At 40.5% G+C, this 72089-nt stretch overlaps 5 protein-coding genes across 5 annotated transcripts in view; 2 read left to right on the forward strand and 3 right to left on the reverse strand.

The window, feature by feature from the left end:
• Positions 1–1358, forward strand: part of rpl5b (ribosomal protein L5b) — a 4058-nt gene extending 2700 nt beyond the window's left edge. Inside the window, exon 8 of the mRNA XM_027000727.2 lies at positions 1192–1358. Within this exon, the coding sequence (XP_026856528.1) occupies positions 1192–1288 (97 nt within the window). The 3' untranslated portion in view covers positions 1289–1358. The remainder of the gene's footprint in view (positions 1–1191) is intronic.
• Positions 1359–1615: 257 nt separating this feature from the next.
• On the reverse strand, positions 1616–21789 carry dipk1ab (divergent protein kinase domain 1Ab). Its single transcript, XM_027000694.3, has 6 exons — positions 21701–21789; positions 21537–21620; positions 4986–5120; positions 4652–4759; positions 4125–4301; positions 1616–3688 (listed from the first exon to the last, which is right to left on the reverse strand). The coding sequence occupies exons 2-6, from the start codon at positions 21588–21590 to the stop codon at positions 2873–2875; spliced, it is 1290 nt and encodes a 429-aa protein (XP_026856495.2). The 5' UTR covers positions 21591–21620; positions 21701–21789; the 3' UTR covers positions 1616–2872.
• Positions 21790–22684: 895 nt separating this feature from the next.
• Positions 22685–31749, reverse strand: zbtb11 (zinc finger and BTB domain containing 11). The gene is made up of 10 exons (XM_027000664.3): positions 31215–31749; positions 30530–30783; positions 30048–30279; positions 28404–29464; positions 27902–28192; positions 27193–27580; positions 26596–26713; positions 26237–26395; positions 25721–25896; positions 22685–23794 (listed from the first exon to the last, which is right to left on the reverse strand). The coding sequence occupies exons 1-10, from the start codon at positions 31522–31524 to the stop codon at positions 23265–23267; spliced, it is 3519 nt and encodes a 1172-aa protein (XP_026856465.2). The 5' UTR covers positions 31525–31749; the 3' UTR covers positions 22685–23264.
• Positions 31750–43836: 12087 nt separating this feature from the next.
• dpt (dermatopontin) lies at positions 43837–56342 on the reverse strand. The gene is made up of 4 exons (XM_027000688.3): positions 55820–56342; positions 44835–44960; positions 44480–44587; positions 43837–44342 (listed from the first exon to the last, which is right to left on the reverse strand). Exons 1-4 carry the CDS (start codon positions 56107–56109, stop codon positions 44276–44278), a joined length of 591 nt encoding a protein of 196 aa, XP_026856489.1. The 5' UTR covers positions 56110–56342; the 3' UTR covers positions 43837–44275.
• A 12700-nt stretch (positions 56343–69042) lies between these two features.
• Positions 69043–72089, forward strand: part of atp1b1a (ATPase Na+/K+ transporting subunit beta 1a) — a 10309-nt gene continuing 7262 nt past the window's right edge. The window contains exon 1 of the mRNA XM_027000655.3: positions 69043–69297. Within this exon, the coding sequence (XP_026856456.2) occupies positions 69207–69297 (91 nt within the window). The 5' untranslated portion in view covers positions 69043–69206. The remainder of the gene's footprint in view (positions 69298–72089) is intronic.

A 72089-nucleotide genomic window follows, 5' to 3' on the forward strand; every position in this document is an offset into this window, starting at 1 on the left:
AATTGAGAATTTGAGAAAAGAGTTTGCCAGTGTTTCAGGTCAGGATCATGGGAACTTTTGGAGAATGAATGCTATGTATTAGTTTATAGGTGTCCAGTACAATGTTCAAACTTGTTCTAGTAACTGAAAATAAGAGACAGTTTCAGTATATTCATTGTGTGGGTAGAAAGTTATTTTACTGGGACAGCATTCAGTGACATGTTACAGAACCATATGGGGAAAGAAGTCTACTAAAACAAGTTGCAGATTCCTGTTAACCTCACTTCGTTGTCACTTCATTAGCTAACTTCGTGTGGGGAATTTCAGACTATATTTTGTCTAATTAACAATATGCAGGTGAGGCTGACTTCCACTGTGCATCTGCTTGACAGTGAAAGTCTGATTTAAACATAAGTGTGTTATATATATTGGCAAGAGGATTTTATCATTTTGGGTGCCTAAATGTCTGCTCTTGGAAGCTCACCAACTATATTAAGATGAAATTGTGCTTTTAAGTAGTTCCTGCTGGCTATCTCCCTATGTATTTTCAAATATAGTTTTATTAAGTATTTATGATTCTCCCCCCCCTTCCCCTCAACATAGTTGAAAGCGTGTCTGGTGTCCAAATTTTGCTGCTTTGGTTTTGTACTAGTACTGTGAAGCAGATGCTGTTAACAGGAGAAATGTCTAGCAGTCACTTAGCATGGTGCAAACTGCCTCATGTGCCTCAAACACATTTGATATGGCCACTGTATGAGAACTTTGAAAATGGACAAAAGTATATTTTGTAACAGTAGCAGCCAGTTTGAACCCAATATCGTTTTGAGTTGATAAGAAATTGACATTTTTTTAATGTTTTAAAGAAAGCTGTTCTGTGCAAACTATTACATAGCCAAACAATTTGAGGCAAATTCAGTTTTAGCATGCAGTCTGGTGGGCATCAGATTCCCTTGTTAACTCTATTGGATTCATGGTTCCTGTGCAAAACTCAACAAAGGAAACTGATACCATACATATGCAATTGTGCAATGTGAATGTTTTTATTTTACACTAAACTTCCTTTAGTGTTTCAAAGGAAGTATTTGGTTCATTGCCATAAGCCTGGTAGTCCAAGGGGCTAGTCCAAGACTGTGAAAGCCTGAACTAAGGGATTAATGCATAGCCTTGGTAAGTCATGGTAAAACCTACTCCTGGTGCGTTTCCTGTTTGCAGATGGAACCGTGCCAAGCTCACTCTGGGCCAGAGGAAAGACCGAGTTGCTCAGAAGAAAGCCAGCTTCCTCAGAGCACAGGCTGCGGAAGAGGACTAAAGTGCAGTCTTCTGCCTCCCATGATTGTGCAAAGTTTTGTTCAAATAAATCTATTACAAAAAGCTTTGGAGCATGTTGTACATTTGTGCTGCATTACTTTTTAAAATGTTTTTTTTATACTTTTTGCAAAAATATTTACACTTGAATTCCACATTAAAGTTGTCATAGAAAACTTAGATTTTGAGTTGGGGTACTGGTCAAAAAGATTATGTATTCTCTCCATATGGGCACTAAAGTTGTAGTCTAAACATTCTCATAGGAAAATGGATTTTTAATTGGCAGATGTACATGAAGGAAATGGTCATTTCAGACGGCCATAAATTGGTGAATACAAGTTCAGAACTGATCAGGCTAACGGAAACGTGATATCAGTTCTGTTCCACTAATGTTTCCATTATGAGGCCAAACAATTTCTATATTGATCTTAAAATGAAGCCTGTTTTGGAATTCACAAGTATTTCACATTCCTGTTGATCAACTGTTCAAAGCCTTTCAAATTGGTTTGAGAAGACAGTAATCACACAGCATTTAGGAAAACAAATTTCTAATCCATTCTGACTAGTTGAGAATGTTTTAAATATATAATTTAGTCTTTATTTTTATGCACAAATATATCATGCCTCTTCATGTACACAACACATTTTCAAAACTACACAGTCATTCTGTTAACGTTTTGGGCAATATCCCTGGCAATGTATCCTGACTTAAAATACTAACAGCCTGTTTCCCAGAAACATGTAAGTCTAGTCTTCCACAAACATTTAAACAGCATATTTTAGTTTGGGAACATGCTCGATCTGCTTTCTGAAACAAACTATATTGGAGACCAGCAACATTTATAAATTTAATATGAAACACTTAACCTTAAAAGATGACTGTTTAGACATTTCAGCTTTTTTCTACCCATATTCAATATGACTCATATCCTTTCAATTCAAGTCAGAATGACCCTCTAATACAGATGTAGATACAAATGTTGTCCAGCAAATGACGCCATGCTTTTATCTTGTCTAAAATGCAAATATCTATATCATGCCCCAATATGGATTGAAAAAAATCTCATTTTAGCATTATTTCATCCTGTCTAAATGTAGCCATAAAGTATCCCCAATGAAGATGTCTATAAAGCAATATTCTTACTCTCTTTTACTTTATCGCAAACAAATTTACTTTTGCGTGAATCTGCATTAAGTGAAATTAACAAGTATTGTGGTTCTTTAAAAAAAAAACAAAAAAAAACTTTTCCCACTTATTAAAGCAAAGAAATGGGGTTGTCACAGTTTGATTGTCTGATAGTTTCCTGAAGTGGGGGCAGCAGGATAATCTCTCAGTAGTAAAAGGGTTTTTCAGCAGCACTACTATTTTTGGTTTTCCTCTCTAGCTTGGGCCTGTAGCCTACCAAGTGGGACAGGAGGAGTTTTGACAGTGTTGCTGATCTTCATAGACTGAATGAAAAGATTCAAAGGATAATCTGATGGATAAACATCTAAAAACATTTTTACACCTCTGTGGTTTATACCATGGTTTATTGATTCATGTCCTCATACCCTTTTGGAAAAAAGGGATCTAGCAGAGTCCTCGCCTTCATTTGGAGTCTTTTGTGTGGGATATCCTTTTCCACAAAAGTGTCTTAAGGTTGTTGAGGATGAGCGAGTGCTCCATCTCCATCTGTTCAGTGGCCCCTCGGAGGGCAATGCAGGCGTATAGCTGTTTCTCCAGCTCTTCCTTCACATCTGATGGCACCCCCCAGAGGAGATAGTCCTTCAGTGCGCCACACGCTTTGGCTAGGTTGGGCCGCGTCACCTCGGTGGTACAGCGGTGCTTGGTGAGGTCGCAGGAAGTGTGGCAGTCTGCTCCGTATACGCAGTCGCCATCTACCTCGCACCGCCGCTCCCGCATCACTTCCTGGAAAGCAGCTTCGGGGATGATGCGCCGCGCGTCCACTACCTTCAGGTCGTGGCGTTCTGTGTAGCCGAATCTGGCAGCCCTCACGTCGCACATGAGGAAGCTGCCAAATGTGCCGTGGAAGACGTCCTCGACGAGCTCCAGCAGGCCTATTGCGATCTTGGCCTTGTGTGGCCACGAAGGCGCTGCCCACTGGTCCAGGCTCCTGCGCAGACCTGCCGGGATCCAGAGCTCTATGGCCCAGGGGAGGCTGACACCATAAAGGGGTGCGTAAGGCACCTTCTCCACCACATACAGGTCCCCACAGAAGCCCAGCAGCCTTGGAGTGTGCTCCCGGTCCTGCAGAACGACGGCTAGCAGAAACTCGTTCAGCTGGAGCAGGGCCCAGGCGGAGCGAGCCTCGGCGAGGGAGATCTGCCCGTCTCTGTTGGCATCAGCTGCTCCGAGTACAAGTGCTGCCAAGTCCTGCACATTGGTCTGATCTCCCACCTTTGCCTGGACGCGAGACAAATGGTTCAATGAAGTTAATTAGCACAGAGAAAAGTACTGTTTTCTTAATATTCTGCTTAGGTCTCCTTTGGCAGGCTGCATGATATTTTTTTATACCCAGAGGAACACCATATCATTATGTCACAGATAATTAAAATGAAAACTGAGTGCTTTACTAACAGTATTTCCAGTTAAGTCCCCAGATAACAGTTGGATCAGCTATACAGCTTTCTTGACTGCTTGGTTTAGGTGTGATGAAGTGAGCAAAGCTACAAACTGTCTAGGTTCCCCAAAATGAGGACTGAGGTGTGTTGCTTTAGAAGACAAATTATGCACTTTAGAAAAAACAAAAACAAACAAACAAACAAAAAAGAACATTAGAATAAGGGTGCTTGTCATTCCTGCATAAGAGTGATCTGATTCATGACATGCAGGGTCACACCTTCAGATGGCTCAGAACCATCTCTCTAAACTTCTCCACAGATGTGCCTTTAGTTGGCCTGTTGAAGGATGCAGCTTCTCTCCGAGGCTCCAGCTCTGCTTCCGGGTCATAGTGAGGAACATCCTCCATATGGCACTTAATTATTCCTTCCATATCTCCCCAGTTACCAGAGTACACCTGGAATGATGGGAGTAAGTAAGCCCCTATGAGTACAAGCAAAAACTAGAGCAGCCCTGCTTTTTTTTTTTGTAATGGCCCAGTCAGTCTTTGGGTAGTAGCACCTCTGGGGACATATATAACACCAGGCAGCCTTGATATTTTTGTCATGTGAATAGAAATTGTGTATATACCTGCATGCTTGTGTACCATACAGATATTTCACATTGTTAGTATGGTTCTGGCTACTACTACAGAGAAATACATAGTCAAAATGTGCTGCTTGTTTATTTGTCATTCAATCAGACTGAATGTGTATGTGTGTGTGTGTGTGTGTGTGTGTCACTAAGCAGCAATTAAAATGTTGTGACCTGGTTACTGGGCTTGGCAGACAAGCATTTCCCCAAATAGAGAGTGTTCTTTTCACATAGGCTGCTGCAAGCAGTACCATCGATCACCCCCTTCCGGAACTTATCACACTGCAAAGAAGACAGACACAGACAGACATATCAATGTTACCAGAGATAGAACACCAAAGACAGGACCTGACCCACTTCTTCATCCATGTACTGTATTTTCTGAAACGAATGTCAAACAGTCCCAAACGAGTTCCTCTCCACCAGATGGCACCCCTCTCACACTTATACCCACTGCAGCAGTGACAGTATTCTGCATTTATGCATGGAGTGCTGAGGTTCCACTCACAATGGCATTTTTGCACTCGTGTCCACGGCACAGCTCTGTGTAGGAGGAGTACTCCACATAGATCACCCAGCTTCCTACAAACACAGCCAGCCAAGAGAAGAACAGGTACTTCATGTGGAGGTAGGAGAACCGGGCCTGTGATCAAAACAGAGAGGGGGAAAGAGAGAATGAATGTAGTGTACTATGGAGTTATATTATATATATATATATATATATATATATATATATATATATATATATTCACACTTAAATCATATACTTATGTTCATGATAAAGATGTTCACCAAATACACACTTTGCCACTTTATTCCACAGAAACATACCATTTGTCTTGCATGTCCAGTATAGACAGGAAACTCAATTATCTTCTCTTTTTAATGTGTGAGCCTTGAAAGCTATGAACAAGGGCGAGCGTCAACAGGTTGTAAGGACTACTGAGAATAACTGCATCAGAGGAGCCATGAAACAGTGGTTCAGAAAATATGTAATTTTCAACCCGATTTCACCCAAACACTACTGTGCAGCACGAATGAGCTGAGATATAGAAAAGGACAGACATTCTGAACTGTAGCAAACCTTTACGTTTGGACTGTCACAGGGAAGCATTTTTTAAATATCTGTAAGTGGTAACTTCAGTTACACACCTCCTCACTGGTAATTCTTAAAGGACAAGCAGGGGTTTTACTGAAGAGAAGGAAGAAATTATGAACACACTTTCAACTTGAAGAAAGATATTTACAAAGTACAATCCAAACTCACCAATCAATTTGGCCTCTCATTTTTATTTCTTTACCCAGTGTTTTATGGGGACATTTGCAAAAAACTAATTGCAAAGGGGAGCCGGTGAGTCAAACCTCCCCTAAAACGAACAGCAAATGTTTGTGAGCAGAATGGCACAGCTAATTTCAACAGCACTACAGCCCTCTGTGGCCTGACATTTGCTTATCTGAAAAATCTGAGCTGACAAGACCTCTCCTCCAACATGGAGGGCAGGAAGGAGTACCTTGTAGTGATGCATGATAGCTGTCAGTACTGATGCCTATTGTTAAGTGTGTGTTGGGGGACGGGAGAGAGAGTGAGAGTGAGAGAGAGAGATTGTTTGTGTGTGTGTGTGTGTGTGTGTGTGTGTGTGTGTGTGTGTGAGTGAGAGAGAGAGAGAGAGCTCAGAGTAGTTTCATGTATTTCCTGACTGCTGTTGAGAGGCTTGGAGGGAGCAAGAACCCCGCCTCTGCTCCTGTTGTTGTTGTTATTTATTATTATTTATTTTTTTTTATATATGCCACCTGTGAACAGAGCCTGTGTGATGAGACAAGTCTTGACGTAAATGCACTCACGCGTAGAAACAGGAGCAAACACAAGCAACCCAATAAGAGTGAGAGAAAAGTGTGTGTGTCTGTGTGTGTGTGTGTGCGCGTGCGTGTGTGTGTGTGTGTGTGTGTGTGTGTGTGTGTGTGTGTGTGTGTGTGTGTGTGTGTGTGTGTGTGTGTGTGTCTTTGATTGTGTGCCAGCTGCAATGTAGACAGAGTGAGACAGAATTAGGAGAATAGGGGTGAGCGTCAGACATAAAGGTAATAATACCAACCCTCGTGTGGATGCAACTCCATTAGGGCTAGATTCTTATTATATTGCATATTATTCCACAGAGCATCTCTTCCAGTGCAGACTGTTATATTCCAATATTTATAAAGGGCAATAAATTATTGATCATGACTTTAACATCAATGCATTTCTTAACCGACACATTCACTCTTTAAAAACTGAGTACAAGATCAAGTGCATGAAATGTCACTGGAATTTATATTAATTGAAACTCCACAGCATTTTAAACCATTACTGTATATTTCTTCACATGCAGATAAAGGATACTTTTGCATAATGGTTATAAATTCACACTGGGTGTAGAGGGTGTGTGAATGTATTGCGCTCTATAGAGCTGAGGCAAATGCACCAACACTTATTTATGAGATCTCCTATTGAGAGAAGGCCATAGACTGAGTGATTCCAGGCACTACCATTGACTTTATACGCTCACTTAAGTGTGATGCAAACATTCGGCATCGTTACAGTATCGGCCGCATCTCCTTGCAACGATATTAAAGAGGCTGCTCACTAAAAGTGCACTATAACAAATGATCTCAGCCTGTATTACCAATAGCACAGCCAATTATGCCTGCTGGAGAAGATTAGCAGACAAATCACAGACCTGAAGGAGCCTCTTTTGTCCATGTATTAATGATGCTCTGTCCTGGGTTTGACAGTGATGAACCTGGTCCTCCCTGCTCTGTCTCCTGGTCCCCAGCCTCATGCACAGAGCAGTCCCAGGCTGTAACTCGATACTCAAATTTCTCGCTCATGATGACATGCTATCTGCAGAATCATCTAAATTTTTAACAGCGTGTAAACCTCTTTTAATCAGCGCTGTCCTTAAAGTACGTCTGGATAAGTCGCATTACTCTTTGGTAATGTACTTGTGCATGACCTTGAGTAATGGAGCTTTGTAATCCAGTAGTAGCAGTAATATTTTTGAAAACAAGAGGCCAATGTGAAATGGATGCATTTTGAGAAATATGAAATGTAATACATCTGACAACACACAATTAAAGACTTAATTTAACTGAGCCAAATGATGCATATGGTTTAGATGACCTAATACAGAAGCCACGCTACGTCTTTCCCCTTAGGCTCCCTCACTGGTAGCACAGATCGAGCAGTCAGATGCAGTCTGTCAGTCCTTTTGCTAATTTAATCTAACCTCCCTCTCTGTCTCTCCATCTCCCTTGTGGCTCCACTAATGACAGGCCATCACTCCGCATCTCCCATGAGCACTCAGAGAGATGCTAATGTAGCCAGCGCTATCCAAAAGTCCATCTTATTTTCCCCTTGCTCTCATTCTCCTAAACCCCCATTAAGTCTCTTGCTGCAGCCCCGTTTCTCTAACTTGCCTCACCCCGCCCCCAGCTTGTTTCTCTCTCTCTCCTTCCCTCTCCCTCCCTCCCTCGCTTTCTCTCTCTGTGCCTCACTAAGCCAGGCTGACAGGCAGTGAAGTCTTGTGGCAGTCCCGCATCCTATGCAGCCTTTCATACTCTCCCATGGCCCAGTGGGACTATCACCATGAAAATCAGTTCACAGAAAGCTCAGACTGGCAGGCGGACCTTTTCGTGAAGCCAGAGTGGAGGTGTGGGAGAGTGCAACCCAGACACCTCAAGCCTGAATGAGTTTCCTGCTCTCAGCATATGTTAGTAAAGGCCTCTCACATTCCAGGTCGGTCTCACCTGAAAGACACACTGTGGCTTTTGAAAGGTCAACAGAATGAAAACAAAAAATACAAAACAAAAAATAACAATAAAACATCAAACAGCTTAGCTTTTTTTATTGTCCATATGATATGATTATTACTAAATTGCAATTTCCACATTAAATATATATCATTTGTGGGGGTGTGGTCAAAATAAATGTCTTGACGTGAAAGACTTAATTTGATTGTACTGGATTTGAGACGTCCTTTATCAGCCAGATGGTCTCTTTGTTAGTACTATTAATGATGAGGCAGGATTATCATATCAGCCTGACCACACTTGCTTAATTAAAGCAATTAATCCAGTGAAACCTTTTCTTCCTGCAATCTATTACATTCTTGGAGCAGAATGGTTGACAACAAAGCACATCCAGAACAACTTGTATTTTCAGCATGGAAAAAATGCAAAAAACACTCATGTGTGGGCATTCATCCTCTCTTAAACAAGCAAGAACAGCAACATGCTTAAACTCATAAAACTGATGCTTAGACAGAAATCAAACAGGGAAGTTACCAACAGCTTTAAGCCACTGGAGATGCTGGGTTTCCCCTGTTGTCTTGATGTGTTACCATGCCACCATCTGCCTAATAAGAAAGACAAAGGCATCAACATGTTCTCTTCCCCACATTGTGCTTGGGTGGATCAGTGAACTGCAGGTATGAAAAATGGTCATCTATCCTATTACAGTGTGTTCACATGCTCGCCAGCTGCTTGGACATGGAAAACATCAGCAACACACATGTCTGCACAGATTTCTGTCAATCTGAAGCTGCTGGAACCTTCACTCACAACTGCGGAGATGGCAAAGAAGGCCACTCATCTAGGTAAAGTCATAGTTCAGCCTTTATCTGTGGAAAAGACAGGAGCAAGTACAGAAAAATAAACACACACACACACACACACACACACACACTCTCTCTCTCTCTCTCTCTCTCTCTCTCTCTCTCTCTCTCTCTCTCATTCGCTCTCTCTCTTCAAAAAGAAATTGTATTGAAGGATACACAGCATAGGTGAGTTTTAGCCAAGCACACTGTGTGTAGCCTCAGCAGGAACACAGAAAGTCACCAGCTCCTTCTTAACACTATGTGCCTTGTTTAGGATGATGACTTATAACCACACATGGATGGAAATGCACAAGTCTTTGGAGTAATTTGGTGAATTAACCTTGGTTTACTTCAGTTTACATTTTACAGATATTTACAGAAAGCGACTGTGCCTACACATTTTGAGGAATAACACACAATGTCACATCTGAAGTGTTCCCACACTGAGTTACAGAAGTATTTAGACAGAAGCCCTTCCATTTTGAACAGTAATCAATTACTAATGACGAATTAGTACAGACTGCAGGCTGTCAGGTCAAATATAAAAAATATTCTCATAAATAAGAAAAACAACTCAGAAACTCCAGTACATTTTGCATATATTTACCAACTGGAAGCAGGTAAATAGGCTTAACAGGCTTATGTTCAGTACGAACACTGTTTAATACTTGGTTGCAAATCCTATGTGGTAGCATCCTGAAGTCTGTGACATACAGACATCACCAGAAGCAGGAGCCTAGCCTGGGGATGTATTCCAGTGAGCTCTCGTTCTTGCTGGTTTAAGCACTTTTTAAAGGTTGTTTAATTGAATAACAGAGATGAACATTTCTAGCTGAACTCTCTTTTGTGGTCAACAGTAAGCTAATACCTTCCTGGGCTACACTTCGGTGATTGAAATGGCCAGTCAAAAATTTAGCTTTTTTGGCCTTAAATATTAGTTGCTAGGGGTGTTTATTTTGGGTCACTGTTGTGCTGTATGAAGTCCAGCAACCTTTGCAGCACTTCGCCATATCTGAGTGAAAGCTCTTTTTTTCATCCTGTACCAATCAGAATTGAATCTACTGTTCCATACAGCAGTAACATGAGCAAAATTATCAAGATATGCAAGTTCCAGTAGCAGACTGTATGGAAAGTTATTATTATGATTATAATTATGATTACTTGAAAAAAAGAAATATAAAAATACTAGTGTCCTTATATGCAGCCAGTGTTTATTTTTGTTTGTAAAAAATATAAAAGGGAGATTAATTAAGTAATGAAGTTGAAGATTTCTGTAAAATACTAGCTGTACTTGCTAACTTACTGAACTAGCATAGGGATCAAGCCACTTATGTACTAACCATTTTGGAATACCATTAACTGACTGAATCATTTAACAAGTGAAATGTTCCTCAGTGGGTTTGTTAGGAATGTCTTGAAGCTTGTTATAGTGTAAAAAGCGGAAACACGGAGTATGTAAAATGCAAATTGATATTTCAAGTAAAAAGTTTATTTAGGGAGTTACATAGATTAGAGGAAATACGTGAACACCCACAACAACAATAATTTCAATTTATATAGCACATTTCTCATACCATTACAGAAGAAAAAAAAATTCATGAAGTATGAAAGTACTGAGAAGGGGGTGGGAGGTAGTGGTGAGTTCAGCAAAGAAATTTTGGCAGCGCTAGTGTGTTCCATAATTTGGGGACTATGACGATGAAAGATCTGCTCCCAGTCTGACTTCTGTACCAGAGGTCCTAAGTGTTCATACAGGGCATTAGTGGTGTGGGAGGTTGGCTAAACAGGTTAGACCATGTAGAGACTTGTTAGCAGGAGGAGTTTAAACTGGATGTGAAGCAGGACAGGTATCCAGTCTAACTGAAATAAAACTGGGGTGACATGAGCTGATTTATTTTTAGAGTAAGAGAGTTTTGCACATGCGATAGAAAATAGGTGGGTTTGTTTGAGATACCAATGAGAAGGTAGTTACAGTAGTCTAAGCAAAATTTTATGAAAGCATGAACCAGAGATTCAGTGTCTTTCATGAAATGCAAGGTGTGAAGATGAGCAATGGATTGAAATGGACGTCGATGGAAAAAAAGCTATTTTGATACAATTGAAAGAAAGAACAGAATCAAAAAGTAGACCCAAGTTATGGACTACTGTTGAAAGACAGTAATAAAGCAAAAAGAGGCAGAAATTGAACAAGTGTCTACTGCAAGAACTGCAGGAAAGCCTCAAACTGCAACAGCTCCTTAAGTTTATCTACAACAGTTAGCAGAAAATCCCTCATGGTATCAAGAGTATAAAATTGTTGGCCAGATAGGTAAGCCAGGACAAAGGGATAAATTATCCTTTATTTGTTTAGCTCTACGAATTGGGAATGGTTTAAGCAGAGGTTGCCCTGAGGCAGAGATTACAGATGCAGAGATTAGAGCAAATATTCCTTAATCAAAGTTGAGCAGCTATCTGGAAGGCAAACCCAATCTCATGCGCTCAACACTCAGACACACATTATGCTCAAATTTACAAGAACAGAGCAAACTGCTTACCACTGAAGCACCGCACAGCAGAGACACGCAAGAACTTTCTTATGCATGTCTTTGGCCTGAAACAAAAGGTACTCCTTGCATCCCAAGAGTCAGAATCAGGCCGTAAGTATGACCCAGTTCTTGCTCAAAGTATGTTTTTGCACACCATACTCATTTGTCTCCAGAATGATCAATACTGACATACCTGAGCATGAGCTGCTGTGGGACTGGACAAATACTGCTTTTGGAACAGAGAGAATGAATAAAAAACCTGTGTGTCCCGGACAGCTGTAGCTGTGCATGTGTTCCAGACAGAGGACACAGTCCTATAAATGCTCTGCCAAGGAGAACACAACAAAAGTGTCCCCTGATATGCTAAAAGAGCTGAAGGAGCTGAGAGCAAGTGTAGTTTCTGTAGTGCTGTGTTGCATAGACTGGCTCATGGTATACGGAAAGAATATAGAATTAGCCAACCTATGCACCACAGCAGTACATCTTTCCCATGTGCAGAGGCCCAGAGAGGGACCCTGTGAATGCCTGGACAACTTGTAGAATGCCCGCATCACAGCAGAACTGCTCAGTCCCAAATACTTCTAGTCATCCGCAGACTTCTGTGCCAATGTGACCGGCATTTCAGTGGCTTTGTTTGTGTCCCAAGGCGATGCTTTGCCTATCAACAGAGTAAGACTGATGAGAGATGTACACACTGTTATCACTTTGGTTGTAGCAAACATTTACAACCTAGCTGAGAAGAACTGGATCTAGGTAGGATCCTTGGTTAACTCCACAGGACAGGTTTTAAAGAAAAGAGAATCTAGAAAGGAGAATCTAGAAAGGAGTTCCAAGGATTGGTAAATTGCAGCAGAGTACAATCCTGTGGAAAGCACTCTTCTGAAAGTGATAATGCCCCAATCTAACTGTCATCAGTTCTGAGCAATATTGAATAAACCAACCAGTACAGTGCAGTAAAAATAACCTTCCTAAGCCTTAAGAAAAGTAAGGAGAAAGCACTGATACAAGTGCTTGGTGCTGGGCAGATTTGTGAGTATGCAGGAAAACAAAACAAATGAGAACAGTCATTCTATAAGATCTGAAACTGAGTCATGCATTAGTTAATATCAATAAAGGAACCAACCCAGCCATCAAGACTGGCATCACTCTACTCAATCTGTATTCTAATAGCAGGGCGCACCCTGATTGGAATAGTAAACCTATATTGACAGTATTACCTTGGCAGACTACTGAAAAGGACACAACAGCTACAGTGAGCCAAGATGAAATTAAGACTTTCCATGCTCTGAGTCCAAAGAAAAGTGAACAATATGGGAAGCAACCCCTGTTTTTCCTTCTTAGACAAGGGGAAATCTCTGAATCAGAGTGAGGAAATCTGATTAGATGTCTGTGCTAGTGATGGAATGTCAATAGTACAGTGTTTAATCAAAAGGATGCACATAAGGGTGCATAGTATCAGAGCACCAGGGGTGGTTGGTCAATGATCAGTTTTGAAATCATATATCACCTGGTTTGAGGCCTTATACTCAAGATACTCAGGTGAAGAGAGGGACAGAGCTGTCAAGTGATTGATCACCATCGGTGGTAAGATGGATTTGTTAAAATCCAGAGCCTTTCAAGTGCCCTAGGAACATCTGGTGGAACACTCTGTAAGAGATGATTATTTTAGCTTCCACCTATGATGGGACTTCTACCCAGTGTCAAGTGAGGAATGGGTGTAGAAAAGGTTCTGGTCTCGAATGCAGGTCTTCCAGGCAGTAAACATGTGCTCTTACTACCAGTCTGAAGAGCTGGCTCTCTGGCACAGCAGCCGGACCACCCATTTTACCTTCCTGAGTGACGGCCTCCATGACACTACCCTCTTCTTCAGTTGGTGATGTTAGTCATAAGGATACATTGAGTCTAAATGGAAAATGTTCAAATCCCCAATCATGGAGGCAGTAGCAAGAAGCTGTGGCCTGAAAGCTGTTAGTGCCTATCATAATGGCAATCCTAGAACATGCTGGTGGATACCTGTGGTGAAGGAAGGTGAAGCCTCCATCAAGGTGAAGGAGGCTTTCCAATTAATGGTCTCAGATAGATCTCAAGATTCAACTGAAAGGAACTTGAGAGCTGGAAAGGCTGCAGCTAAGGCAGTTCCTGAGGCAAAAGGTTGTTTTTGGGAAGCCCTGGAAAAAGACTTTTGGGTGACTCTAAACCTGTTCTGGAAAACTTCACCAAATGTGTTTCAATAGTTTCACATTTCAGAAAGTAGAGTTGCCCCATGTCAAGGTTTTTGGTGAGATCGCTATGAAAGGTTTGGACCATTTTATACAGTCTTGTTATTAAAGCTACTAAATGCGTGTGAGGTGAAATGGAAATCCTCATTAATGATGTATCAAAAAGTTGCGGCAAGCATAAAGTTTGGTTATTTAGTCAATTTGTTGGGCTCATGATGGCTTGGTTGGCAGCATCTTAGGTCTCTGTGTAAATTAACAGTAACATGAAAATAATAAATGTTAGTTTTATTTTGCATACATTGTGACTGAACAATTTAAGGCACTAACACATTTATTTAATATGACACATGCTAATATGACATATGCTAATTGTATGAATATTGATAAAGTATATGCAGTAAGTGATAATGTCTGTTATTATTTATACAATGTTAATCTGAAACACCCTTAATTGTAACACTAATAAATTCATTTGGTAATATGTTGGTACATGGAAAAACATTTGATGTGGAATATCTACCACATATCTAAAATATATCTACCATGAACACATTTCGCTTGACAAAAGTGAACAGAGTCCCCAAAGACATACAGTCATGCATTTGCTAAGTACAAAGCACCCCTGGAACCTCAAGTGGGCAATGTGTTTAAACCAGTGAGGGTGACTGTATTTGTGTGGTTAAATTCAAAGGATTAGCCATGTGGAGTCCTCACGCAAACACCTTCCCTCCTGTATTGATTCCTGAGTAGGTGATGGAAACAGCATCCATCTCTGGGCCATTACAGGCACAACATTACAAAGACAAAATGAATGCACAGACTACATGACCTTTTCACTCGATGTGTGAAGAAGATAATTTCAACCCAGATAATGTGGGTTATTTATCTTCAGGGCAGCATTGTTCACCAAGGAAGGAAGAGCTAATCAGAAGTGGGTAATGAGGGGTTATTGATTTGAGGTTGTGTCTGCTTTTCATTAGTACTGAAGAGATTGGAGAGGTGAGGCCATGACTGTGGGCAGATACGTCCAGTCCTCATTACATCTCAGAGGCTTTTACTCATCAGTGATGCTTTGTGCATTTGATGGAAAACTGGAGTAGAGGTACATTAGAGCAGTTTCCATACCAAATTCCAAAACCATACGCATTCACATCCTGCCCATCGTCTTTACTACATTCTAACATACCAACAGCACAACTAATTTTGGTAGACTGACTGAAAAAAAAATCATGCTCCTTCTGTGACAACATGAAAGAAAATTAACATGAAGGTACACTCTACCTTCTAAATTGGTTAATAAACTTAGCCTAGGCCTTAAGACTCATCGTTCCAGGTGTTCAACTAATTCAAGCATTTTTGGTTAAAAGCCATATGACACTGGGAAGGAAGTAATCCCTAACGTAGTCTTGCAAGCAAATGAACCTCCCTGATTTGCAGCCAGACTAAAATGGCTTGTTTGGGTTGACAGCAACACGGGGGGGACCAACAGCTCAATAGACTCTCCGAGACACAGGGGACTGTAATCTACCCCCTGCAGACCTAGACCAGAGCAGAAATGTTCCAGCTCTCCCACTCAGCTCCAGGAAAGACTGGCATGGGATTTCATGCCAGTCTTTCAAGCATGACTGAGCCATGCACTGCAGAGGCATGGAGCACTGTGCATGTCTGCTGCTCTCGTACGCTATGACATGAAATGAAAGAAGACGACAATCAAATAAGTTCTGCATTCATGCTTGTTTTTTGCTGCCTCCGCATCAATCATACATAATTCATTATCATAAAGTGATTCCTCAGAGCCTTTACCCTAATGGCTCCCTCCCCACCAGAGCAATAAATGATAGCCAAAGAGAGCAAGAGAGCAAAACGAGTGGGGCAGAAGAGATGGGGTGGGATAGTTTATTGTGCGTGTGAAGGATATGGGGGTATTAAAAGCATGCACTGATATCCACAGATGAGAGAGTATTTTTAAGACATAATGTACGGCTCATCACATATTATCAAAACAAATATACAGGAGAGGAAACAACAGTCATCTGCTCCCTGATTCTTCAGTGGGACACTGGTAAAAGAACTTCCAAATAGCAGGTAGGGCCCTATGGCTTACATAGAATCTCAGTCAAGCTATTTTCATTCAGTGGTATAAGGAGACTCCAGCAGGCTATACTCACTGGGAGAAGAGAGTGTACAGTAAGGCTTATGATATGCTGATTCAGTCTGGTGTCCAAATAGATGCATGACACATTGAGTAAACACTGCATGACGGTGGCAGCCATAAGACCTGGCATCCAAAGTGTGTGCAGTTTTCACCTTTTCTGAGAGGTGATAATGTCTTTCATACAGTGAAATCATTCAAAGTTCTTGAAAGAAAAGGTCTTAAAGGTGGGGAATTGGAAATAACTAAACTGATTGGTGCAAAGGACAAACAAGCAAAACCATTTAACCTTATGGGTACAAAGAAAAGACAGAACGAATCGTTCTCTCTCTCAGTGGATGTGTCAGGCGCAGATGCATTTTTATTTGAGAGTGACGAGAGCGCTTCTCTTCTGAGCAATCTCCTCCCAGCACAGCTTCGTCTTCCCTCCCAGGAGATAAGCTTTCGGATGGAAGAAGAGGTCTCACAGGCAGTATGGGCCACTGGGTAATCTGATTAATCTCAGTTTGGACAACCCCCTCCACACCCCCAACCCCCCTTTAGGGTCCCCTGAGACACATCCATCCATGTGGTGGTGACTCAACATTGCAGCAGTCCAACTTGATAGCATCAGCCTATAAACTAGAGCCTAGGGAGAGTGTCAAACGTCCAACACAGCACAAACCTTTTTAGAGCCACACATACATATCAGCCATCTCTTTACCAGAATTTCATATTCCCAAAACACAAGGCAGAAAACAAATCTCACCTTTTTTATTTTGTTCACATATGGCTGTTTCTATGATTTAAAAACAAGTAACCCAAAGCTCTTTACATTCACTGGAGTCCTGGAGGAAAACAGCTTAACATCTATAGTTTCTGGTCAATTCTTAGGACCATGCCTACAGACTTATTTCACCTGCCTTACCTTAGCTTCACTCCCACCAGTATGCTAATGACGCTTGCAGTCAAACCTTGGGTAAATAAAATTAACAAGTAATTGACCCTTTTCCTTCATTTACTTGTTTTCTTACCCAAGGCTATAACAAATCCTCTCACTGACACTTTGGTATACCTCAGTGCACCAAAGTTATTTCAAAATAACCAATTCTAGATGTTAAAACATTAAATCTTCTCTTACTAATTAGCAGAGCGCTATGATGCCAGCACTAGTTTTAAAAAGTTTAAAATGTATTTGTAAACATTATGAAGAGAAACTGGTAAAGCCACAATAACAAGGTAAGTTTTTTTTTTTCCTCAACGGCCATCCAAATTCTCTTTCTTTCTTGTTTATTCTAATACCTCTGTTATGGCTTACCAAGGAAATCTATGGTATTTCCATACGTCATATCGTTGTTTAATAAAGGCTATTTAAAATGAATAACTGTTCTCTCTGTGTAACCTCATTTAGTTTGTGACACAGTTCCACTGGAATGAACTGGAGGCTGACAAGACCTGTCCAGCTGTCACAGCGAACAGCCCTGTTTCTCAGTTCCCATGGGGTGAAAAATAGGCTGGGCATTTGGCAATGCAAGTACCTCAAAAGGCAGTGTTAAAGTAAGGCTCCCATCTGGAGCATGCCCCTGAAATAATAAAGGCACACTGGTCACTAGAGACAGCACAAGTGTCTATATCATGAAGAGTTTTTTAACAGAGCACTGACCACCAGAAAAACTTAACCCTCTAAACCAAGAAGTTAAGGATATGTAATAATTGAATTCCTATCCATGGAAAAACTATTATAGCATACTCATGAGAAAGGGTTTGATACATGTTTTGTTTACCATGAGACAAAAATTATGTAAAACCTAGGAAAACCAGATAGTGGTTATGAGTAGTTTTTATGTTACTTCAATAACTAAAATGTTGGTGATGACCCTTTTCCTGAAAGCACTCCCCCAAAATCACAGGTTTATTCAACATGGCATGACAGCTGGCAGGGGAGCGAAGCATGGACAGGACTTCAGGGGCGTCTCTGTCATGACTTGATGTAATAGAGTTACTAAATGTTACAGTGCCAAGCACTCATGCTGCTGCAAACCTCAGCCATGTTAAACTTTAGCTATAGTAAAACCATACAATGTGCCAAAGAAGGCTGCTGCTGCTGCTGATAATACTGAGAAGCTAAATATGTAGTCCTATAGGTTTCTGGGGCTGGAAAACACTCTGAGATTGTCTTGACTTCTCTGCGAGCTTCCCTTGGGGTTTCTGTTCTAAATGTCCTCTCACTTTCGACATAGCTGAGTGCTTATAGAGTTTTATTTCTTTGTTCAAATCTCACAGAGTCTAATGGGTGCAAGAGCCTCCAGGAGGACTCCAAACAGAATTCTGAAAGTCAGCTGCAGTGAACCAAAACAGTGAAAGGACAGAGAACACAAGATGATCTCGCAGTCAATCCACAGGCAAAAGATAAAATCAAGACACCGGCAGAAAGGCTTTTCATTCTGTACAACAGTGTGCAGTGGATACATTAATAAACCAGATGTTGCCAGCTAAGTTGATTCCCAACCGCGTTATCACCTTTCCATAAAACACTCTGCCACCCCTGGAAAAATGAATGAATAAATACTTTTACTACTACAAGACGTTTTATTGTTAGTAGTAGTAATGTAACGAAGGCTGAAGGCAGCCACCCTACCCGGGACTCAAACTCAGGTCTAACAGGAGGTAAACTTAAGCTCTGGCCTCTGGACCAGAGAGTCAGCTCTCTGGCACAACAGCCACAGTACCCATTTAATCTTCCTAAACGATGGTCTGTGTCATAAGTAATAGTAGTGATAGTACTAGTAATTTTAGTAGTAGTAGTAGTAGCAATAGTATCTAAAAACTAAGTGGCCACTTTAGGAGGCAGAGGTAGGGATACAAATGATATTTCAGTTCATGTACTGAGCTGATTAACAGATGGAAGATGGAAGGTTTTAGACTCTGACTATCACTGTGATTCTTGGGATAAAGCAACAAGCTATATTTTCAACATTGTTAAGTTGGAATCAAGCTGCCGCCAAACACTGCTGCTTGATAAAGACTTTCGATACAAAACAAATTATTTAGTTAGGCATCTTAATATTAAAATTACCAACGCTCCACAGTCCTGCCTTGTTCATGCATATGATTTCCTCTCAATTTTCCTTCTCAATTGGATGAGTCAGTTGACTTTCAGGCAAACATAACTCTGGCATGTGAAAATAATGACATTACTTGTCAGCCTTTGGGTGTTGATGTTTATATGCAGCAGTTGCAGTAAAGTGACCGGATCCTCTAAGGGAGCTCAGACAGAGGTGAACAAACATGTCTATACAGTCCTGAGGAAACAACATAATGTAATGAAATGAAAAGACAGAGTTCATTGAGGGACAGTCATTATTTTTCATAATACTACTAGTGAGCGCGTAATAGTTTAGGTAAGTTTTTGCCAAAATGGAGCATCTCTTTTGCCTGACATAGCCTACTGTGTGCCTGCACGCACACGCATGTGCACATACACACAAAGACTTCCACTCTGTCTCGGTCACGTACTCGAACAACCACACATGCACAGATGCACCCGCAACACCACACTGTACATGCATTCACACACGCACACAAATGGACACACACAGGCAGAGCAGGCTTCACTATGTTACTCCGATTAGTAGTCTACGCCTAACTTGGTGTAGACAGCAAGAACTGAAGAGCCCTGACTAAGATGCAGTCACTGTGCCAGATTACACTCTCTGATAAACATGCTCACAGCCATGACACCATCCCTGTTTGGAGAGCACTGACAACTCTCCCGCTCACACACCGGAACTGTCTGCCCTTCTAACGGGCTTCCACAGCATGCGGATATGCTTTCTGAATAATCATTTACCACAGTGATTAGTTTTGCATTTGACAAACCTAAATTAGGACTGCATTTACACACTTCTGCATTTCACTTAAAATATTTTTAGCAGTGTCCACCACCAACCAAATTATATGCAGAAAATGTTATTTACCTTAACACATACATTGAAGGAAAAGGATTTTCCTCCCAAGATTAACCATAAAGCTGTTCCTAAAAAGCTATCTGTGACATGTCATTCACAAACACAAGAAAGCAATGGAGTCTTTTTCCCCTGCCTGTGTGTCCTGCTCCCATTAAGAGCAAAGTGGCCCAGAAAAGAGACGTATTGCTACAGCCCATCCCTCCTGGACCTGCTGTCCCTTTCACTGACTCTGAGGCTTCACCACTCACACACTGGGGCATGACCTAAAGCAGTGATGAGAGGAAATGAAACCAAAAATATGTCCAGGGATGACAAGCTAAGGTTGAGACACACACAATAAAAGGACTTGAAAGAGAGAGAGATGTTCAGAGCTCCAGCATGAAAACGAAGTGTCGCTGTTGATTTTTTTTTCTTTCTCCACGAGTAACATCACACACTGTCCATACAAACAGATTTGTAAAATATTGCAGGACCACTTCCAGCAAGGTACAGTTACTGTCTGCAATTAAGACAGAACAAGCTGAATTTAACTACAACATTCTTCAATTTAAGAACCAATAATAACACTCAAGTTTCTCAAAGTTTTCACATACAAAAAGGGTAAGAGGCAGTATGTAGTGTATTACATAAAGGCATTTGCTACGGTGGAAATTGCTAGCAACGCAAGAAGGCTGAGTCACCAATGCTGATCACCACATTAATAATACAAATTAACTTAATTGCACACCACCATGCACCTACCGCCCATTGACTTTGCATGGATCAGGAGACAGCGTACAACAATTCTACATATAAACAGCTAAAGACTGTTATTGCAGTTGTATATGCCTTTTTTTTCTAGTCGTTGAATGAATTAATATGAATAGGCCTTGGCAGGTATAAAAAACAGCCTGAAAAACGATCTGCTGTCCTTATATTCCCTATGTTGAATACTGATATGAGCGAACATTAGACGTTCAAAGTAATCAAGAGAGTTGGCTAGCTTACTAATGAACCCGTCAATCGTCGGGTAACTACAATACATAGGCTACGATTGCACGATCGGCGCGCAGACTGAGGGTTTCGGCTCCACTGGCTTCGTTTTCGACACATTTCGAGGCAAAAAAGACACGTTTACAAAGAGCCATGAAGATGTTCGACATCGGCACTGTTGCTACAGCAACGCCTGGTGTGCAGTGCGCGAAAAGGCATTGCAACGTAGCTAACGTTACCTTAATTTCGTGACATCTATGGGTGAGCCGGAGTAAAATATGCTATGAAATCAGCGTTAGGGAGTGACAAGCTTGGACGAAATGGACCACTGCAAAATTATATTCATACAAAAAAATATAAACAAACCTAGAAAACATTTATGAGACACGGTGCGATACACTTAAGCAGCACGGCAGGAGGATTTTTTTTTTAAAAACCCCAAAAAACCAAAAACGAAGGCACTGAAAGTTCAAAGTCTGCAGGTAAAGACAACCCGTGATAACTGACTCAGTTTCAGCACAATTGTGTCTGCATCCAGGCATCCTCTCAGTCCACTTGGAAATAACACTTAACCTAGCGACTGCGTGGAACAAATGTCAACAGTGTCTTAGCCCACCTGGACGTAGATGGGTTTCCTCAGCCAAATCCATGGACTCAGACTCCTTGCCATGACTCAAACACCACATTTCACAGCACTGACCTGGTGCGAAAAACCCATTTGTTAGGACATCATTATATTTTTAGGAAAAGCGTTTAAAATACACGCTCAAGACCACTTACCAAACTAGAATCCCCCTCGCCATGGAAAGCAGCTCCGCGCGAGTGTCTCGAGCAGTCTCCAAGTCGCTGCAGCTCCGACGGTGGGCGGCCGCTAGATAAGGCTAAACGCAGTGGATGCACCACACCAACAAGAACTCAGAAGATGAACTTAAAAAACATCTGATCTAGACTAATGCAGTATTACGATGTGTGGAAGCAAATGCATGCATCTTACCTTTAGGCCTTGGAGCATTGGTTATGGATCTCAGCTGAGGGGTATGCTTATTATAGAATATGCACGACTTGTAGATCTATGTTTATAGGAAAACCAAATGTTTTCTACATATTTTCAAGATCACATTTTATTTTCTGTTGAGTCGGTCGGCTAATTTTTACATGGCCTGGAGAAACATTTGGCAGTTGCATAAATTGCACTACTTAGGACAAGTTTGTGGCCCATTTAAAAAACGTTTTACGAACAATTTCTTCACTACAAAAACAAATGTGGGTAGGACTTATTAACAAAAAGGCAACCACAGATTAAACTCCCAAATGAGGTAACGATGTATTTAACAAGTTATATTAAATTCTTCCAGTGGATCCTTTGAAAGACGTTGGAAGTTCATTGACGGCAGGTCACTTAATAGCAAGTTATAAGTAAATTGAATTCAAAGGAAATTATTTACTGATTTATCAAGCTTATGTAAAAGTTTAATGCATGCATTTATTTTTGTTGAAGGCCAAGTTTCAGGCTTTTTTAGCAGTGTTCTTGCCATTCTTGTAGAAAACAAAACAGCAGTTAAGGATTTTTATGATTAAAAGTAACCAGTTTTTATCTCTTGGATACATCAGCGTTTCCCAAGACATTTCCAAGACACTGCTACCTGCATAAATTACTATTACTGGTTATGTAACACTGAAATTCTGTCAGAGGTGTACACTTAATCATAAGAAAAACATCTGTTTGTCGTTGAGTTTTAAAAAAGTCAAATTACATACACAGTATGTGGCTTACCCTGCCAAAAAACTTTTATTTGGTTATCTTCACTGAATCACAAGATCTGCTTGTACCACGCTAAAACACAGGCAACCACCAGCCAGATTGTCCCACCACAAGGTATGACAAGGGTTTCAAAATCTCAACTCAAAAAAGGACCCAAAAACTACCCATCCTTTATGCATAGAAATTTTAACCAACTGGTTAAAAAAAGCTATTTTTGTACATAAGAGCTGACATTCTATTGAGTTTTGTGCTGCATTATATTGTAAATTATTGGCATGTTAACCAGACTATATATTTTTGTATGTACATTATACACATCACATACACACACACTGCTAGGTGAAGCAGCGGGTACATGCACTCCAGCAAAAGAGTGGAGAGCCATAAACAAACGTTCTTTGTGTCAATTTTATATTTTACAACAAAAATAAACACGCAACTTCTTTACATTCTGTCTGCGTCAAAGCACAGTGGAGGCAATGAGTTCACTTGAGTGCTACCATCTAAGACGTCACACACACCGCCACACTGCTGATCCAGTCTTTTCCCGTTAAGGTACACTTGAAGCCTGTCCACTCCCCTTCACTCCACCTCTGCTACATGGGCCACCTCCACCTCCATGGTCTGGATGATATCGGCGGCTTCCTCCGCCTTTACCCCGGCCTGCTGTGCCAGGACATAGTTCACCACCTGCATGATGCTCTGGTCGGAGAGCGTCGTCATGGCGGCCCCCTCGGTAACAGCCTGCACAGCCTCCACTGCCTCCACGGTCTCCTCGGTGATGAGGACCGTCTCGATCTCCTCGACAGGGGGCGGCTGCGATGGGCACAGCTCAGGCGGTAGCTCGGGGCTCAGGATGCTGACGGCGTGCTCCACCTGCGTGCCCTGGTTGTGGAACTGCAGTGTGTCCTTCTCCAACATGATCTTACCAGGCAGGTGGTCCCCGTGGTACTTTGTTATGTGCTTGCGCAGGGTCCGGGCATCGATGTGCGCCTCCTGGCACAGAGGACACACGTAGGGGCGCTCGCCCGTGTGAGTGCGCACGTGACGCTTTAGAGAACGGGCATCAGCCCATGCCACCCCACACGTCAGACACTCGAAGGGCTTTACGCCTACAGGCAGGGAGAAGTTGGACAATGGAGAAAGCCTTATTGAAGTGACAATTATTATACATTCATTACATTACCTTTATTTTGTGCAAAACATTTTGATGCTCCAGCTTCCATCACTACAACCACATCAAAAGGTAGCCCAGTGATGGTAAACCATCTTAGCACAGTAACACACTCCTTACTTGCTTTAAACATAGCACCCATAGCAACTGGTACTTTAAAGCACTTGAATTGCAAAATTATGATGAACAAAGTCTAAAGGCCAGATCTGGATAAACTGATGAACAATAAGCGAATGAAGTGCAACATATTGAGCCAAAACTCAACAGGCTATTGCACAAAATTCACGCTTTTATGTTATCAGTATCTTTGTGTTTCTCATCTTCAAGAGTTTAGTATAGAGATACTAAGTAGTAAGTAGAGGTCAGACTCCCCTAGCAACCATTGCATTCTAAATATATTTTCTGTCAGTATTAAGTGTTTTTGACAGCTGTGAAAATAAGTTAATTTCAAAGCTGTAGCAACTATTAAGATTGCTAGTTGCCCATGGTGACTGACCAACAAAATGAAACAGGCACTGGTGTTGGTTCCGCCACTAGGGCTACTACAAGAATATTTTCATATTCATCCTAAAAACGTCATACCTTTGACACATTTTGTACACCTGTGCCACATCAGATTATGAAATGCTCGGAAGTTCATCGAATTGTCATAAAGGCCTTTTGGAAATGGCTCTGTTCATACACCCATGTGAACCTGACTCCAAAAATGAATTAAGACAAAGTGCCCTGTCTAGTTTGTCTAGAAGTATAATTTATATAAACTCTAGATAATCCACAAGTAAATAAAACAAACAGCTTTCCTGTTTTCCAAGACCAGTAAACAATCAGCGATTGCTACAGCAATAGTAGAATTAAGAACTGAAAGCCAAGGAAAAGGAAGCAGATGTTTATCGAGTTAATCTCGCCAACTCTTGCCAGTGAACGCCTAACGGAAGAAGGGGAAGACAGACGAGAGGTGTTGATGCATTGTCAGGTGCTGCAACAGAGGGTGGTCCTCCGCACAGTGATGGTCAATACCACCATCACAAACTGTTAAATGGCATAAATGAATTTGAATTGAAGGCTAATGCTGCATGCAAAGTCATTGGGCAGTGTGGTTGTGTGCACCATCACAGCACATCGGGCATTAAAAGATCCTGATTTAGGCTGCCAAGAGAGAACAGCAGACTGAAGTTAAATTCTGGGGTCTGTGTCACATTAATATATCTCTTCATCATATAATTATGTCAAAATATCATTGTGGTAGCTGCAGACTTAAAGAAGGAGTCTATTGAACATTTATAACTTTTTATTTTTATTTTTTTTTTTTAAACAAAGACATTGTGACCCATGCCACCTTTCCCTTTTACAACATTTTACAAATGTTAATAATACTGGTTGTGTGTGCAATTTCCAAAGGCATATGTGTTAGAATTGAATGTGGATGTTCACACATTCCACATGCAGTATAAAACCTACACCTCTGCAGACCACCTCCGATTACCTCTTGTGATTCCCCAGATCTCACAAATTCACCATGCGGAATGTCTATGCCAGCAATTATGTAGAAAATCTCTCTTGAGAAGAATTAGTCAGGAATAGATATATTCATGTTAATTGCTCAACAGCTGCTAAGAGAAAGAGACTGGTGTGCCACCTAGAGGCAAAGCTTTGCACTGCAAGGTGATCTTACAATGGCATAGGATAGATTTCCTCTTAAAGACTGCATTAAAACTAAATTATTTCCTCTGAAATAATGCATTAAAATGGGGGAAAAAAAAAAAAAAAAACCACACAAAGCCCATCCGTTTGCACTCTGACTGTATTTATCAAGCAAGATAAAGAGTAGGGCTGTGGGTGTATGTGGGTGTGTTTGCGTGCTCACCTTGGTGGTTGTTCATATGACGGCGGTACTCCCTGAGCTGGGTGAACTTCCTGCCACAGTGTTCACACTCTCTCTCCAGGTTCTGCTTCACCCGGCCCTTTTTTCCGTGGGTGGCCTTCTTCACGTGTCTCCTGAACAGAGCCTTCTCAAAGAACTCCTTACCACACACGTTACACCTGACAAATTAACAAGCACACACGCACGCACGCACAAACATGCAAGCACATGGATGCACAAACATGCATTTCATCATCTTAAAGACAATTTCCTCCAACAAGTTGATGTTACTTGAACCATTAGTCACTCAGCATGTGTGAGAACTTGGGAAACAGTTTTGAATGGTTTGGCCACAGCATAAACAACTATTAATTAAGTGTTATTTCATAGTTTTGATGTCTTCACTATTATTGTAAAACATGGAAAAAATGGCAAAACATAAAAGAGCATGCATTCAAAACTTTTCACTGGTACCACACAAGGTTAGTAAATATGATTGTGGAAGGTTTTGACTCGGACCTGTACGGTTCTGCCACAGTGTGCGATTTGACGTGCGAGTACCAGTCCTTCTTCCAGCTGTAGCACTTCCCACACACCTGACACTGGAAAGGCTTCAGTCCCAGGTGCTTATTCATGTGCTGCTGCAGGTCCTTCGCCTCGTAGAAGCTCTTGTCACAGCTGTGGAGCGGCAACACAACACGGGCGGCCCACAGGCTCCCAGGTGAGAACGTTCAACGAGTGTGTGTGCGTGCGCGCGTGCGCATGTTTTCCCCCATGCGAGTCTAACCAGTCTCAGGTAAAAGAAGTGCTGAACAAACAGCTCGCCAGTATGTGTTTGTGAGAGTGTGTATGAAGCTGCCAAAGGAGTGGGTACTCACTGGGAACATTGGAATGCACGGACCACGGGTTTAGGCTGGTGTTTTTTCAAGTGTTTGCTCAGTCCGGATGCCCGATGGAATGACGCTCCACATGTCGTGCATAAGTATTTAGATTCACCTGTCAAATGAAAAAATACACAGATATACATTAGTGGAAAGTAGTTTCATGACTTACACGAATAGTTACACGAAAGGTATTTCTCGCGCCTTGTGTCCATGACGATGGTAATCACCACCTTTCACCCACTGTCTGAACCTAGCCTGTGGTATAGCACCATCGATGCCTACAGCACAGGAACCGAGCCTCTGAACTAGCCACAGGCCAAACTTTTAAAGCAGCTTCACTGCTTGGAAACCCATACACTTTGAAATGAAGAGATCTTCCCCAATGAAATTTCACTGAGCTACTGCTGAAGATCTTTCCATCTTCAGGAGCACATAGAAACAGGTACTGCTCCCAACCTTCTGTATACATGTGAAGGTGTATACATGTCAGCTACTCACAAAACTGTACCGAGATCCCTGCACAGGGGAAATATGTTCAAACGCTCAGGTAAGGGTAAGTGAGGGTGTACATGTGTGTGCACGCAAGCATGCCTGTGTGGATGCTGGTGTGTTCCTCCAGGCTCCTCTTCGTGACGAAGCTCTTTGCGCACACCGTGCAGTGGAAGCGCTTGGCCGAGTCGTGCAGTGCCCGGTGCATCTTCAGGCTGTGCTTGGTGGCAAAGCTCTTCCCGCACAGGCGGCAGGCGTGTGGCCTCACGCCCGTGTGGTTCAGCATGTGGATTCGGAGAGAGTACAGCTTAGGCAGCGTCTTGCCACAGATATCGCACACAAACTCACGTTTGGTGCGCCCCCTAGCTGGCCCCACCAGCCCCTCTGGGTCATCAGCAGCCAGGCCGCGGCTTGATGATGCCCTCTGGTGTTTGTGACGGGCCAAGTGAGCACGGAGAGAGGCAGCGTACTGGAACTCTTTATTGCACAGCTAGACAAAGAGAGGAGAGAGGTGGTCACTATTGCCCTTACACTCACACACACTATATAATGAACACTAAATGAACACGTACATATGCATATTGACAGAAGGTACAGGAAGAGGGCTAAGATTGTGTGTGTGTGTGTGTGTGTGTGTATGTGTGTGTATATATATATATATATATATATATATATATATATATATATATATATATATATATATATATATATATATATATATCACACACACACAGACACACATACTGCTAAAATACACAGGAAAAACTAGAGCACGGGTGATATGTTTTCATCCAAGCCAACATGAACGTACAGTGCACTTGAAGCCGCGTGACTTTTCGTGCTTCAGTGTGTGCATGATGAGAGCGTAGCGTCTCTGGAACACCATCCCGCACTCGCTACATGTATGCTCTCCATCCACTGTTCCCACGGGCTTCTCCTGCCCCACCCCTTCTTCCACAGGCTCCGCCTCCTCCACCCCGTCAGCCAATGCCTTCATGCCGTCAGAGGCGGGCTCAATCTCGGGCCCAGTCTCCAAAGAATCAGCTGGACGCCTCTTTACTGACTGGGCCACGCGTCCTCTCCTTACCAGCTTCTGGGGCATCTGACAACAGAGCCAGAATAAATTTAAACTGCCAACCTGAAAGATCCTACACATGAATTATATGTAATTGACCACAAATAACCCAGTAACATCTCAACTGCAATACCTCTCCAAAGTCTTTCAAAAGAACAAATGTACACAAGCTCTACAAAATTCATATCATTACAAATTCATATTTACGTATGGCGTTAGATCTGAACTGCACTCATACCTTCATAGTGTTTGATGCTTCCTCCTCCTCCTCCTCCTCCTCCTCGGTCTCAAGCCCCATATGGAGACGAACGTAACCTCCTTGTCTCATTGAGCGCTTCCTCAGGAACCTCTTATTAAGGTCGATGCTTTCCTTCTCTTCTTTCTTCTCCTCCTCTTCTCCTGCAGCTGAGCCACTCTCAGCATCCGCCATCTCCACCGGTTCATCTTTTGGAGGTGGAAGAGGAGGTGCTTGCTTTGCCTTAGGGGGTCTGCCTGGCCGCCTTTTCTGAGGTACAGGGACTGGTGGTGCTGGTGGTGGTGCAGCTGGCTCCACCTGAGGTGGCGCCTCCAAGATCTGAGCCACTGGCTCCTCATGGACAACAGGATCAGACACTGCAGCTGGGTGGACCTTCTCTGTGGGAGCCAGCTTGCCTGGGTCCACACTAATAAGAAAAGCACTAGGCTCCATGCTCTCTACTAGCGGGGTGTCTCCTAACTGTGGCTCTTCCACTGTCCAGCAGGCCTGAACCACAGCAAGGGACTCGCTTGAGCCAGCTTGCCCAGAGTGAGTGACCACAGTCATGGTCTCAGCCTCTTCGGCTTGGTTGCTGTGGGCCACCATAGCCAGGGACTCAGCCGTGACAGCATGTCCACTGTGTGTCACTACAGTCATTGTCTCTCCATCCACCGTTGCTCCAGCCAGCAAAGCCAGAGATTCAGCTGTCCCATCCTCACCCGTGATAACAGCGATCGACTGCCCACCTTCATGCGGTGCCGCGTGGCCGACCACTGCCTGGCCTTCACTCTGCATGGCCACCATGAATGTCTCAGACTCCACAGGAGCGACTGGCTGAGAGCTCATAACTTGGCTGGCCACCACCGTGTGGACGTCTCCTCGATGGTACACCATCAGCTTCTGCTCCTCCACCTTCTTGTGCACCGACTCACAGATCTGCAGCACCTCAGGCATTAGCAGGTGGCGAGCCAGGGTGGCGACCTCCGCCATCACGCAGAAGTTGAAGGTCAGCTGGGAGGTATAGGCAAACTCGAGCAGTGGCAGGAAGCTGGCTTTGCTGAACCCTGTCATAGAAGCAAAGGCACGAGAGAATCCAACACAGTGACTTACTACTGTGTATTAGCACAACAACAACAAAACAATAAACAATAACAATTATATGTATAGTGCATTTCAACACTTACAGAGATGCATCTCAAAAGCAATCAAATCATAAAGCATGAAAAATACACATTTTCTCTACAGAAGTAGTTCTGCTTAGTAAAACAGCAACTAGATTTTAAATGCTATTAATCTTTGAGGTTTATAAATTATTATAAATGAATGCTTTTTAAGTTAATTCCAAACCAAACTGCAACAATTATCACTGTGCTTTTAAAAACGGCTGAGAACGGCTAGCCATCCATCAATCCCTAGCTTCAGGGGTTTACTGAGGGGCACTCCTTCACCCAGAACCTCAGACAGGCTACAAAACGAGACAATGATATACAAAACATGATATAAACCCAAAATGAATACAAAAACAGAGCTCAGTTTCTGACCATGGATGCTGCATCCAGCGCAGTACAGAGTCAAAACATTTATAACTTCACCCGACTCAAAGTAGTCATGTTGTATTTTAAGCAACCTCTCCTTTATACTCCTTACCAGAGAGGTCGACCACAGCTTCATGGCTTGCTACGGCACCTTTCTCAATGAAGAGCTCATAGAAATAGTCGCTACAAGAAGCCAGGACAGCTTTGTGCGCTCGGTGCTCTTCGCCCTCGATGAGGAGAGTGATGTCACAGAACTGGTTATTGAGACGCTGCTGATTCAGCTTGTCCAGTGTGGTTTGTCCGTGTTTGGGCAGGAACTGCTTCACAACACCTTTACTGTCCACCTATATCACAAGAGACAAAATCAGTTTCAGTAAAGCCAAGTGAAACTTCAGCTCCAGCAGTGAAGCCCCATTCTGCAGTCTTTTGCATTCATGAAACGGCAACCAACATGACCAAGAAACATTTACTTTCTTAGTATTATAGACTTTAGGACCTCTGGTGTTTTAAAGAAATTTAGATGCTATAGCCTCTGCTGCTTTAAAACATTTATCGGTGACCGCAAAAAGAAACTGCTGTGCATGAGGTACTCACAAAGACCAACTCGTGTTTATTAACTTTGGTGCCTTTGGATTTGATATGGAAGGCTGCATTAAACTCATCCTCGAGATCTTCATCGTCATCATCGTCTTCATCCTCTTCCTCGCTTACACGGGCGGTAGGCTTTCGTCTAGCTGGCTGCCGAGCAGTGGCGTGGCCTGGGCCGTCCTCAGCGCCTCCCCTCACCCGGTCTTGCTTGTTTTGGCACTGGCACTCCCTGATGTAATCCTTGACCTGCTTCAGGATGCCTACGGTATTGAGATAGACACTTCTAAACAAAAGCTTAAGGTTTGCAACAACCTGTGTGCAACTAAGAAACGTTACACTGAGACAAATGATAGTTACACTTAAAAATCTCCTGTAAGCAGATAATGTGGCTAATGAGCTAGGCTGGCATATTTAGTCAACAATCACCACGCTTTTCTGCCTAGTTAGCTCGGCAGAGAGCTGTATTTGCGCTCTTAGCTGACACGATTTAAATATCGTTCAATAGCTTTATCGTTTGTCGCGAATATTCACGGTTTTTGTTAAAGGATAATCGTGTCAGCCATCACGCTGCTTAGCCGCCGGCCAACTGACAGCACAAAAGCAGCGTTGACCAAGACACCTGGCCAGCACTCTGCTAACTGCGTGCTTCTATTTCAATACATAACCGGTGCAAATACGCGCACCAGAGTACCTCTCCACCAGTATTTCTGAGAAATGGTCTCCCAGGTGAGCTGCTGGTTGAGGTGCTCCCCTCCGGAGTTGACGTGCGCCTCGGTGATGAGTTCCTTCCGCCGCTCGGCCTGTAGCACCACCTCCAGCTCTGTGAACTCGTCCAGGCCCTTCTGTCGCCTCTGGTAGTAGAGGACCCCGTCTCGTACGATGTAACAAGCGGCCGCCTTGCGGATCTTCCTCTTGGTGTTGCCGTGGGTGCCCGGCGCGTACGGCTCCCGCTCGTCGGTCAAATACCGCTGGATGGCCAAGTAGCTCTCCTCGCTCGACATAGCGCCGATCAGTGGCACGTACACGGCATAAATAACCCACGTAAGATGAAACGAGAGGCCCCTTCTTACTTAAGTTTCAGAAAGGTATTTTTTCAACCTTTCTCGATTTCCATAGAATGTTCATAAAACGATCCGGCGCAAGATTTTCAAATGTTTTTTAAGGGGGGAACTGCTGTTCGTGACCGTGCGGGGTGGACTTGCATGAACAGACAAAATGGCTGCTGCACAACCGGAACTTGCGTCTGAAATGGCGGAAGACGGAGTTTGTGTGAGAGCACCTGCCCAACACAAGAAGGCGCCATTCACCAATGCATTTAATTTCCCAGCCGAACCAGCATTGTTTCGGGGAGGTCGCCTTTAAAAACACTTAAACCATTTGGAATAGTCCAGGAAAGACATTAAACTCTGCAGTTGTCTGTCCGTTATTGGACACTCTACTAATACTAGTCACTACGTAACTTTACTGAATTAAAATCCAGTTACATATATTGCCATTATTCATAGCTATGTAGAATTTTCTAAAATGAAAAAATGCATTTGGTGCCTTGGGTGCAGTATGAATAGAACAAGTCTGGACACTCAGTACAGTACAGTACAGTACTCAGTACATTTTTAAACATTTTTTTATAGTGGACTGTAAATATAACATGGAAGTGGTATATTCAAATTTAACACAGGATGAGATGTCAAATATCCTGAGCTTAAACACTAGGGTTTCACATAGGGCCCAGCCCACTCACTTCACTCATAATAAACTTCTAATTCTCTACCTTGCAAACTCTTTACAGGAGTCGTCGGGTAGGCACCTCCCTTCAGTGTTTTGCTGAATTAAGTCCATGACACCCGAGGAAGCTCAACGGTGAGGTCTAACAATCCCAGACCCACCAGCCTCCAGACTAGGGTTCTGGTTAAGGAGTAATATTTAATATGCCAATCTTGAACAGAGAAAGGCTCAGGGACTAAGTTAGTCTTGATTTCAGATGTGAGTTCTGCAGTGACATCTGCCACATTGTCCCTGTGTCATTATGTGGGTGAATGTGATTGATTGTGTACACCATGCACGACTGATCAAGATGTGGGATTGAGTTGTAACGTTAATCCTAGCTCTTCGTGTCTCCGTGGTTGATTTGCTTAGAGAACATGAACGTTGACAACACACTTTCCCACTTCAAAATGGGAACAAATTTATTTTAGAATTTCTTATATATAAGTAATATCCTATTCAAAAACACATTACTATATACAGTTTGCAAAAGAGCAAACCATTCCAACTGAAACCTCTCAGTTTTAATGTTGTTGTTTTGTCAAATATTTATTTATTTATTAAATACCATTAAAATAATCTCAATTTCTCAATTCTCAAAAGTGAAAACTCTTTCTGAGGCTTAGAAATTCACATGAGCAAAGCCTTTTTGGGTATCACTGACACATAGATTAATGGGGTAGAATCACCAGTCACCTGAACAATCAGAATTCTCATTATTAAGATAATTAAAATAATATTAAATATTATTATATTAAAATAATAGCAGCAATTCAACGTTAACATGAGCATGTTGTAAGTCACCATTAGGTCTAATTTAATTTTAGCCCATGAATAACTTACCATTATTTTAGATAAAATGTAATCCCAATCAGATAGTAAAGATAAAATTAGCCTTTAATCTCTCCATAAAATATATACATTTTCCTGCCTCTCCATGTCTGAGTATTGTGACAGTTAAACCTCGACCAGTAAAGAGGGTTGCCAGGCAACCAAAATGACTCATCACCCCCTCTCTTGTGATGGCGTATTGACTGCATCAGTGTGTCTGCGCTCTTTGTGCTTGTCCTTATGTAGCCTCATTCGCTGCCATTTTGAGCTCCTCTGGGGTGTCTGGGTCCATTGCAGTTTGACTGTAAAATCGTATGCACAAACACGTGCTCAGGTCTAATGTCTTCTTTTGTGCAGTAGTATGCAGAAATGTCTGACTGATACAACAAATATTTTGTGTCATATTTATCACTATTAAGTTCAGTTCACAACTCAAATACCTCGCCCATTATCTGTTAAAGAATCATTTGATGTAATCGAGTTACTGTACATTAGCATATATAAAAGGGAGAAGTGAGAGATTTTAATCCAATTTTGTCTATTCTGCAAGGGACAATTTTTAACCTACATTAAAATGTATTATTTTAAAATACATTATGTACTTTAACATAGAGTATTTATATAGATGTTTTAAATTGGGATGCTTTAAAAATATAAGTAAATTCTCTTCTCCTCCCAAATGTGAATCCCATATCCCATGACTGTAGTTATTCTAGGGCAAATATGTTTAATATATTTCAATATCTTTAGCGCTGTCAGTAGTAAGTGCAGCCAATTTTCTCAATCGGCGGAGGTACATTCATGACACATCCAGCCAACAGGAGCACACATGCCTGAGACGTTTCTGAAACACACTCTGCTGCTTGCTATGCCAGCATGCCCTTCATTGAAAAGCATGGCCTGTAATGACAAAGGTTTGTTCTCTGCATGTAATTTTCTGCATGCCTGCTATGTTGAAACAATTGTGATAAAACATAGCCATTTAGTTTAGAAAAGGTAAGGGGAAAACATGCATATTAACCCTTGGGAGGATTTTAGGGGCTGTCAGCAAAGCATTTTTTTAGTAGGCCTACCATAGCACGAACACAACATTGTAACCAATCAGATTCCGTTACACTCAGTTCCAGGGTGAAATCATAGTGTATCCTGATGTCCAGACTAAATTAGACATATTGGCAGCACTATCTAAGGAAGTAGGAGAGACCATTGATAGGTCAATTAAATAACTGGCACCACTGAAGAAGGTTGCTAGGCAACCGGAGTGACTCATCACTTGCTCTTTTAATGGCCTCTGAGCTGCATCAGTTTGTCTACACTCTTTATGTCTATCCTTATCAGCACTGCATTCCTTCAACTGGGAGAAATGCTTTCAATTCAGCGCACACGTTTCACCTGTCTATGATAAATAAACAAGCTATTAACCTCTCAGTGTATGTGCATAAATACGCAGAGGTTTACAAACGCAAACACACACACACACACACACACACAAACACACCCATTTGGAAAGATACACCCAGATCACAGAATATAGACACACAAACATAGACATCATACATAAACACAAACACCCAAGTCAACATAGCTTTTTCATATATACAATATATATAATTTCACTGAATACCTTGCCTTACTTCTGTCCATAAGATAGCACATTTGCAGGCCGGTTGACAAATGGTAACCAAGGAGACGGAGACAAGAGCACAACAAAGGGGCTTATGTCTCATCCCTCAGTATCTCTCCATTAGGTTCGTAAGCATCTTCTCAGCTTCAGCTCGGCCTCTTCTGTTCTGGGTCAAGGTCACATTCACGTGGCACAAAGGCACGAATCACGTGGCCGCTTTTCTGCGTTTTCATATTCGGACATCTAAATTGCACACTATTATATGTCTTATGAGATGATATGCTGAAAATTAGATGTGATGTCATACTGTCAGGTTTGTTTAGCACTCCTGTCGCAGAGACAGTGCAAGAACATACTACACATACTTGGAGCAATTTGGTATTCTGTTGCCTCATTACATTCAGTTCATGCATCAGTTATCTGATTGATAATATCAACTGCTTGATAATGCTACATAAATTTAAACAGCATTTATGTACATAAATGCTACATAAATTTAAACAGAAGGACTTATGTACTGTGATGCAAAAATGATGTAACGGTGAGAAAAAGATGTATGAGCAAGTATTTTAGTGCGTTTGTTTATGCTTGGCAAAGAGAGAGCTTTTTTCACAGTTTTGCTTTGGCTCACATGTGGTGTCCCACAGGAAGTTAACTCTCTTGTGATGTCAGAACACTTTGTATTCATGCCAAGATAATGCCTGTTTTAAACAAACTGTCGTGACTTCAGCAAGGAAGGAAGTTGCCTACTAAGCTCCTAGAAGCTGCTCCTCCAGTTTACTGGAAGCCCATATTAAATAAATGCGTCAGTCACTAGGACAGTAATTCACAATATCTGAAACAATACCTATGAGAGCTATATGACAGGTATTCTGAATTCAAAGCTTAAAGACATACTTTAACATTAAGATATCCATAAAAGCACTTCATGCATGGGACATAGAACATACATATATATATATATATATATATATATATATGCGCCTCACATCTGGCTAAATTTCCATCATCGTTGACATGCAATGGTACAAATGCATCCGAAAAACACAAGATTAATAACAGTGGATGAGACACTGAAGAACCATTTCTTCCATTATCCTGCTGTGTGGTCTATGAACCGTGTATGAAAAATGAGCATGGCATTACAAAGTCAGACATGGCTAATCTTTCTCTCCCAGCTTCCATGAAGTCATAAATCCAAGTGTTCAAATGAACTCCATTACAGCTTAACTTTGTTAAGATACAAAGGACAGGAAAACACATGAAACTATTCACATACTCTTACTCTTAACAGCTCAGGCTACTCAAGTACTCTTTTAATGCACATAATTGGTGCAGGATACTATGTCTATCATTTATAGTGTAGGATATCATTTATAGTGCATCGTGCGTTCAAAGTCAGGCTTAAAATACACACACACACACACACACACACACACACACACACACACACACACACACACACACACCACACACACAGATTGAAAGAGAAAAGAGGGAGAGTAGGAGTGATAATTTCTCCCGTGCACTAGAACTTTGCCCCATATGAATGTCATGCCCTTGAAATGCACTGGCTTGGTCTGTCGCTGTCGGGTGTGGTAGTAAAATCATGGAGCCGATTCACATGTCCTCTGGGCCCTCATAAGTGCACCCTCAGGCTCTCTGTGCTATGTTTGTATGTATGTCCATTCATTAAGATTCTTGCCTGTTTATACCATCAGGTTGGTGTTTATAGTATACATGATATTTCCAGCAGTATTTGACTTTACCATGGAAGGACATCGGGCCCATTCACAGCATTTCAGTGGAGTGGAAAACCTACTAAGTTCTGAGAAAGAAAAAGTTTCTCAGAGAAATAGTACTTACCACATGTTGCTAAAATAGCATTTTGCACATGTTAGCACACGCAAACGAAAGGTGGCCATTAATGCACTTTAAGCGATTCTCCATATCTTCACAACTTCTAAAATACTCCACAAGGGGTGTATTTTCAACCCTGTTTCAACTCTGGCTGTTTTTTTTTGTTTTTTTTTGCTCTGTTAATCTCTTTGTCTTGTACCTTTGTTATGTCTGTACTGAAGCTGAACAATAGTAATAGTAATTGTAGAGACTTAACGATAGGGGGCACACTAATCTTCTTTCACAACTTTCTCATCACTGAAGTAAGAAGTCACATTTCACTAAAGACAAAAAGTAAGGCATTGTTGACCTAGAGAATGTTTTGCCCTGCTGTTGAGCCAGTTAGTAATAGTGAATACCAGAAACATATAATAACATATAATTGAACATATATTGGGAGAACTGTTTTATTATACACTGTATATTCGCACATAAGGATGCAATTAGAGAACCTTTTTATAAAATGACCATTTATTCTCAATAGGCAGACAAGCACAGCATAGCACAGCACAGCACAGTACAAGGTAGCAGAGCAAAACAGAATGTGATAGTGCAAGAGTGGCTGTATGGTTTCATCATACATGCTTGGTTGTGAGAACCCTTTCTTCTGAGGCACTGTAAGCATGCAGACACTGAACACGTCAGACAGATGAACTCCATATGACATTTGTTATTTGCTGAGTAAAGCCATTTTTCTCAGACATCCAAAATGACTTACACAATCTGTTGCTACATGGTGCAAAAACTGATGCAAGGTGAATCTGAAAGGCACTTTTAGTTTTTTGCTCATGTGAGTACAGCTGTATCCATGTGTGATATGTGTAAAAGGTTAGACACAGTGGATCTTGAATAGGATGGAATGGTAAATAGTATAGTATCATTGGGATTACTGCAGACATTTTTCATGACCAACTATATTTGGTATGCCCACAACACAGCACACATTCTGTGGAATCACAAAATAATAATGAGCTTGCAATAGGTTTAGATGTTGCACTGAGGTTCGACATAGTCCTTATGGGTTTTATGACATTGATCTAATTTTTGCAAATATGCCTACACCTTTCTTCATTCTAGGAACTCTTATTTTGTTGGGCTGACCCTCTCACAATGTGTAAAGCAAAGTGCACTGGGTACAAAATTACCCTGACAGAGCTCTATGACGCTTCTGCATAAAGTGTCCCGCATGTACCTTTTTCAGAAACTTGGATGTATGCCATTTTTCTGGTGTGTGTGTTTATATGAATAGGGCAGCAGGTGTATCACGTTGCTTATAGGAGAACAACTCCACTCAGAAGCAATCCCTGCCTATTTGTATAAAGAAAAGGGGAGCATGTGGTGGAGTTTATGCTCATGTTAGTAGAACACACACACCCACACACACACACCCATACACACCCACCCACCCACACACACACACACACACACCCATACACACCCACCCACCCACACACCCACACACACACACACACACACACACTGATCCACTGTCACACATAGTTTTGACGACAAGCCATCGTTTCTACACAGACAGCCAGAATGGGAGGTGAGGTTTCTGTCTGGTAGAGGACAAGGGAGAGCTGTGAAGTCACAGTAAAAAAAAACAAAAAAACAAAACAACTAAAATAACCAGAAAAGAACCCAAATCAATCAACCGGTTTAGCTAAAACATAATGAAACACAACTGGCCTAATCTGGACAAGCTTTTCGCTCCAAATAGATCTTAGATCAGCAAATGAGAACTGTGTCAGAGACATCCAAGACAAGTGTGAGAAGACCCGACGCTGCTGCTCTTTGAACCCCAGTAATAAACTCATCACATGATGCAGAAGGGAAGCTCCTGTCCAATAGATGATTTTTCTCCTGGGCTGCTGCTTAGTAATTCTGCTGTTTCCGAAGGACAAGCAATCCCTGCTGTAATTCACAGCAGCCTTAAGCATTAGCTGGCTAATGACTAGTCTGCTGGTTGATTTCATTTTGCATGGTGTTCATGTAAGTGGTGGTGGTGGGGTGGGGTGGGGTGGGGCATGACATCTGCTTTAACACAGATAGATGGGCATTGTCTCTAAGACTGACCTGTTATATTACTGGGGTCTCAGACAAGTCAGAAGGTCAGCTCAGGAGAAGCTGTGAAATTGCAAGTAGAGGGAAGAAGGTGGAAGAATGCGTCCCTGTGTTTACTGAGAGAGGCACATCCTACTAACAGATAAGGGGTCTGAGGAGATTGAGTCCAAGAGAGAACAGGATCTGCTACAAGGTGACTTTGTGTCCCACTGGAAAAAATTCCAGGGCCAACAGAGTTTATGAGCATGCGAATGACCTTGAAAGACGAGAGGACTTCCAGGAAGCAATTTTTTTGCTACTTGGCCAAGCTCAGTCCTTAATATGGTGCTAATAATTAACACAAAAAGTGTATTTCGCATTTTTTTTTTTGCCTCTAATCATGTGTCCAGATAGCGAAGGTATTTAACAAATACCAAAACCTAAATGTTATATGCTGATAATACCATAATATCAACACATTTAATAAATATATTTTTGGACTAGTATTGGTATGGCTTGTGCAGGTTACTGGGTGAGAGTTGAGACAGGTAGCAGTGTTAGTGCGACAGTTGGTATGAAAACAGGAACAGAGATGGAGTGAGAGTAAAGCCCTACTGGGAATTGTCTTTCCATGGGCCGGTACCCAGAGCACAGGATTAGTAACACCCTGGTACCCCACCCCCGCTCCGCCATTACACAATCAAGCCACGAAGACTCATGGCTAGGCTATAGAAGTGAAGCACTCATAAAGAGATGTGGGATCAAAGTACTGCCATTGTTTCTGTGTAACTTTGTCTTTCTCATCTCCCACAATGCTCTCACAAAGCAACTGGCTTCTTACCAACTAAAAAATGGTGGCTGATAGCTTCCCTATGCACATAAGCATAAGTCACTTAAAATAACTGGACTATATTTTGGAGAATATTAGGTAAAACAATGAAAAATCAAAACCAACCAAGTTTTCTATGAGAGAGACAAGATTTTTGCTTTTTTCCATTGCTCTTCTGGTAATTTATGTTCTGTTTTTGACCAGAAATGATGGAACAGCTAAATGTGGCCAAGGCAGGTTAGCCTGCCACTTCTCATCCAACACTGGCACCAGAGGCTGTGTGGTTTATGTTAGAGACTTTTGTTAGCTAACGCTCTCACCACACTCAGGATAAAAAGAGGAGGTAGTGGCTCATCTTGTAACAATGAAACCTTTTCCGAGAATGTAGACTCTATTCCAAACCAGCACACTGGCTCTGACCTTAAGCTGACATTACTTAAAAAGAGGTGATGGACCACTCTCAGAGAATCTCAGCAAAAACAATACTGACTGACTGATTCATTCGCTTGGGAACATGCCTAATGACATGCAAATCACCCAAGGCTTGCTCTCAAATTTGAATAACTTGAATAACACTATGGGACCTTAGCTAGTGTGAAGGAGGCACTGCTGTTTAATTTAAATATTTTAACAACAATTTGTTAGCTTCCCTATAAAGACAATTAATTGAGCATTATTCATTTTATTGGATACTTTTCTTATGTAGAAAGACAGCAAATTCAAAGAGGACCTTTAACTGGCTGAATGTTTCTAAGTATTCCCTCTGGTCATTGGTCATAACATTCCCTGGAAATGCTTTCAGCAGGACTAAGGCCTTTACCTGCAGCCCTGTATATTCCCAGAAGCACAATGGATTCGTAGCATAAAGAGTTTCTCATGATGTGAGTTAATAAACACCTGGGTACGTTCATAAAAGTCAGCAGGACATTCGTTAATTCATTAAATAAAGTAGGATTTACATTAGAAGTGTATCAAAAATGAAATATGGAAAACATGTTTGAGAAAGTGGACGTTAGTAAACCGTTTCTCCTTCTTTGAAGTTTGACCTTGAAACGAAGGCGTGGGTGTCAATATTCCTGAACGTGCGCATGCCCGGGCACCAGTGTCGTATTACGTGTCTCGCAAGCATGAGCGCAACGGAGCAATGAAAACTTGCTGACAGCCTGGAACTTATTACCTTAGCTAGCAGAGTTCCTGGCTTCCCTCACGCTGCACCAGAAGTCCCGCCCATGGTAGCGAGGGGAGCACGAGACAGAGGACAAGGGACAATGGTGAGTGGAAGGAGGAGGTAGAGCAGGGAAAAGGGAAAGAACAGAGGCAGATGGGGGGTGGAAAGGGCATGAGAGACCGCTGTATTTCTCGGGACACCAGCGAGCCTGGATTCCTCTGGAGTGCCATAAAGCATGGAGTAGAGACCTACTCCACAATCGCATCACTGACACTGACCATTCAGCAGCCTTCACAAGTGCAAGGCGGAAGAATTGAGTCTTTCTTGCGAATGACATTGAACGGATTGTTTGTTGAATGTAAATACAAGAATACAAATTTATAAATAAATACAAGTATATAAACTGATAAATTATTTATCACCTAGTACGTAACTGCCTATAATTCCATACACAGCTTATCAAAATCTTAAGTATTTGTAAAGTATAGGCTTATCTAATACTGAAAATCTGTATTTATGGGCAATCTCATAACTATTATACTACTGAAAATAATATATTAAAATAAAATGCTCAAAATGAAGATTACTCAATAGCTGATAAATCACTTCCTGTTCCCATGTCGTGACAGACTGTCTGATCAGTTATGTAACTACTTACCTTCAAGCAAGGTGAACCGTTAACAAGGCAAAAAAAAGAAAAGAAAATCAAACGCCAGGTCATTCGTATTAAAGCAATGTTTCTGAATGCGTTCACACACTGAAGAGATTAGTGGTGTAGTGTGTTTTAAGTGTAAACTGGCCTCTTCAAGCTGTAAGGGAAGTTACGCTCCTGCTGAAAGAAAGGAACAGGGGTATTTACACTGACCTCCACCCCAGTAGGGGCCTGGAAAGGTTCTGTTGTCTTTTGATTCACTATCATACTGGTGAACCAAAGGCAATGACAGCATGGAGGGTCAACCTGTGAAAATGAGTGACTCTTGTTATAGAGAATGAACTGACTCTTAGACACACACACACACACACACACACACACACACACACACACACACACACACACACACACACACACACACACACACACACACACACACACTATGCTGTGGCTGCCCTGTCTGAGTAGCCTGGCCTCCCACTATTTTCTTCCCCTTCTGCTCCTAACCAGTGCTCAGCCACACTGAAATTTAGCCAATCATAGCCCATCATATTTCACATATGTACTTTGCATATGAAACAAACTGGGCATATCCTTTACCATAATTAAACAGTACTCAAGGCAAGTAATTGCGCCAACTGTTAGGTTTTGTAAAATGTCCTTTGATCTTTTTAAATTTAGTTGAATTAAACAACAAAGTAGAGTTACTCTCACAAGTGCTGAGGAAGGAAATATCCTTTTTTGTAGTTTTTTGTAGTGAAGGCCAGGGACGAAATACTTTTAGCAGGCTCCTTACCGAGCACACAGGTTGTTTCAGGAACACACACTCAAAAACACTTGCCCTAAAATGATACCCTTACATTAACCACAGAGTTTCCAATCCCAGCACTAATCTCCAGTTTGCCTCTGAAAAAACCTGCTTCACCCAAGCACAAATCTGACAGAAAAGGGCATTTCTAAGAACCATGACTAATACATCACATGACATACTTATTATGCAGCAGAGGAGTGGGAATTAGAGAAAAATTCACATAGGGGACCATTCTTGAGAAGAGGAAAATATTTTCACCATTTCTCTAAAAATGGCAAAGAAACCAGCAAAGGAATGCCTGTTGGTTTGTGGCATTTAGATACAGTCATTACAGTGAGTGGTTTAGACACCGTCACTACACTGAGTAGTTTAGATATAGTCATTACATTGAGCACTTTGTGGAGTTTAGACACAGTCACTGCAGTGAGTGGTTTGTGAAATTTAGACAATCACTACACACTGAACTGGACACAGTCATCAGCAAATGCTGAACACCCTCTTCCAAATGTTAAACATGTTTTGTGTTATATAGTTTTTCAGTTTATTCCACCAAGTTATGCTAAGAGTTTTTTTAATCCAAGGTACTAATATATACTGTGAATTGTGTTTTTGTAATATTTTCAATCAGTTAAGATGCAGTTTATTTTTACTGCTGCTAAAGTGTTGCCTGGGATTGTATTCATCCCATAATTACACAATAGTCCTAAAACAGGTTCTAAAACTGAATGCAGAAGAAACAGTTTAACAAAAAAGCTTGTTTCTGCAAACAAACCATAATTATAGTATAGTTTCCAGTGTCTCCCATCTGTAATTAAGAGGCGGGAAATGCAAGCAGGGGAAACCTGGGAGCAGACTGATAAATTATGTGTTTGTGGGACCCTCTTTGTTATGAATAGTTCTGGGCATCACACTGTATATCCTCTGAATTGGACACATTCAGGAGGCTATGCCATTTGCCAGCAGGGACAACCATGTTGCTACAATGCCTGGCTCTTTGGCTGAGAAACAACATTTTCCAGAAATACACAATGTTGAGAATTACTGGCCAGAAACCAGCCACATCCACAAGCTTGGATGTGCTGGGCTAAGAAGAACACTCAGCACGAAAGTGACTGGGCTGGACTGGAAGCACCTGTGCTGAGAAGTGAGTTTGAAGTGTTTGTGTGTAGGGACTTCTGTTCTGCAAAAAGCCCTTGAGGTGCCAAGGCAGTTCTGCAAAAGGCAGTAGAACATACAATGTCAAGCACAACAAAATGGCAACACCAGCACAACATTGGCTGGGAAAACCTGGTTAGTAACTTGTAAGTTCTTAAGATGCTGGATGACTGTGCATTGCTGGCAAGAGTTAAGTTAGTTGAGTTCATTGTGCTATGAACTTTGTCACCAGCCTTCATCTAAACATTTCCCTAATCAGTCTAAGAAAAATATGAATGTGATTAATTTCAATCTGGTTTAGGACTGATTTCAGAATTCAAAGATTTATACATAATCTGTAATTATCTTCCATACCTGGGTGCACACACACACACACACACACACACACACACACACACACACACACACACACACACACACACACACACAGCATCTACAAAAACACACAAAAATCACACAAGCATTTCTCCACACATGGCAGCTAGGTCAATCCATTATAATTGCTGCCATAATTACTAAGTAGCAAAACATCAGAAGTCGGATTTATATTGCAATGCTTTACTATGAAACAAACCTTCAAAATGTGTCTTTTTGCATTGAAATCATCACTGTGAAAGACAAGATACCAGGACAAAAGTCTCTCTGTCATTCAACAGGGAAGCTAATGCTCTAATAAAATGGATATTATATTGGTTCTTATGTAGCTACCTTAAAGTTTTGATATAAACAAAACACAGCAGAATATTTGCCAGAACATATACTGGAGGTATCAAGCTTGTCAACTGCTATTACTAAGCGATTTACATTATTTGGATTTGGTGCATTGAAAAACAACAAATGAAATATGGAAAATGAAATATTTTGCAAATGTGAAATTCTGTGGTTTTACTAGCATTATCATAATATAAGAATTACATAGATCAAGATGAACATAATGAGTCATGCAGGATTTTTTGGGTGCTTTCTAAACCACAACTTAGACGTTCTGAAATTGACAATCAAAATCCGTCATCCTGCATAGGATGTACTTCCACTGCCTATCCCTGGAACACAGTAGAAACAGAGCATTCGACTGTAAATGGAATCACCTTTATTTCCACTACATGGTTCATGACAGCTGTAGAGATGATACATGAACTATGCCAGAGGCAAAATGGTGGTTGCAAAGAAGGTGTAATACCTGAGCACCCCACTGAAGGTGGTCTGAGCTCCCCTGATGAAGTAGCCATAAGTGGGAATGACCATTTCAGCCTCTTCCCTGTGGTACTCTGGAACATCAGAGGTCTTCCTATTGGTCATCAAAAAGGAGGATTTTGTACAGGACAATGTTCAAAACGCATACAGAGATTCTTAACGTAAAAGTTACCATCTTCCTATAGCTAGAGTGTCTCTGGTCAAAGTATGCATTTGGTTACTATTGCCATTTTCTTGAATTCTATGTTGAGAGGGTAATCAAATGAACCATAAATACACAATACATTTGCTGCTTATGGTTTGTGGTGAGTGAGCTGATGTTTTTGAAACTGATAACTCACCAGCAGGAGTAAGGGCACCTGCGGCTGTAGCGACAGCAGTAGAACTGCCACTCCCGGTCCAGAACTGCGGGGAAGTACTGACTCTGCACGCCCGCCACCAACCCATTATTGGAGCAGGTGGAAGACCTGCAAGGAGAGACAAGCACAGTCAGAGGTGCTTAGAATGGAAAGCACACTGCACCAGATTCTGTCTTCTGAATGAGTGAAGTTACGAACAGTTAAGGTCTGGACAGGGTTGCAAAGCTTCTCTGATATTGGTCGTATGCACTAGCCTACAACACAATCAAGTCTGACTCAGAAAACTGCAGACACTTAGAATTATATCCCATGTTTTTATATCCCAAGTTATTGGAGATACAGCTATTAGAGTGAATGTATTTTTGGGGGTATCTAAAATACTGAAGAAGGAAATCTAAGCCTTAAAATATAAAACAGAAGCCTATATGGTGTACATAGATAATGTTTTAATGTCTACTATGAATGGCATTCTAAATTACCTTAAAAAATTAAAACCTGACACAATTTTAACATGTTTAAAACATAAATAGTTCAAAAACACATGGTGCATGTTGAGCCTGTAAAGTCATGTAATTTGAAGCTTCTCACGTTCACATTTTTCCTTCGAGCCTTTTGGACTGATATCTTTTGTCACTGATATCTTGCTTTGTTCTTAGCATTCTGTTTACAACCTGTTATAACTACGACATCTAAACTGAACTTGTTTTAATAAAGATCAGTCCACTCAAACAAGTTTGCACATGCCATAGCATAGCAAGATGTAATATAGAATGTGACATAGCTGTAGAACTGCTGTAGATTGGATAACCTGCTCACCTTTATGTTCCTGAATCATTCCACAATGACATTGACGCTGCTAATGTTTTGATTTTTCAGACTAATGATGATGTGATTTTGGTTTTTGGTCTTCTTGTGAGACAACAACACACTTCAGATGCAAAGGTCGCATCTAGAATCAATTCTAGATTCATATTGCATAAACTAATGATGTAATAACACATGTGGTCAATAAACAAGTATATAAACAGACAATTCTGAGCTGCTTTTGCTCCCCAAATAATGTGCTAGAGCACAGAGGTCTAGGTCTGTTCAGCCAGTGAGAGACTCAGCTCTGTTCAGGATCTCACAAGCTAAATTGTACAATAAATAAATTAATACATATTACTCCATTTTTTTCCAGCACCAAAACTAACTAAACAATTGCCTGCTGTTGTTTGTTTTTTTTTATTTGTTGTGTCATTGTATCATTGTCTTATGCACAGTAAAAGGCTACAGATGATTATGGGTTTTGTTCACTTTCAATAATAAACACATAATAATAATAAACACATTTTGAAAAAAGCATTTGCCAAAAACAGTCAACCTCAAGGGATCACTTGGGGAGCCATGGGACTATAGAGAGGCAGACATTTAGTCTCGCTTCCTCTCCACTGGGTATACCAGGCCAACAAAACTGGCCTGCACTTGAGGACTCAAAACAACATTATATTAGCAAGCACTTTATGATCAGTAAATTCAAGATTCAATGAGCTCATTTAAAACTCAAAATATGTTACATTAATCCTTCTAAAATATGTCCATTTATTCCATCTTTACACTATTAATGTTCAATATCTTTGCTTAATATTTAGAATGTGCATTCATATATTTTCTGTTCTCCACCTTTACTCATTACAGCTGGAAGCAGCCCCAAACTGATTTAATCTGTCAATAACACTGACATTTTAATAGCCTAAAGAATTTGTAGCCTATTTCTTGAGGTCAACACAGACCTTAAAACTAATTAACCTATGGTGTGAGGTGACTGATAGGCAGGAGATGATTGTGTGGTTTTCTGTAAATACAAGTCTGTTGATGGTTGCTGATTGTGTATGGTCCATGCAGGATGTTGTCATCACAACAGATCTGCCACCATCAGGCCTGTCCCTGTGCCCTGCAGCCAGCAGATCCAGCCCATCGTCATGACAACGCAGACGCCTTGGGAAATAGCTCCAACTATGGCTAAAGGGATCCACTACTCTTTCTGAAATGCAATCTTTGTCAGAGTACAAATCAAAGTGACTGCTTATCTAGGGTGAAGAGTGAGTGAACAAAGGGAGACAACCATTGTTCTAGAGGGTGGAGTGCAGAGAGGAATATTTGTCCTGCACAAACATGTAAACAGAATTGGCCCCTCACTTACATACATTGATCATTATTAAGCTACACCTATTTGTAGAGATATAACTCACTGCTGTCATTGCGAATGGACAATATGAAAGATAAGACTTTATTAAACCCCAAAGAGAAATTAGTGTTCCAGTATTGTGCATGCAAGACAAACATGGAGTAGGGGTACTTGGACATAATAAAACTAAAATAAGATAACACTTTATTGATTATGAAGGAAATTGCAGTAAAATAAAATACTGTTCAGAAATTCTACACTATCTGTATGATGTGTGTGTGTGTACATACAACTATAGCCATGCTAAAGTGCAAAGCCTACTAAATAGATTTTACAACAATATAAGTACTGCAGCTACAGCTACTGTTACAATAAGGCCACCGGAGCAGCTACAGTTAGTGTTACAGTATTGATCTACTGTAATAACCACCCAAAAGAAGCTGTACAGCTTGCCACACTGCCCTCCCATCCCAACTTGTCATACAGATGGACACAGATGAAATGTACGTGCTCACCACCCAGCGGATGGTGACCGGAGCCTAACATTCCGGAAGTTCACCACAAGCTCCTTTTTCTTCCTGGTGTTTAGTTGGAGATAATTGATGCTTAACGTATTGTAGATTGAATAAGATAATTGCTGCTTAATTTAATGTAGATTCACTAAATTAGGTGAGTCAGATGAGGTCAAGCTGGCTTTTTTTATTTATATAATAATTACAGTTGCGCTAAGAAATGCACCTTACATGTAACTACACTATGGTGGCACAGTGCAGTATACTTCGTACACAAAAGCACTTTACCCAATATTATAGGCCATTCATGTGAATTGTGTAGATTCATCATCTGAGACGCAGATCATTTTCCTGTTTGCTAATAAATTAAAATAGACATTATGTCATCCACAAAGCTGAAGCTTTTTATTTGTATTTCCCATGCCACCTTAAATGGAAGAATTTAAAGACAAACAAATAAACAAACAATCCCCCCCCCCCCCCAAATTTAAGGTGGGAAGGAGGAGTTGATGAAGAGGATGTTGAGGTGGAATGGGATTGAATAAGACAATTATGGCTTCATGTTTTGTTTTTGTTCAGTATTGGTAGATAAAGAGCTGTGTTATATTTGATATTATGCGATATTATTAATGGATTATTCATATACATATAAATACATACTTTTAGCCAAGAATAATCTATTTTCTTTAATTTTTGTTCAGCAATAGCAGCTTTTCAGTGCATTTAGTATACACTGCGTTCCAATTTAAACAAATGATATTTTTCCCCGATTTTCCTAAATGGTCAATGCAAATGACTGTCAGTATAATTTAAGTCATCAACCGTTAGAGTATAAATCGAATTTTATTGAATAAACCTCCCAATAACAGTATTTTTTAAAAATAAACTCAAAATGCACTGTTCCAAATTTTTATGCACAACAGAGTTTCAGAACATTTTATAGGTTGTAAAGAACTGAAAACGGTCATTTGTTGAATTTGCAGCATTAAGGTCACATTTACTGAAAAAGCCATTTCAATTGAAAAAATAAAATAAAAAATCTTAGCAGGCCAAGTTACATGTTAACATAGGACCCCTTCTTTGATATCACCTTCACAATTTTTGCATCCAATGAACCTGTGAATTTTTGGAGAGTTTCTGCTTGAATTTCTTTGCAGGATGTCAGAATAGCCTCCCAGAGCTGCCGTTTTAATGTGAACTGCCTCCCACCCTCATAGATCTTTTGCTTGAGGATATTCCAAAGGTTCTCAATAGGGTTGAGGTCAGGGGAGGATGGTGGCCATACCAGCAGTTTCTCTCCTTTTACGCCCATAGCAGCCAATAACACAGAGGTATTCTTTACAATACGAGATGGTGCATTGTCATGCATGAAGATGATTTTGCTGTAGAAGGCATGGAAGAAAGTGTTGTCATAAACTCTATATACTTTGCCAAAGTCATTTTCACACCTTCAGGGACCCTAAAGGGACCTACCAGCTCTCTCCCCATGATTCTGGCCCAAAACATGACTCCAACACTTCCTTGCTGACGTCACAGCCTTGTTGGGACTTGGTGGCCATCCACCAACCATCCACTACTCCATCCATCTGAACCATCCAGGGTTGCACAGCACTCATCAGTAAACAAAACTGTTTGAAAATTAGTCTTCATGCATGTCTGGGCCCACTACAACCGTTTCTGCTTGTGAGCACTGGTTAGGGGTGGTCGAATAGTAGGTTTATGCACAACTGCAAGCCTCTGGAGGATCCTACACCTTGAAGTTCGTGGGACTCCAGAGGCACCAGCAGCTTCAAATACCTGTTTACTGCTTTGTAATGGCATTTTAGCAGCTGCTCTCTTAATCCGATGAATTTGTCTGGCAGAAACCTTCCTCATTATACCTTTATCTGCACAAACCCATCTGTGCTCTGAATCAGCCACAAATCTTTTCACAGTACGATGATCATGCTTACGTTTTCATGAAATATCTAATGTTTTCATACCTTGTCCAAAGCACTGCACTATTTGACACTTTTCAGCAACAGAGATATCCTTTTTCTTTCCCATATTACTTGAAACCTGTGGCCTGCTTAAGAATGTGGAACGTCCTTCTTAAATAGTTTTCCTTTAATTAGGCTCACCTGGTAAACTAATTATCACAGGTGTCTGAGATTGATTTCAGTGATCCAAAGAGCCCTGAGACACAATACCATCCATGAGTTTAACTAAAAAACAAAAAATTACAAAACTTTATGACACTTAAATCCAATTTGCATAATAATGTGAAATGCGGTGTATGACTAACTTGGCAAAAATTAGGAGCAGCTACAAAAGTAGCTTAAAACATTTTAATTTTCTGCATTCAAATGTGAGATTTGTTTCTGAATTTGGTGACATTTCAAATTATTCAAGGAAAAATACACACATAAAGATTGTCTCCCATTTATTGGTAAGGCAAGGCAAGTTTACTTGTATAGCACTTTCTCTGTCACTTATAAACCTCTTCTTCAAACTAAAATATTGGAACATAAGTTCTAGTGAGGCCCGAATATCAGAGCACACAGCAATGATCTGACAAAGCTACATCCTTAATAGAGGCTGACCATGATAGTGCGTGCTCCCAGCCACATGCTGAGAGAGACCAAAAGAGTCCAGTATGGCACTGAGATCCGTGACATAATTGTTCTTGGGATTTTCAGTGTGTCACCAGCAAAGTGGTCAAAATCAGTGGAAATAAAAGATAATATATCTGTAAATTCATAAATAAAATCTGCATTGTACTTTGGAGGCCTGTAGAACACATTACTAGTAATATTTTTGCCATCCCTTTCAGAACTGCACAGAGATACTCAAAGGATGTAAAGTAACCAAATGATAACTGCTTGCACTGGAAGGAACCATTTAATAGAACAACTGCACCCCCACCTCCACTCTATCATCGGTGTATGATAATGAGTGGGGCTTCTGTTGGGATAGAGAGTGAAGCTATCATTCCCGTGGAACTGCAGTTGGTGGAGGAGCTTGACACTTATGAGAAGGTGTGGGTGATGGAAGTGGAGACGAGGCAGTAGATGAGGACATAGGATGAGCTGGGCTGATTTTAAACTGTACCTGAGGCTGGCTGACATAGAAAGCGACCGCTTCGTCACAGCTGATACCAGCTTCTGCACAATCGCTGGGATGTTCAGGTGGGGTAAGGGCAGTGGACATGAAGGACAGTGTAGTGTCGTCAAGGGACTATGGTGTTCCTGGAAATTGATAAGCTTAGTCATCATTGTGGCTCTCTTCCAAAATCTGCAGCTCCATTGGGGCACTCACAGTGAGGGAAAGATTCTGGAGCGATAAAATCCACTAATGCAAGAGAGTCCTTCGGTGTTTGGGTCAATGTCAGCACTAATAAGAGTGGATAAATTGTGCAGCAAGAAAATTGTCTGTCAGAGTATTGGGAACCTCATGTCTATGCGCAGTCTATCTCACCTAAATAAATTAAATCTTCCCAAAAAACAGGTCAAAGTTGTCAATAAAGTTTAGACTGTTGGACCTTTCGTGTAGCCAAGTGGTCAATCCTAGAAGCCTTGAGAATATATTTGTTCTCCATTCAGGCAGAAGACCACTGATAAAAATTTGATCATGGAGCCTTCTTATTATGTTGATATTGTGCTGACCTTATTATTAACCCAAACTTCTGCTTTCTCGTCTCCATGTCTTGCTGACATGGACAGTAATGTGCTTCTCTGTCGTAAATTGTGACTATCCAAGCTCTATTGTGCAGTCATCCAGTATTTTTTGCATTTTTTCTTCTAACTCAGAGACTGTGATGTAGGGCTCATATCAAACCATGAGTTCCTGATATTTCACACCACTCACAGAGTTGTCTCTGACAAAGAGGGTAACTACAGTGTCCACAGGCTCTATGGCTCTGCTGCGATGCTCAAGTTGGCTGGCACTTACAGTGTTAATTTCACTGCCTTTGTGAGGAACCGCTCTGAGACTTTGCAGTGGTTCAAGTCGGTTCTGCAAACGAAGTGATCTTGTTTTGTACTCCAGTCTCTGTGCAGCATTGTTAGCATTAGCAGTAGATGAACGGGTGACGCCTGCGCGGGTGAAACACAAAATTACAGAGCTGTACGTAGCACAGCCTTTTGTTTGGGATTGGCTGCAACCTGGACCCGCTGCTCATTTCTGTCATCTGTACTCATGATAGCAGGTCATGTGCTCCGCCGGCTAAGCTCTGTGTGTCTCCGTCCGCTGCTGGCTTCTCCATTGAGCCCCCGGTCAATGGTCTGCTGCCAGCACTCCCACACTTTGATACTCCTCCCACAGCATAGGAATGCCAGCTCTTAAACTGAGATAACAAGCTCAGAAAACACGTTTCCAGCACTGTTAATTTCTGTAGAAGTCTGTAACAATTTTGGCACGTGTTCTAAAACCTGAAGAGGTTTCTTTTGGTATTCAGCAGGAATTTTCCTGTTTGTGTTTCTGTAGCACGAGTCTTAAAAATATGAAAATCACAAAGAAAGATGATCACTTTTGGCTTCATAGTTCTTCTGACTTGTCTGAAAATGAGATCAGAGATTGAAAAATTTGAAAGATTTTTCTTGAAAAATTGAAACTTGAAAAATGAGCTAAGCAGAGAAATGTCTGAACAAAAAGGAAGCAAGAAGCAAATAATAGACAATACAACTGTTTTTGCTTGACTGAAATGCATGTTTTTTCCTATAGTTTTAATATTATGTGCACCAGCTTTATTTTCATACTACTATCATTAAAATTCTGACTGGCGAGGTTTTATAGTATTCATGAACAATTGCATTAAGGACAGCTAATTTAAAATTCAGCCCTGTGTGTATTTATTAGGCCCCAGGTGGTGCAGGAAAGCAGGAGGAAGAGGAGGAAGAAGAGGACGATGGAAGCCTGCTCAAAGCAAATCTCCAAAAAGTAGGCAGATCTCAGTGCAGACCTGCTAGGCCCACACTGAACCCAACTAATTCCAAGAGAAATTCCCCTGTGGACCATTTGAGCAGGAGCAGGGCTGGTACAAGGCTGCTGCAGGGCGCAGTGGTCCTGGGCAGAGCTTCTCTGAAATAGCTCCCCAATGCCAGACTCCTCCTGTCCTCACAAGCTGTGGAACTGTGATCTCCTGCTTTCCTCGCGTTGCTATGTGGCAGTTCAGGAACATGCTCAGACATCATAGATGAATGGGACCCGTTATACTCATATGACCTTCTTTTCACTCATAAAAAGGGAGGGTTTTGCCTGAGGAAGTGTGTTTCTGGATACAGCATGAATGGGTTGTGCCAAACCCTCTCCAAAAGCACAGGAAATGACTCTGACATTTCTAGTTTTTGTGTATCCGTGCTTCACAAAAGCAAGGTGGCACATTGCTTCCTGACAGCCACACTGAACCTATTTAATTGCTGAATATTAAGCACATAATACATAATAATGAATTTATATAATCTCATCACCTACTTACAGACATCACTGAAAGACAAAACCTTTTCAGCATACTGGTTCACTGCAACTGTACATTCTGTAGATACACTGAGAATGTTTATTAAAGACTGTAATAGAAAAGAGCATTGTTTTATAGTCAGTTATTTAAGGGAAATTACTCTGCATTGGTCTAAAATAAGAATTACTATTATTTTAGAATTTAGAAAATTAGAATCTGTCAGTTTGTATATGCTCTCATGATATGATGGAAGGTGATGGACTACATCTCCTATTGTGTAATTTGATTCCCATCATGCTCTGTAGTGCACATAAACACACACACACACACACACAGAAACACACAACCACCACCACTACCATCATCACCGCCTCTTGAATTTATTAATGCAACAAAACCAGCAAAGTTTGGATCACAGTATGTAAAGGTCACCATTACTGCACAATAAGGGCATTTATTGTTTGCTAATAGTGAACTTTCCTAGTCTTCCATGTTTAGTGCCATGGAAAATTATAAACTAACCTGTTTTTATTAGGACCAAGACCACATACCACTCAACATTAGACCTGCTGCGATAGTCCTTTTTTCAAACCCTCATCTTAAGAATTATTTTAAAGAGAAAATGATGAAAACCTGACTAATCTTTATTTTAAGTAAACCTCATGAACCTAGAAAAAATGAAATAAAATAATATTCAGTAATAGGCTGGAACACTTTGTAATGACACTTTTGTTTGGCTCAGGTCTAACAGCACCTTTGTCTAACAGCATGCCCTTGGAGAAGGCAAAATAACCTTCTCAGAGACTACAAATCTACAGACTACAGAATCAGTATTACCATAAACATTTTGCAGACCAGATCCTCTCTGGTCTTGAGATTCTCCTCACAGCAGAGCCTTGCAGGTGGACTGAGGCAGAGATCCGTGAGCAAGGGCTTGACTGCAGGCCTTTCTTTTTCTCTTGCTACATATAGCTATTAGAGGCATTTATACATGTTTACATATAGTACGAGTCGTGTTTATAATAATCCTTGCAATTCACTTTCAGAGCAGACCGCATGTTAAGCCTGTTCCTGATCTGTGTTTACATGGAAGCTTGGACCATGGGGCACATGAAACAAACTCTGCTATCTTTTCTCAAAAACAATACAGCAACATCTGAAATTAGAATGCAGATGGTGGAAAGATATCTCCACTAGTTGTCCCTATATATCTTGCTTTCTTCAAATGTAGACTAAAGACATTTTCAAGCAGCACTTGAATAGTTTATATAGAGTGGTTTATGTTCCCACCAGTTAATGGGTTATAGGTGGCAAGAAAAGGTCTCCTTAAGCCAATGCTAAGTTGTAATTAACTTTATCATAAAAAGTTTATATCATGTTATGAAATTCAAGAGGCAACCATTCAGACATGGTTCTCTGTGGTTCTATGAAATCTTGTGAATAACCATGTTAAAATAGCCATCTTATTGTTTCTTAATATTTTTGTGCCAATGTCTCCATTGTAAACAACCTAAAATTAATAACCACCACTTAAGATTATTTGCTCAGGGTTCTTTATAACATTCAAAGAAAATTACCTCAGTGCATCCAATCCCTTTCTTCATGGCATATTTCTGCCATTAAACTTTCAAACAAGGTTCATAGTATTATGATGCCCAAAAGTATAATATGATGAGTGTTTCCTCCTTTGGTTCAGCAATCCTCTAAACAGGCGCATGGTGAAAGCATTTTCCCCATGCTGGACAAACTAAGGAACCCGGAGTCTTTTCTTTTAAGTCTGGGGAGATTTTGCACACTTTTACACAGTTTCAGTTGATGAACATTCCCGAGTATCTGCTCATAAAAGGTCCCTATATATGAAACTTAAAATGTCTGTGTATGAAACTTAAGTGACCAGTTTATGCATTTCATTTGGTCAGTGGGTGACTGATTTGGAAAATTGAGGTGAGATAAAAAGTTATATTGCGTTACCTCAGCAACCACCCAGCTCTGCAGTCCACTATGCAGTGTGGTTATATCACAGATTTACACAAGAGCTCACATCTTCCCATAACGTAATATGAGTTTCATGACCATGAGCATGGAAAAATCCATTTCTCTGTACATTCCACAAATGCATGCACTGTATTTTGCACACAGTCGAATTACCATACATGGACATCTGTGCAACAGGCAGTCTGTCTGCTGTTGGTGTTACCATAGGCTTTTGACGTGCGTACATCTGGTCCAAAGAGCTGCATGTTCAGTTGGATTCATTTATAAAATTCTTTGGGCCGGTTTCCAGCTGCTGGGCTTTATTCCTCTCTGAGGAATGTTTGTTCACCATATGGTCTGTATCTGACATATTTGCAGTTCTGGTGCACAGTTACAGTAAACTAACCTTTTTCTGTTGAGTTGAGGACAATTTTTCCAACCGCTGTGCTAGACTGCAGACTGAGACACACTTGTACTTACAATTTGTACTAAACTCATCACCACAGAGATTAAGCTGTTTTGTAAAGGCAGAAAGAATAGGATTAACAAATACTTGCATATCTGCTTTTATATCAAAGCCCTAAAATTGAATCTGCAGTTTTAAATTAGATCAGTAAACAGCACTGGGCATCTCCATGGAGATACTGGCAGCCAGATATTGCCAAATACTGTCGTCATTTTCCAACTGCTTAGAACAGCTGGCGGGGGAGTCTGGGACACAGATAATGCTCTAGAAAAAACTTGCTGCTCAAACAGACCAGCCACCTTATGCCACCTTCTGCTACTCTACCCTTTAGTGCAGCGTATGGCCTCAGGAAACACACACACACATTTTATACATTGCATGTTCTGAAGTTACAGAGTATGAGAACAGACTTACCACTCCATCCCAGCACGGTTAATATCATCCCACCAGCACTCGGTGGGCTCTCCCAGGGTCGATGGGGTCGGCTGACATTCAAAGCTCCACAGGCGGTCATTTCCCTCTTTTTCGCTGAAGTAGCTCCTGATGGCCACCAAGGCCTCGCCGTGTGGGCACTGGAAGTTAAAACCCTGCCGCCACGTATTGACCCACTCCTCCTCATAGATGTAGTTCGGTTGGGCATGGACCACAGAGACCAGCAGTAGCAGTGGCATGGCCAGAGCCCAGAAAGCAGAAGATGTGTTCATCTTAGCCTTGAGCACCGAGGAACCTCTGACTGCTCGCGCCGCTTGCCTTTAAACCTCCCCAGATGTTTGCTCTCCAGATGTCCTTTATCTGGCTTTAGAGGTAATATGTAATTTGCATTCCCTAACAAACCGTTATGGTTAACTAACTTTTCCTGTTGTTTTCTTCAAGAGGCCTTTTTCAAACAATGTTCAAGACTGCTTTACGGAGAATGGGCTGGATGCCTTAAAGTAAAATCCCCCTTAGAGAACTCCTGAAAGGAGGGGAGTTTGAGGTTGCCAAGTAATGATGCTATCCATTTGCCTGAAATGAAGGGAGGGCTTGTTTTCATTTTATCAGATATTGACTTAAACATCTTGGAAGAGTCACAGGTGTTTGAAAGGAAACTAACATATGTGAGAACAGTTAGGATAAATGCCAAATCTATTCTTGAGCATACGCCATCATTCAGTTGGAACTCTAAACACTCTACACAGTCCGATTACCAATCTGACATTAAATTTACTATCAGCTGTGTTATTAACATCAGCAAAAAAATTTCAAAATTCTCTGAGCTGCAAAGGCAATTGTCATAACATGCGATGCCATTTCTCTTCACCCAATGTTATGACACATTTTAATGTCACTAAGATTCTGCGTCATTTGACATAGCTGACATCAAAGTTGACAAAGGCAGCTTTTATGACAGCTGAAGCTTGTTAGCATGAGCATTTATAAATATTTATGTATATTTATATCAGTTGTAATGAAGGGCTTATGTAGGTGTCCTGTAGCCTTCTAAACAATGCCTTCAGTAAAGTGTTACTAAAAAACACCAAAGAGTGGATCCTCTGAGAAATGACTACAAGAGGCTGCTGTCACAACAAAGTGTCCTGGCAGCCGGTTTAAGTATGTGTAAATATGGAAAGGTTAAAAAGATATTTGGTTATGCTTTCATGGAGGAACTGTATAATGGGTTGAAAAATGTGTCAGTTAACTCAAGGAAAGACCATTTGAATGAACTGTTTTAGTGGATGAACAGCAGTTGGCAGATAGAAGGGACAGATATGAGGGCCAGCATCCCGTGGTTGTTTGGTGGTCAACAACACTGGGTGTCTTTTTGCTCCTGGTGTGGAGCTGACATACTGGGAACGTACTGGGAATGCACTACTTTAGGAACACAAAGAAATGCAAAGGAAGAGATGCATTAATATTATGTGTGTGTGTGTGTGTTTGTGTGTGTGTGTGTGTGTGTGTGTGTGTTTGTGTATGTGTGTGTTTGTGTGTGTGTGTGTGTTTGTGTGTGTGTGTGTTTGTGTGTTTGTGTGTGTGTTTGTGTGTGTGTGTGTGTGTGTGTGTGTGTGCATGTGTGAAACTCAATATACTTTTGTACTCCTAGTAAGAGTTTTTCCTTACATGTCTTTATCTCAGAGATAAGGTTCAGATAAGCCTTAAATCTTGTAAAAATAAACGTCTCAGTGAAGTCCAGATAATAAACAGCAGCCATTACTTATTGAGAGGCTTCAAGTTATTATCAGAGTTCAAACATTAACTGATCTTACCTCTAAGTTTATAGAATGCATAGTAAACTTTGTACATGGCAACTAGCAACCCACCTGTAAAATAACAGGTGTATACATAAAGAGTGCAGTCTTCGCTTAAAGGAGGATTTGAACACAAACTGAGTAAAGCAAAGTTGTTGTTTTTTTAATTGCACTCATAAACTTTCATCCACACTGACACACGTTATGTAATCATATTCCAGCAGACAAAGGTGTCTTGGGACATGTGGTAGCCACATCTTGAATGTGGCCTTGAAAGACAAAGAGCTCAAAGGTCAGGGGCTACTCCTTGTCTGCCTGAAATTGTACAACTCAAACTGGGTGTGCTTGCAACATTCCTATCAGTGACACACACACACACACTTTCTCTTTTCTCTTGACCTACTTAGAGCTAGGCCACAGCTGCTAGAGGCCAAATGCAAATTTTAATAATGAAGGAGCATACAACAGTAAACAAATACCTTTTGAGTCATTCACTCACAAATTAAATTGACAACAGCTGTATAACATGTGGTGCCGATGGAGAACATGCATGGTTATGAGCCTTATTAATATTCAGAGATGGAAAACAGAATTTTCCACTAAATGAAAGTGTGGCCTCTGCAGTTTCCATAACAGAACAAAAATAATGTATATTGTTATGGAAGCAGCTTACATGAGTGCACCATGCGCAAAGTGAGAGCGTGACTGATATGTATCTTCCATGAAAACAAGATACAGCTAATGCAGATGGGGGTTAAATTATTCCACTTACTAGTACAACATACGTTCTACATAGTAAGAGTGAATTAAAAAATGAACTGTGTCTTTGTTAATCTAGTGAAAGGATCACTTGCGACAAAAGATCTGGCAACCCAAACCCAAAACTATAGACGCAGACAATAGCCAACAGCTTTTCACAGGCAAGTTCACCATTTCAGCTAGAAGCTGTATAAATAATCTAAAAACAAAAACAAAAAAGAGTAACCATTGTTACTGTCTGCTACACTGCTTACAATCCAGACACCATCAGTGTTAGTTTTAGTCATGTAGCAACAAGCATTAAACATACTAATTTTAAAGTAATAGCAAAAACAAAAATATTTTAGGTGTGGATAATTCTTCCTCTGTGCCAACACCATTGTGAAAGAGACCACTAAGTAGTATTCCACAATGGCAGTGCCTTGTAAATGACACATCCTGGGTTCCCATCTGTGGGGGGGGTAAAGGCTGAAGATCTGTGTACAAAATCAATGATCCATTTGTGACTTGTTATGCCAACACCCATTCAGGACTCTCAACACCATTCATCTCTCTCTTCTTTGACTCACTGCCTATAGCCTAAACAAGCCAGACCCCAGACTCACAATTCACCACTGCCCATCTGTTCCATTATGAAAGAGTTTTTTTTTCCAATTATTTACTGCCCTCTTATTGCACCTTTATAAAGAGACTTTTTTGCCCTTTGGGTTATAGTGACATAGATTTAAAAGATTATTATATTAGACACTTGTGGGGATTTGACATAAGAAACAGCTTTTAATCTATTTTAGGGAGCGTGGGGAGATAGCAGTGTGCATTTAAAAAATCTTATTAGCATGGAGGGCTGCAAAGGATAAAAGAAACAGTTTTGGCCCATGCCACTGCTAAACCCTAACTGAGCATAAGAGGATGAATTGCATGCCAGTTGGGATATCAGCACCACTTCTTCAAAGCATGCATATGAGACATATGCCTGCTGTCACAATCAATCATCTCAAAACCATTCTGCCTCATTTTAAGGCCAGCACAACATAAATGGTGTTAGTGTACCAGTCCATACAACAAATCATCAAAACTACTGCGTCGATTCATCCAAATAGCAGCATGAGGAGTAAACAACCTCCAAGTCAAGTTTAAAATGAGACCTTGTAACTGTTTGTTCTGAGTCGTAACCCACCCAAAATTACAGTGTCCTCTTAATTACTCTGTTTATTTCCTGAGTCCCACTCCAATGGGCCACAAAACAGAAACAACCTATAGTTCCCACCAGCTCTCCTGCCTGAAATACCTTGCGAGTTAATATTTCAAGTTACAGCATTTGGCAGCTGCTCTTATCCAGAGTGTCTTACATATTTATCAGTATTACGGTATTTTTGCTTTGTCGGTCCTGATACCATGCTCTACCCACTCTACCAACTGAGATTTATAAGTTGGTGCATTATAAGGGCAGACACAACATATATTCTTTTTAACGCCAATATGCTAGACATTATTATTACTATTACAATGCCTTTAAAATCATGTGGTTATCACATATGGCTGCTGCAGAAACACGCAGCCATGCAGCTGTTGTGTGAAGCTTTCTGGCAAGGCTTCCGGAGGTTGCCTGACACACACACACACACACACACACACACACACACACACACACACACACACACACACACACACACACGTGCTCTCATATGTAGCATGAATGCTTGAAGATAGCAGGATTTTGCCCTGATGAATTGCCTGAAGAAAGCCCCACCACTGTCATTTCTGCCCAGTATCCATCCCCGCGAGCCAAACCCTCCACCCTCAGTTCAGCTGCTTACAGTCCCTCAACCTATCCTGAAGTTAAGAGTTTCTCTACTTTACATACATATGCCAAGGAGCAGCTGAGCCAGCAACAGAACTTTCACCCATGCGCAGACAGAGTGCCTTGGTACCTCCCACTGCCTCAAGTGCAAATCACCAGTCCTTTACAGCAAAATGGCATCATTCCTCTACCCGAGAATGCAATGCCAAAATATCTACTTTCAGAGTTTACTTATGCAGAGACTGGAGGGAATGTGTATGCTGGATATGGACAGAAGCATGAGAACAATAATTACGTGCCTTGAATAAACACCACAAACGTGTTATTATAATTCACAGTTAATCCTCACCCCTTTTAGTAAATACTGAAACAGCTGTCCCAGTCACCTTATCAGAACAAATATAATATTTAGTCACACCACTAAAGGTCCTATTGGATAAAGGCTCACACTGAATAAAAGTGACTTGGATGATCATTAACCTTATAGTTTGAGTTAACTGCTCCCAGTTAAGCCACCAGTTATGAATCAGTACACATGTACTCTGGCAGCAGTGACAAGAATATTCTTAAACTGTTTAGCCTATAAAGGTAAAAATCTGGAATTTCAGCATTCATTGATGTCTTAGGGTTATAAGGCTTGTTTTGCTTGAATGTTGGATAGGGGGAGGTAAGCAAAAGTCCTGTTAAAAATGATCATGATAGAAATCAAATTAAGCTTTAATTAATAGTATTTATATAAATGTACATAAATTAAGTTAACTGCTACATCTAATTCTTTAAAATAAGTAAATATAGGTTAATAACTGGTTTAAAGTTATTGTAAAATTAAGCCTAAATACTTGTCTGGCAAAACAGTCTGCATGTATTAAATAGAGTCAAAAGGTCAGCATTTCTGAAGGAGCCTGGTAAGCAAACCGCTTTGCTCCATGGCACCTGACCCATTTCAGCAATACATTGTGGTTTCTTGGAAGAACAATGTTTCGGCAGTGGGAACTACAGGGAGATAGAAAGAGGAAGCATTATCACACCCTACACAATCTGATATGACTCAAATGGATCCCTTCCTCCCTCCCTCTATGAGTGTCTGCACAGTGACCAAACTGCATTAATCTACCATTCCTTATAGCTCCATGCAGTAAACTTCAATTAACTCCATAGCCAAAGTGGAAGGAATTCAGGAAAATACCCTTGACAATTAAAGTAGCAATTACTGCATTGATTCACATGTCTAGCAACTGTTATATATAAACAGCACCTTCTGTTTATTAATTATCAGTGCAATGTCAACAGTAGACTGTAATGTAAATATTCCTTTAGGCTTCAGTGCATTAGCAATATGAATTTGTTTTAATTTCAGATTTATTTTCCTTTTTTCCCCTTGAAGCCACAGATTAAATATTTAAACAGTCAAATATGGAATCTGCCATATCTAAACAAAGGCTACATATATGAGGTGTCTTAAAAATTCTAAAAACACAGATTCTATTCAAGAGAAATTTTAAAGTAATCTGTGTGGCAGAAACAAATATAAATATAATAATGGACCTTGCATTTAAATTTCTATTTTTTACATTTTTCTGAGTTTTTGTTTTATTTTATTTATTGCCCTAATGAATTAAGCTTAGTCTTTGAGATCTGTGTTGGCTTAATCTGTTCCATTGATTACTATTATAACATTCTCGGCCTAACTAATTTTTAGTGAGCATCTCACTCATGAGCTATTTCACACAGCTGAGTAACTTATCCACTGCATTTATGCGAACAGTTTACACAGGCAGCAGCTCTGTCTCTACCAATCAGAAAGCCAGAAAAGCAGAGGGGTGTGAGTCATCGAAAAGTCACAACCAATCACAGTGCTTGCTTCTTTGAAAACACAATATTGACTTTGGTTTCCCTGATGTTTCACTGAGCTCCCTGTGAAATTGAGAGAATGCATATTTGTCAAAAGGGAAGAGCCCACCTCTCTCTTGCCATCTAAGACATTTGTTTTTTCTGGTAGGACTGAAATTCTGAGATTAGCATGTGAGTAGGTCCTAGGGTTCTCTAAATAATGTTGTAAATTATACAGGGCCCAAAATCTCTTTCTCTTTGAATCATGTTAAATACTGTCACAAACATCAGTAGGGAGACATGGAAGTGTGAAATAAATGGTCTGATCTTTATTTTCCAAAATTGGGGTATGGTGCAGCAGCTGCACCAATCCTCACCTTTAAGAAGGGAAGACAGGAGATCCAAGACCCATTATGATGGAAATCAGTAAAACAGAAATAAATGAAACCCCCCCAAAAAAGGTTCACTGGATATATAATTCAGGATGTTTATACAAATTGTACAGTGCAGTTTCTATATGACACAGTATGGCAGGATGACATGGTATAGAAAATGGTGCGACATTCTGTGTGTGTAAGCACTGATTCTGATGTGAGTTCGGCAATGAGGCTGGTTAATCGACTCACGCTCCTCCCTTCGGCTGTGTTCCTCAACGGGATATATTCTGCAGTCCGCCCTCGGATCGTGTATTGAGTGCTGAAGCACCCTCCTGATCTGTTGGAACCATTCAACACAAAATGCAACATGAGGAGAGACAGAAGGAGGATTAGACTGGACAAAGATTACATGTGTATGGAATTCAGAGGAGCTTGAAAGTGGTTTGCGTTGTATGGCTATATCAATTTTACCACTATTGAGTATTTGTTTAATTTGAAGACATATTCATCTTTTCATTTATGGCATATTTCAGTGTTGTTTATACAGATGTTTCTACCAGGGCCAAAACTGTCAGTGTCATCCTTACTCAAGGGAGCACACACTACATAATTGAGCTCAAGCACACAAAGTTCAGAGGAGAAGTTTCAACTTCATTAAAAAAAATTCCCAAGTTTCATGCGAAGTCAGTAATGGAATCAAAACACCTTGAAGTGCAAACACACACACACACACTCAAACACACACATACACATACATTTACAACATATTTACACAGAACATTGCATTTTTACAGAAGACATTGAGTATTTTCAGGTATATACAAAGAATCCAGGTCTGGCCAAGATGACAGTGGCAATATAAAAACCCTCAGAGAGCATGCAGAAGAACTACTGAGGGCAGTGGTAGCCTAGTGGTTAAGATACTTGCCAAGTAACCAGAAGGTTGCCAGCTCAAGCCTCCACTGTTGTCATATTGCCACTGTCTTTGAGCAAGGCCCTTAACCTGCAAGGTGTATTCAGTCATAAGTGTAAGTTGCTTTGGATAAAGGTGTCAGGTAAATAAGAGGCTCAGAAAGTAACTTATCCTCCTCAGGTCAACATTGGATGTCAAATTAACATCATATAATGGATTTGCTATGAAACTTAGGTATACCTTAAAAGTGCTTAGAAATGACTTACAAATATTTGCCAGAGGTATGTTATTTTGTGACAACCAATTAGTAGTTCTAATCATAGTTTGCACAGTAAACAAGTTAACAGTCTATATCTGGAGAGTCGATGGTGGTGGTGATGGGATATTCAATAAGTCTCCATGGCACCCAGGAATAGTTTTTGGACACTTTAGTAGAGTAGTTGGAACATGCAGCTGAGGCAATCAGATGCAGCTGGAGGGTCCATGGTGATCACGCTGGTTTGAAGGACAGAAATGCAGGAGCTCTCCTTCAGGGTCAAGCTTACATTAGCATCAGAAGATTCAAGAGGGGCAGTTGTATAGTTTGGCAGAGAGAAGAAACACAGAAATAGTTAGCTCTATTTGGAATGCACTGAACAGTTAAATATGATTAATATAGTGCAACAGAGATTCCGGCTTAGCTATAACGGCTTAGCTAAAAGGAGAGAGCCAGAAGGTAGCACAGGCATGAGGGATCCCTGAGACACCAGCACCCGTCCGTTCTGCTATCAACAAACCTGTGTGAATGCGTGAGATTGGCAGCACAACAATACGAACATCTCAGTTTTTGTTAATTCTCTATGTCCTAATATCTGGACCATTTATCTAACATCAAAACTAATTTCCAAAAGCTTGACTAAACAAGTAAGTTTTCAGTATTTATTTTAAAATAGAAATTCAAGTTCCAAACACTGTATGGAAAGTTATTCCAAAGTTGGGGGGATTTGGAAGAAAATTCCCCAAGAGTACCAAGAGGTAACCAGCACCGTGTGATATAAGTAGGTGTGGTGGTTCATAATGACAAATAAATTCACATAGATACAAGGAGCAATGCTATGTAGAGAGCTCTGTATGTCAGTAACATAATTTTGTAATCAATAATTTAAAGGGCAATCAATGCAGTGTCAATAATTTTGTGCTCATATTGTCAAACTTTCTGGTTCTTGTAAAGACTGTAGCTGCCACATTCTAGACTAACTGAAGCTTGTTTAAACTCTTACAAAATCCAATTTGCAGGGCATTCCAGTAGTCTTAACCTGAGGTAATAAAAGCCTGAACTACTTTGTTGGTGTCATTTAGTGCATTTCTTAGTTTTGCAATATTTCAAATATGAAGAAAGGATATTTTAGTAATATTACCTATATGCACATTAAAGAACATGTCAGGATCGATTCTGGATGGGAAAGTTTTTCACAGTTGTTCTCTGTGCAACACAAAGGCTGCCAAATTCTAGCATTAATGCAGACAGATTGTTTCTAACAACTTTATGACCAATAGGAATGCCTTCTGATATTGTATTCTACCAAGAATGCAATGTAATTCTGAAACTTGCTATCTTGATCTAGAAATCACATGCATCGTTAAAAACATTGCAAGGGCTCTGGCCACATCAAATACATTCTTTTAAGATCAGTTGGGATGTATGTAGCTTGCGAAAAGTTTTATTTTCACTGTGAGTTTGCTCATCAATTCCCTGTCATTCCCATCAAGATGTTTTTTGATTAATAACATGATGAATAACAGGTTCTTTCATAACTGTCACACACTAAGCATACTACTCTCTTAATAAAGACACAGTATTCTTAGTGAATGTCATCTTCGATTTCAAAGCCACACAACTCTCTCACCCGTTCCACACTCATTAGAATTCAAGGACAGTACGAGCTTGATGGTTTGGATTATATTTCCTTCTTTTTTTTGCTAGCGAGGGCTGGGATGGGGGCAAGACTGACTGGAGCTCCGAGTGCAAGGGAACCAGCAGGCTAAAAGAATGCACTCAGAATAGTTGCCTTATGATTCCAAGGAATATTAAGTGTTCCTTCTGTTGAACAATAAAGAAGAACGACTTTCCTTCCGATTTAAAACTTACATTTTGCTGTTTGGTCCTTAGTAGATGACATCAGTTTGAAAGCTAAGACTCTTTACCTCTCTGGATTTGGATCAGAGTATTTTCAGGAACAAAGTAATGCATGAGACCATGCAAATACTGATGAAAAATGACCTCTGACCTAACTAGAGTTAACACTAACAAATTTGGACTGAGGCTGTTAACATTGGCCTGCTTTCATGTTGGAGCCATCTCAACATGCAGTAATTCCATTGCGTAAAGCTAGTGGGAATCTACAGGTGATCTAATGTTGTAATAGAGTCAGGAATTACATGGCAGTGTTTATTTTCATATAATCTTGCTCCCACTGAGTCTTCCTCATGTACCTCAGTTTACATTAGAATCACTTTTCAGGTATCTTAATAAACTAATAAAAACTATAAACACTCTGTGATGTATAACACCTAAAGCTATGTTATGACCATTACACTTATGCGGCTTTAAACTTTTTCTAAACATGGCCTGCTGTTGGGTCACATATGGAGGACATAACTTTCCACTTGACAGAGAAACCTCTTTCACTGTTTTTCATTTTGTTATTTATTTGCCAATTGGTTCTCTTGGCAGAACCAAACCACTGAGTTTCCATTGAGTTAGAATAACGAGCATAGTCTTGGAACAGTGGACTGGTGTATGCATTTTTTGTTTTTGAGGTGGATATGAAGGATTTAAAAATACTGTCACAAACTCTGCCCTCCTACCTTTGGTTGCAGGGATTACTATATATATATATATATATATATATATATATATATATATATATATATATATATATATATATATATATATATATATATATATATATAAAAGCACATAAACATATAAACATATACAGTTTAGATACGTATAAGTGTTATAATAAAGATGAGTAAGTAATGTAATTACTATATTTTAATGTTCTGAATTAAAGTTACAGGTAATCTATCTGTGTTAGAAAAGAAGAAACTGCTCTTTTCAGTAGCAATACACTGTACACATTCCTGAGCTAGGGCTGTCCTCTGAGGTTTCACCTCTGACTGATTCACTTTCCGTACACCTTCCTAACCTTCAAAGTCACCTGAGAGTAACAGACTCTTGTACAAGAAAAAGTTTTTTAGTGCTGCAAAACAGCCATAATTAACTTACAACTACTTACACTGGACAATTGTGTCTATATGCAAAACGAACATATCACAGAAACATTTTAAAGCATTCTAAATTTTGGTTAATCCATGGAGCATCATAAACAGGAGACTTTGTTTTAAGTATTTTTTTTTCTTATCTCTTAGAACTGTTGAGGATATGTAAGTACAGTTTTTTGTTTGGAGCCTTACCAACAAAGGGAATCTAATTACAGAAATCAGGAATTTTAGAATGTGATGGGAACATCTAAATGAAGACAGGGAAGATCTAGATGGATTAAGTTATGTGCAAGGCTTAAACGATATTAGTCATGTGGATGCACAATAATAACATAAGAGCAGTATTGGCAAACAATTGCTTTAAATGACTTCTTGACAGAATCTACACAAAATTAAGACTTAACTAGTGTTTAGAACCATGGAACAGTTTATCTGGATCTGTTCTACTAGTTAAACCTGTGTGGGGTTTTTTAACATTCTATCATTCTTCATATTTATCTTTGCTATACTGAGTACTGCAAGTATATATATTAAAACACTGTGAATAAACACTGGCCGAGTATCAGCATTTGTATGCCCCCATGACTTCTTGTGGTACACTTTTTTTTTCACACCTACCTTATCATACCAACATACAATAAAAAGGTACAATAGACATCAGGGTGTAATCAACATTAAAACTTGTGAATTTCCTTTGGCAAAACAAACATACTTGTTGACCTTTTTCCACACCTCAGTGTTTATATCAAAACACACATGCTTGTCAATGGTAGATACAACTTTCTATCTATTTACGTTGTAAAAATCTAAGGTGTATTAACACATGAAAACTCAGTAAGCAGGATTCCTGTATGTATTTTATGGTATGTTTTTATTATACAATGTTTAAAATACTTTTTGCTAATTATTTTTACTTTTTTTCTGTACAAGAGAAAAACTGCTGTAGTAGCTGTTTTGCAGACATTAAATCATTTGTTTTTCATTACATAATAATAATAATTCATATTTTTATTGTATTTGAGTGTTCATACCTGTTCATACCTTCTGAAAAAAAACATTTGAAAATTAAAAAAAAAACAACCCTCAATTATTAATTATCCTGGTTTCTTGCTATATCTATTTCTGTGGGTGCATGACAAATCTATACCAAACTCTTTCAACATTCAACAGGCATTTGGCCTTTTCTAACCAGAATATGGATAGACTCTTGTACTGCTAAAAGGATAACCATCTACTAACATTTTCAGTAAACACATCAGAGAAGGATTTGTCAAATGCAGAAAAGTCTGTGCTCTCAAGGTGTCCCACTTTAATAATACCCTTTGGCTAAACCTTGATTTTCTGCCATTAAAAAAACAGTACTATAAAAAGATATGTTTGAGTCATAAGAAAAGATACAGTTTAAGAGTTAATCTATAACTGAATTCTACACAGTCTTATAATACATTCACTTTTCTCCTTGTGAATGAGCCCCATCAATTCACTTTTCTTTAATCCAAAAAGATTATTTATGAGCTTTAACATTTAGCGAGGAGCAGATTTATTAGAGAACTAATAGTGCTGAAGGAGTGAAGGTCATTGAATGAAGGATACCCACACTTCTGTAGGTGCAGCTTATTGATGCTTGATTGTAAAATTCTGTGATATTCACATATAAAAGACTGAATTATGTTTTACTTGTAGGAGAACTATGTGTTAACAAAGACATTTCTTTTTTTTATATATGATGAAACACTTCCATATTGCAGTACCTTTATGACCGTTTTGTAATATACTTGCTTCCATGCCTAAAATCAAGCACTTCTGTATATCATCTATGCTGGCCTAAGGTGGGCATCTCCTCTTTCCAGGTGTCTCTAACACCTACCCCAACTAACCTTGAGTACAACAAAGATCACTTGAACAAATTTACGTAGGAGCTGGAGTTTGAATAACTCATATAACATGTTTGGGCAAAATAAACATAAAAAACATCAAAAATTGACAACACTATTTATTTATTTGTTAAAAGATATAGCCTATGAAATGTCTACCCATCCAGATGTTCCATGAGGTTGTCATTTTGCGTCACAGCGCCATCTGGATGAATAAAAAATTCAGCATATACATTTTAACGGTTAGTGCTCACCATGACCGGTTAATAAACTTTTGGTCAGTGAAAATAATACACAATGGATGTTTCGTTGTTTCAGTGAAATGTAAATTGTCACGCCCCTTTATTGCAAAGGAGAAAAAGAACTCCACGCAGAAGGAGACAATAATCGCAATGCTTTGACTCTACAGCTGCGACAAATGCGATATCGTAGGATATTTTAAAGCAGTGCATGCAGCAATGAGTCCATGCGCCCCGGCGAGGTTCAGTTCGATACCCGGGCACGACTTTGTTACGCAAATATACGTCCGTCTGTGATTGGCCAGCCTCGGCCCTCCCTCTTTGAAGGTAACTTATTAAAAAGACTCGGAGGCGGAGTCAGGCAGCGCGAGGGATATATCGGGTGGGTCCAGCGCCAAGAGCCGGGTACGACTCTGTCCTTTCAGAAAAATTAACGGACAGCTTGGGCGGTTGAGTGCCTGAGGCCACCGACCAAAAACCAAAAAGTCACACAAAAGGGAATTAAAACAAGTGAAAATGTCCTCAAATAAAGATGATGGCGGATGGAAGAGCTTTCTCTGGAATTCTGAAAAGAAGGAATTTTTAGGACGTACTGGCGGCAGTTGGTGTAAGTGCTCGATGTTTTTCACAACGACTATTGTCTCGGAATAGCTGTAAGGTGTATGTTTCATCAGATAAATGTCTGTGGTGGTATTAAAACGCAACGTTAGGATTCAGGCAACAGCTCGGTAACTCTAAACTGTTTTATTTCCCGGTTTAGAAACGCTCAGCACCTGTTTGATTCGACTTCACAACACGTTGCGTCGTGACTTTCATTTTCGAGGGAAAAAATGCTTCCCTCATGTTGCTCTCGTAGCCAGACAGACAGGACGTAAAATAAACGCAGGCTGTTTCTAAACTAACAAACTTTTAATCTAATTAATTAGCTAGCTAACTACTATATGAAGAGACTTACGAATCATTCCCGGGACCATGAAAATGTCAATTAATAGAAAAGAAACAATGTAGAGAAACGGCAGTGGAAGTAAGTGTGTGTGTGTTGTGTGTGTGTGTGTGTGTGTGTGTGTGTGTATATATATATATATATATATATATATATTATTTTTTTTTAATCGTAGATTTTGCTTTTCAAGTACTCACAAAGTATACCGTGGGTTAGTGTTACTTTGCGAAAAATAGCATTTGAGGACATAATTGACATTGTTTGATTTATTAAGCTTTCTAACCTATCTGTCAGTACCTAGTCTTCGAGTCGCCGCCCAATTTCAGTACGATGGCGTAGATGTACGTAAAAAGACTCATTTTTGGGCAAGACGCTTAGCTGTTTCCTGGTAGGCTCCTACTGCGGGTGTGTGGCTTACTTACACTTTAGTTGCAACATGGGTACAGACAGGTAGACTGAGCTTTTATAATCGTTTGCACAAAGGTTAGTTTTCCCCAAGGTGAGTCAAGGTGATTGGGCCTGCTGAGTTCAGATTGGTCCTGCACTGTTTATGTCAAGTCCCTACAAACAACACCAACTATTGATTAAACAATGATTCTGCTTCCTGTTTCCATTACCGTCCTGCATCACTTCACTTTCCACGGTTTAGTTTAACACTTTATTTTGCCATTTGGGAGGGAGGCCATTCACAGCCGATGTCACTTCTGAACATTAATCTCGGTCCTTGCAGTGGAAGTTTGCGCCGTTTAAGGCCTAACGCTAAGGCGTCATTTTGGGGAGGTGTGAGCTGTTTCCCTCCAAAGGTGAAATGAAGCCTGCGCCACCGACCTAACACAAGCAAGTCGTGACTAAACTATGATGAACTGCGCATGTTTGACGACTACTCGCACTAAAAGATTTTGCATGCAAACAATACAATCAAGTAGTGTAGACAAATGTCCAAGCTACGTTATGCATTGTGGCCGACGATAAAATGGTGTCTATTGTCACGCCGCGACACATTTGTGGAGTCAAATATCGACTGACTTGTCGTTTAACCGATGGCTTGCAACCTCATGTATTAGTCAAAGGTGATGTTAATTAGCAGTCTGAATTTGAGACCTTGTCTTTTTCTTTCTTTCTCAATATGTAGGAATGTTTCAATAAGGCATGTGTCTGGGAGAAAGCGGTGCGTGACCAGTGTGCTAACGCAACATGAATTTCTCATTTTGTGATGCGTGTGATTGTAAAAGTTATATGACGCTGTTGCTACGCTTTGCAAACACTGGACTGAAGCATCCGCGGACATTTGACTATGGACCTTATTTCGAACTGGATTCGGTGTACAGCATTTTTTTTTTTTTTGTCCTTATCCCGGTGGAGTCTGGTTACTTTTTTGAAGTTTTGCCATCCATCGTGAGAATTAATGTCAGTAGGAACCTCCCTTCGATGCTCAATGTCACGGGCAAAAAGTTGCCTGCGACATTATCGACGAGAAAATACGCCAGAAATGTTCATCTTTTCCGCTGTTGTATTATGCAACGTAGGGAGGCGCTTTGACCCGAATCTCGGGGAAATGAGAGGCTGAACAGACACCTACCGAAGTGACGGGGACGAAGAACAGGAGTTTACGTTTTCGCCGTAGGCGTTTGTATTCACGTGCATGTCTATACGATCTCGCTGATGTAACATCATACCTAGCACGTTTAGTCTATGCCACCCCCACCCCCACCCCCCTTCACCCTGGAGCGAAAGACGAGCTTAGTTTTCAACAGTTGGACAATGTAGGCCCACCTATAGAGACTATAAGATATTGCTTATAAATATATTAATATAAAGCTTCAAAATACTGTCCAAGTTTTGTATTTTACAGGAAACTCATTTAACAACTTGTTTCCTGCATATCTGTAAGCCGTTTATTGCCAGGGTTGAAAGAAGGACAGCCAGACAGCTGTAGTTTTCAGTGACCAGCTAAACCTGTATTCGTTATTTGTTATGGGTTGGAAGTGTGGGGAAATGTTATATATTTATTATTTATTTATTTTTAAATCATCCAGGACTCATACTTCCTTAAACCTTCAGCCTAGCTGTTATCAGAGATGGAGTTTTGAAATGTAGTGATGTGACTTGCACTAAGCCTACATTGTCACTCAGCACAGTAAGAGATTTGTGAAAGTGTCTCGAGTTGAAGTTATGACCAAATTTACATTAGTCCACAACAACCCTGTGCGAAAGCAAAGTTTCTCAATATGGGAAATCAGGAAGTTCCTGGTCATGAGTCACATGTTGGGGCAGATTTTGCTTAGTTTTGTAATTTTTGATGAAAACCTTTAACAATTACAATAGAACCAATGTTTTGAATGTCATTAAACAACAAATTGATGGCAATTTTCTCACTTTTGCTTTAACTGTGGTTTCCTTGTTCTTGAATCATGTTTTATAGTACTAGCAAAATTATTCTGGTTTAATTATTTGTT

This window comes from Electrophorus electricus, chromosome 7 (genome assembly GCF_041902795.1).
Source record: "Electrophorus electricus isolate QZ-2024a chromosome 7, ASM4190279v1, whole genome shotgun sequence".
NCBI lineage: Eukaryota > Metazoa > Chordata > Actinopteri > Gymnotiformes > Gymnotidae > Electrophorus > Electrophorus electricus.

Excerpts from the sequence above, each read along its gene's own strand:
- dipk1ab (XM_027000694.3), bottom strand. The coding sequence starts at position 21,590 with ATGGCAAGGAGTCTGAGTCCATGGATTTGGCTGAGGAAACCCATCTAC. Across the intron at positions 4,760-4,985 it reads ACGAGTGCAAAAATGCCATT|TGTGATAAGTTCCGGAAGGG; the intron begins GTGAGTGGAACC and ends TCTTCTTTGCAG. Across the intron at positions 3,689-4,124 it reads TGGTTCTGAGCCATCTGAAG|GCAAAGGTGGGAGATCAGAC; the intron begins GTGTGACCCTGC and ends TCTCGCGTCCAG.
- zbtb11 (XM_027000664.3), bottom strand. The coding sequence starts at position 31,524 with ATGTCGAGCGAGGAGAGCTACTTGGCCATCCAGCGGTATTTGACCGAC. Across the intron at positions 30,784-31,214 it reads TCAGAAATACTGGTGGAGAG|GCATCCTGAAGCAGGTCAAG; the intron begins GTACTCTGGTGC and ends TCAATACCGTAG. Across the intron at positions 28,193-28,403 it reads AAGCATCAAACACTATGAAG|ATGCCCCAGAAGCTGGTAAG; the intron begins GTATGAGTGCAG and ends CTCTGTTGTCAG.
- dpt (XM_027000688.3), bottom strand. The coding sequence starts at position 56,109 with ATGAACACATCTTCTGCTTTCTGGGCTCTGGCCATGCCACTGCTACTG. Across the intron at positions 44,961-55,819 it reads AACCGTGCTGGGATGGAGTG|GTCTTCCACCTGCTCCAATA; the intron begins GTAAGTCTGTTC and ends CTCTCCTTGCAG. Across the intron at positions 44,343-44,479 it reads ACCTTCAGTGGGGTGCTCAG|GGATAGGCAGTGGAAGTACA; the intron begins GTATTACACCTT and ends ACTGTGTTCCAG.